The sequence below is a fragment of the Podarcis raffonei genome, chromosome 6 (assembly GCF_027172205.1).
Source record: "Podarcis raffonei isolate rPodRaf1 chromosome 6, rPodRaf1.pri, whole genome shotgun sequence".
Classification (NCBI taxonomy): Eukaryota; Metazoa; Chordata; class Lepidosauria; order Squamata; family Lacertidae; genus Podarcis; species Podarcis raffonei.
Genome location: NC_070607.1, coordinates 16,709,216 through 16,781,304, shown reverse-complemented (window position 1 = coordinate 16,781,304; position 72,089 = coordinate 16,709,216).

Here is a 72,089-nt window from a genome sequence, read left to right as displayed (position 1 = left end):
GTTCGTTCCAAGGTCGCCTGCACATTCCCTGAGGACTGACTTTGCTGCTCGTCTTCATATACCTGATCGACTGTAATGAGGGAGAGATCCTCAAATGGAGTCTGTTCTTCGTCTTCCATGCTAGGGGAGAGGACTTCAAAGCGATTGTGTATTTCTAAACAATCAGAGCGAACCCTGGGCCTCCTACTTCTTTGAGTCACGTTTCTCCATATATCTGGCACCTGTGTTGGTGAACTAGCCTCCTTCTCAGGGGTGTCCCCTGTCTCCTCCTTGGTGGAGACGGTGTTCTCTGTTGCTTCTAAGAAGAGCTCCAGCTCTCTAATTCTTTGGAGCGTAGTGTAAAGGGAATTGGCGTTGCTTGTGCGTAAAGGGTGCTGCAGCTCTAGACAGCGTTGCCTGGATAAATCTTTCCCTGGCTGGACAGCCCTTTCTCCATGACTGTCTAAGTCACTGGCAGAATCCGTTAGTGGGCGTTTTCTGAACTTCTTCCAACATAAAAATTCCTTCACTCCAAGTCTCCGCCTAGCCTCTCTGCGCGGAAGTCTCCTGCGCAGAGTGGGCGTGCCCAACGGAGGTCCTGGGCTCTCCCTGCTGCTCTCTGTGGAAGAGTCTCGGAGCCCTCCCTCTGCAGCCTCCTCTTTCTTCCTGGTGTCCCTCCTATTTCCTTCCTCCAAGGAAGCTCTCTCTCTCTCTCCCTGCTGGTTCCTTCTCCTGCATCGTCAGGGAGCCTTACCTCCACCCTAGGCTCCGATGGCAGTTCCCTGACACGTAGCTACACGTTCCTCCAGTTGATGGACTTTGTCTTCTACATTAAATGCTCTCTTCCACCTGATCCTCAGGAAACAGCATGACAGGAAATGAGGCCGTCCAACAGGGGTAGCAACAGAACTGACGGTTCACCATGCTAGAGAAAAAGCTAAAAATGTTAAAATTTTTAGTTTCTTCTCCCTTTATATTCACAAAATGTTTAGGTATGCGTACCCCTGCGTCTCCCCAGAAGAAAAGCACTGCATCTATATCTATATCTATATCACTTTCAATGTGCTACTGTAAGTTGCTAATTAGGGATGCCATGTTCAGTTCCTCATGTTTCCCCTCTTACATTCAGTTCTTCACTTTTCCACATCAACTGGCATTTTTTTAAAAAAAGTCTTCATGAAAATTCAGCAGCATTTGAATGTGGCTTTATCCTGTTATACGATTTTTTGAAGGCAATACTGCCTAATATAAACCTTTAATTCTGTTTTGTGCTGTTTTCACCAATATATGCATTTGTAGGCATGATTTACCCTAGTATATTGCATACTGGCAGTCCCCTTTTTCTTGCACTTGCCCCTAATGACACAAGGTCCAGAAATGACAACATTTTGGAGGTCCCAAGTCACAAGGTGGTTAGATTGGTCTCAACTAGGGCCAGGCCTTTTCAGTACTGGCCCCGACTTGGTGGAACACTCTGTCACAAGAGACTAGGACCCTGCGGGACCTGACATCTTTCTACAGGGCCTGCAAGACAGAGCTGTTCCGCCTGGCCTTTGGTTTGGACTCAGTCTGACCCTTATGTCTTCCCTCCCTTATGGTTTTGATTAATGGGCTACTTTTAAAATGAGGCTGCTTTTTAAATTGTATTTTAACCTGTATTTTAAATTGGTTCCCCCCCCATTATGTTTTTATTGTAATTTTACTGGTGTTAGCCGCCCTGAGCCCAGCTCTGGCCGGGGAGGGCAGGGTATAAATAAAAATGTATTATTATTATTATTATTATTTATTATTATTATGCGTGTGTGCACGTGTGTGTGTTAACCATAGTGGTGGGATACTTCAAGATCTTTCACCCACAGTGTCACACCTTGTTGAGTGACGCAAGGAGCCTGCACTCTGCACAACTTTGCCTCAGCTAGTTAGGGGCAGTGGAGGCTAGTCCACCAGGGCAAATGGGGCGCTGCCCCAGCAACCTGTCTGCCTTAATTCTTCAGGCATAAGTCTTATTACTTACAACTAGTCCAGAGGTGGCCCTGTCTTATGTGTGGCCCTTGTAGAACTCAGCGGGGGTGGGGGGCAAAACTGGCATTGGCTATGGCTCCACCTAGTGGTGGGCAGGGAACTTCCCATTCCCAATTGGAGCCAGCCACTGCCGCTAAGGAGAATTAGCAAGAGTCGCTGAGTCCTATTTTCAGTTCAAATGAAACATCACTTATTGTTACAAGCATCAAAATGCCTTAATGAATTAATAGTCTTTCAGCTTCAACGGCCAATAATGCAGCATTTACAGGAGAGTAAAATGGCTAGTTAGAATAAGATTGTAAACAGGATCCCCAACCCCATCCTGCCTTGACCAACCACTTACATTTAACACAACGCAGATGGCCTTTCTCCTTCTGTTTGCACACTCCGCCAGTTTATAATGCAGCAGCCTGAATATTCCTCAATTTCAATGGAGGTTGCATTGGTCTGGATGCTAACATTCATTTCACTACACATTGTGCCTCAGGGGCAAACTTGGGACTGTGTGGGTTGGGAACATTTAATTATTTCTCTCCCTGCCAAGGCCCAGGCAAAGATTGCTCTGAAACTGCTAATTGCATTTCATCTCAAAAGATTTGTCTTTCCCCCTCTTCATCCCACAGAGTTTGGAGGCTGTTCAGGATTTCCCTTGGCTGCTATTTACAGAAAGAAAAAAACTGTGCAGGTAGATTGCATGCGCGCTATTGATGTCATGGCCAATTTGGCCCAAACCATTCATGCATATGGGGGGGACCTGTCTAACTAGAGTTGAGATGCATCTGCACACCAGGAATGGACTATTTCCAGTTCATAATAATTTCACAGACATTCATTCATAAGTCTGTCCCCTCAGTTTCTGAAGCGTTCTGAATTTTTTAAAAAACTGCATGAAAATGTGTGTTGTCAAAATGTATGGTACTCTTAAACATGTGTTTTATATCTTTGTTATTCTAAATGCACATTTTGTGGACGTTTCCCCCTAAAGCACACCATTTCTGTGTTACTGTTAACAAAAAAATATTCATGTTTCTATGCATTTTGGTGGTATTACAGAATTCTAAGAAGGGGGGAAACAGAAGAATAATGGTCTTCAAATCTGTGTATTAGTCCTGGAAGTGCAAAACAATCTGGTTCGTTTAGAAATGCAGACCCAACAAAATCTGTGTCTAGCCCTACTGCATATAGACATACCCCAGAGACTGAACATTCAGAAATGTAAGGGAAACTTGAAGAATGGCAATTCGTATGTACATCTCAGCAGCAGCAACAAAATCAGACATTCCCAATATACAAAAGAGGGGTCATGATTTAGGAGAGACAGATGCTACCAAAAAAAAAAAAGGACTGCCCTAAGAAATAGGATCCATTAAAGCAAATGTTCATAGGGATCTGGTGATCACTGAGAATGGCAGGATGTAAGGCAAGAGAACAACAGTAAGATGAGCCAGAGACAATGTCAGGTGCCACCATAGCCAGAACCAAGAAACAGTGGCAGAGTGTGTCTTCATGGTGCCCACAGAAAGAGGGTGTGCTGGGGAGATTCATCAGCCCAGCCCTCACCCACAATGCGATGCCAGCCCTGATCTGCTTTCGGAGGCTGAGATCATCACAGAGTGGCTCAGGGAGGGCAGCGTGAGAAGGACACAACTGTCAGCTTGCATTTCTTAGTACAGGAAGTATTGGTCTGATATGTAAAGATGGTTACTGTTCTGCTTAGTTCAAGAGGGTTCTAGAAGGTTTCTTTCTATGTGAAAGAAGCAGGCAGAAGGTTTCTCATGTTTGGGTTATTCCTTATGGGAAGCTGAGCACAGCTGGTTTAAACTGGTTCTGTTACCCTTTCTGTCAAGGTCTTGCTGACTATAACAGTCAGGCCAGGGGAAGCCTGGGTTTCACTCACTTTCTCTTTCTATCTCTTTGTCCTGGTGTGGTATTCTGTTCTGTATGCTATAGTGTTACGTTTTAGTCATATTATAAGTTCTTGTTAAGTTTAAGTTAAGTTTGCGCAACTGAGCCTCTGGTCTATTTTTGGGGAACTCTGCAACGTGTTTAAGTTTTTCCTCCTCCAGGCGACCATGAACCCTTCGATCCCAGCCTCACCCTCGCTTTGCAAGGCTGGGATCAAAGGGCGTATGGCTGTTGCATCCTCCGCACGCTCAGAGGCATAGGAAGGGGGGTGCGGTCTGCCCCAGGTGTCATGACTGAGGGGAGTGACAAAATGGCAGACAAGTGGGCCTGACGGTGGCAGCTGTTCTGACCCGGCGGCAGAGAGCAGCCCTCAGCTGCGGCAAGGCGCACCCATTGCCAGGTGATAATAATATTAATATTATTATTATTATTAATAATAATAATAATAATAAATATTTATTTATACCCCACCCTTCCCAGTTCAAAAACCGAGCTCAGGGCAGCTAACAACAAATTTAAAACACTTAATTGATGCAACAACAAAAAAAAAAACAGCTTAAAATACGGTATAAAACGTGAATAAAGATAAATTCAGAATTGAAAAATCAATTTAGGAGGGAAATCCATCCAATAAACATTAGATGATCACCAGGGCTAGCTGGCTAAATTAGTCCTATTTGGGCCAGCTAGGAGACCAGGGGAGAATTAGCTGTGGGGTCCCAGAGCAGGCAATCTTTATAAAAAGGGGAGGGGGAGGGAAGGAAGGGGAATAAAAGATCAGGCTAAGTTCAAGTTGAAAGCCAGGCAGAATAGCTCTGTCTTACAGGACCTGCGGAAGAAAACTAAATCCTGCAGGGACCTGGTCTCATGGGACAGAGCATTCCACCAGGTCAGAGCTATCACTGAGAAGGCCCTAGCCCTGGTGGAGGATAATCTAACTTCCTTAGAATGTCCCGCTTTTCCTTAGGGTGTCCCTATTTTCTTTGGAGAAATGTTGAAGAGTATAGAGTTATCAGATCCTCCGAGCCATCTGAAGTCAGCCCTGTATAGGAAAGGGTTGTTTGTTTGTTTGCCGACGTGGGGATCCAGGGCACAGTCCTTCAATGGTTGCACTCGTTTCTCTCTGGTCGGGGACAGAGGGTGGCACTTGGGGGGGAATTGTCATCGCGCCACTCCTTGGTGTTTGGAGTACCTCAGGGTGCGATACTCTCCCCAATGCTTTTCAACATCTTTATGCGCCCCCTCGCCCAGCTTGTCCGGAGTTTTGGGCTGGGTTGCCATCAGTATGCCGATGACACCCAACTCTATCTGTTGATGGATGGCCATCCTGACTCGGCCCCAGACACACTGACCAGATGTCTGGAAGCTGTGGCTGGATGGTTACGTGGGAGCCGGTTGAAGCTAAATCCTTCGAAGACAGAGGTCCTGTGGCTGGGACGGGATGATATGGGATTGGGGAGGCAACTCCCATCTCTTGCGGGGGCGCAGTTAGTGCCAGCACCGTCCGTTAAGAGTTTGGGTGTAATCTTCAACACCTCCCTTTCCATGGAGGCGCAGATTGCAGCTATAACAAAGGCGGCATTTTTCCATCTCCGCCAAGCTAAGCAGTTGGCTCCTTACCTCTCTCGCCCTGACCTAGCCACTGTGATCCACGCGACAGTCACCTCCAGACTGGATTATTGTAACTCGCTCTACGTGGGGCTGCCCTTAAGACTGACCCAGAAACTCCAGCGGGTGCAGAATGCTGCAGCGAGACTCCTTACGGGGTCTTCACTGTGAGATCACATTCATCCGGTGCTATATCAACTGCACTGGCTCCCGGTGGAGTACAGGATCAGGTTAGAGGTGCTGGTTTTAACCTTTAAAGCCCTATACGGCCTAGGACCCTCGTACCTACGGGACCGCCTCTCCTGGTATGCCCCACAGAGAAACTTACGGTCTTCAAATAAAAACATCTTGAAGGTCCCAGGCCACAGAGAAGTTAGGCTGGCCTCAACTAGAGCCAGGGCTTTTTCGGCTGTGGCTCCGACCTGGTGGAACACTCTGTCACAAGAGACTAGGGCCCTGCGGGACTTGACATCTTTCCGCAGGGCCTGCAAGACAGAGCTGTTCCGCCAGGCCTTTGGCCAGGGCACAGCCTGACTCCCTGCCTCGGCAATCTTCGCGGAGCTCTGGCCCAATGGTGGCCAGTGGCTTGAATTTAATTAATTTTATAATGAATGATTTTAGAGTGTTGTTTGTGTTGTACTTTTGTACTGTTTTATTGTTGTTAGCCGCCCTGAGCCCAGCTTCGGCTGGGGAGGGCGGGATATAAATAAAATTTATTATTATTATTATTATTTAATGTTTAATATTTTATTATCATTATTTTGTATGTTGGAAGCTGCCCATAGTGGCTGGGGCAACCAAGTCAGATGGGCAGGGTATAAATTGTATCATCATCATCATCATCATCATCATATTGGACACCCCTATTTTCATTGGATGGCATGGGTTTGGCTGAGAGCACATTGGAACTCTAAAGGAAGCTGACAGAGTAGAAGGGGTTAGTGCAATTTGTGCGATAAGGAAAAAATAAGACTGATCCCTTTAATGCATTTGAAAAGGCCACCAATAAATGCTGATAACCAAGAGACACAGAATTCATGTTCGCAAGAGGCTTTGCCACGTAGAATCACTCAACAAATGATTGGAACAGACGTGTGCTCTGAAAAGCCCCAGTCAAAGGCCTTGTAGAACTGGGTGGCCTAGATATTAATAAGTATATCCATACTAATGATGATGAACCAGCTGTCCATGGAAAAGCTGATTTCAAAGCCTATTCCATTTTATCATCCTGACAGCTCACACAAGAGCCCAGAGAGAAATAATTTCTATTTCTTGTGCTGGTGTCAAATTAGAGTTTTATTTAAAAGATAAGGGGGGCAATATCAGAACATTTTACATTCCCATTCACACGACCTATCCCTTTAATACTTTTACATTAAGAACATTCTGACATGCACAGGCCAAGAGCCAAATTTCCGCTGTCATGTGTATGAAAATTAAAGCAGGAATGATTCCACAGATCTGAGGCAGAATTAAAGCTGCCTTAATGGAGACAGAATGATTATGTCTACAGAGTGCTTTGGGGGAAAGAACAAGTTGATTTTTTAAAATGGGTATTAAAAAGAACCCAGGGCCCCTCACTGTGGTAAATTTCCAGGCATGTGGGAAAGGACATATAGTTCTGTCGAATAGGAAATCCTTTGCTCACAAAGACACCTGCTTCAGTGATAACCATATCTAGACAAGGCTAGGAAAGTGACCTGTCTGGAGCTTCGGTGTAGACCAGCGTACTTTGTAGTCTAAAAACCAGTGACGTAGCACAGATTGCTGAGGGAAGAGAGACTTTCTGCAGGCAATGGCTTTCCCATCTGCCTTGTCCCACCCTCCAGCCCTGGGAGCCTTTCCCAGACCATGACTCTGAGAACAGCGGAAGCAGCTGGGGAGAGAGAAATTCAGGGATAGTTTCTAAAAATAATTTTATAAGTTGTGTGCCCTTATTTCCCAATTTGATCCTTTTACATGGCTTTGTACGCTTTCTAGTATTTTATGCATTGTGATTTGCTGTTATTTTATTGATTATAGATTAGTAGTTCTTTATTGTAACTGATAAGTGTAAATTGTTAAATGATTATTTGCTGATGTTTAATTTACTGTTTGCTTTTGGATCTTAATGGATTATTGAATACTGCTTTATTTGATACAAGCTGTTTATCTTAAAGTTATTGTGATTTTTTAAAATATAGGATCTGATTGTTAGTATGAATGTTTGATGTATTATTATTATTAGTATTAGTATTAGTATTAGTATTAGTATTATGTGTGTTGGAAGCCTCCTGGAGTGGCTGGGGCAACCCAGCCAGATGGATAAGGTATCAATTCTATTATTATTATTATTATTATTATTATTATTATTATTATCAACAGTGCCTGAGGCCATGTGGAGGCCATGTGGGAAAGAGGGAAACAGATGGAGTACACATGCGCATTCAACTGCCTTATGGCTTCCACATCACCCAGGAGAAGATTGCATCCATAGAGATAAGAAGAGTCATTCCATTATCTGGAGAGGTAACTTCCTGGTTTGCCAGGAAAAGCTATTTTCAACAGAGTCCAGTGATAGAAACACGCAGCTGTATTGAGGCAGCACTGGATGTTGAAATTTTGCACCCCCTGACAATTTTGCACCCAGGGCAACCATCCCTGTGCCCACACATACTATGCTACTGTCTACAACATCTGGAGGGCATCAGGCTGGCAAAGGCTGATGTAGGCAATACTGAACTCGATGGTATAAGGCAGATTTCCTGTTAAGTCAGCTTACATTTAAGAGGATTGTTGGCAAGGCATATGTCTGGCCATCATTGTATAGCAGCAGTTACAGATTCCCAGGGAGGCAAACAAGTCCCAGAAGCAGATAAACCTAATCTGTATCTGAAATAAATGGCAAAGATCTCCATCTTTGCTCCATACTGCCCTTTATCAGAAGACCCCAGGATTGTGTACATTAAAAACATATTACAGAACATCAATGATGCAAACATAATGACAGACAGACAAATAATAAAATAGTTAATAACAGTCCTCTCCCTCACACTTTCACAGACCATAGATTATTTAATAGCCATAGGCCTCGGTAAAGAGGAATGCTTTTCCCTGGCACCTAAAGGCATGTAGTGATGGCACCAGGTGAGCCTCTCTGGGAAGAGCATTCCACAATCAGGGAGCCACCACAGAAAAGGCCCATTCTTTGGTTACCACCCTCCCAACCTCTCTGGGATGGGAGACACAGAAAAGGGCCTCAGATGACAAGTGCAGTGTCTGGGTCAGTTCATATGGGGAGAGCCTATCCTTCAAGTATTGAGGTCCTAAGCTGTGTAAGGTATTGAGGTCCTGAGCTGTGTAAGTGCTAGTTCAGCACCAGCACTGTGAATTGTGCCCGAAAGCTAATTGACAGGAAGTGCAGTTGTGCCAGTGTAGTCACTGACATCATCACATTGCACCTTGAACATTTCTCCAGCTCCTGCTGGTGGAATCGAGCTGGAAAGGCACCAAGTAACAATGTTACAAGGCAAGTAACTAAAGCTACACAGCAGGAGAGAAGGAGGCAAAAATCTGGCAGAAGGTGACCATTTTCAAAGTCGATTTTTCTGCCATCAATCGGCGGTTCAGCCGCTTGGGGGAGTAACCATTTCTCCAGGGAGATGAAGAAAAAGGCGCTTGAGAAAAAGGTACAAAGAACTGAGGGAAACCAAGCCTCTTTCTTTAAGCAATATATTGTTGCCTTTGCACTCACATCTATATTTAAAAGTAAGAGAAACCGTACATCTCACATCTCTTCAAATTATAGGGAGAAAAAGATAGAGATGGGTACTGCGTTGAAGCCATGAAAATCCCCTTGTTTGAGGCAGAGAGTCACAATCCCACACACATTTACTCAGATGCAAGCCCTCACTGAGTTCTCCCAAGTAAGTGTAGTGTAGATGCATTATCCAGAGGTTCCTCACGCTATCACTATGCAATTACCAAAATCCTATTCATTTTAAAATTTGTTTTGCTTCCATAAATAATGCCCAGTGTTGGCTTTATGTATAGGCTAAGTAGGCTGAAGCCTAGGGCCTCCAAATCTAGGGGCGTCAGCAGCCTTCTTGCTCCCCAGCGCGCAGTCTCCCCTCTCCCAAAATTGCAAACCCAAGACTTCATGCGAAGGCAGGGCAACTCAGGCCTCTAAATCTAGGGGGCCTCACCAGCCTGCCCGCTCCCCAGTGCCACAGTCTCCCCTCTCCCAAACATGTAAACCCAAGACTTCATGCAAGGGCAGGGCAACTCAGGCCTAGCAACTCGCGGCAGTTCCTTTGACAGCAACGGAGCCAGGGAACTCAGGCTCAATGCCACATTTGGTCACACCACAGTTGCAGCCAGAATTGGGTGGCCAATTCTCTGGTATTGGCCCTCGACGGTCCGGCAGGGTTTCCAAGCGCCCAGCTTATTTAAAAGACTATGTTCACTGGACAAACTGCACATGTAACGCTGTATGGTGCTGGAAATGCACCAACTGACAATGTTACAAGGCAAGTAACTAAAGCTACACAGCAGGGGAGAAGGAGGCAAAAATCTGACAGAAGGTGACCATTTTCAAAGTCGATTTTTCTGCCATCAATCGGCGGTTCAGCCGCTTGGGGGAGTAACCATTTCTCCAGGGAGATGAAGAAAAAGGGTCAATTAGGATGTGATGGTGAGTCTTACGGACAATATAGTTGATAGTGAAACATTTATGCCTGCAAATTTGTAAAATTGAAATCGATATGCTTATGTGCCTTACTGAATCAATAAGGGTAGTGCTGTGTGTAATGGAACCACTATGATTGCAACTAATGCCTTATCTCGGTGCAGAGGGGTATTATGTATTGAAGTTCTCACCCTGGCCACCAGGGGGATTGTGTATATAGTTTTCACTCAGGTCCACGTAAGTTAATTTAGGCGGGAAACCCTGGGTTGTAGTTGTTACAATGTTGACAGCCAGCTGCCTATAAAACCAGGCCGGCTGAGCTGTTTGCTGTTCAGTTCAGTTTCAGCTTACTTATAAAGAACTACTTGGAGAAATCTCTGTGTCATCTGCTATGTCCACCCACTACTTAATAGTAAGTTCTTTTAATGACCAGCCCAGAGCATTCAATCAGAGGAGGTGTCAAAAGTTGCTAGTCTCTCAGGAGTGCTGATGAAGTGACCCTGCAAACCTCTTCACTAATACACAAATAAACATTATATTCAAACATTTTCTGCATGATATTCTAACCTATATCTGGTCCAAAAAAAGCACATTCCATACATCATTTCTGAGCTGGGCCATTGATGTCAAATGGTATCACAGCTGTCCTTGCTTTCAAAAGCTCTGGAAGAATTTAAATAGACTACTCACCCTTAAGCAGAGTTTGATCAATGTTGCATGCTGTTTGAAATACAATTCTTTTGTGCTCATCCTTCCTTTTTCTGGAGCAGTTGACAAAGTCTCAACTCTGACACTGCATTCAAGTAGTTGACCTCTGAGAAGTGACTTCATGGGAGGGCCAGGACCTAGTGACAGAACAAAATTAAGGCTGAGAGAAATAGTCTCCCCAAATGTCCACCCCATTTGTGGGATGAGGAAAAACATTTCACTAAATATTATCTTCAGGGCAACAGAATCCCTCCACAGTTTGGGAGGGGATAGAAGGAAATTATCAGAAAATTCCCTGAAAACTTTGAGTCAGTTACTACTTAAATATTGTTACTTGGTGCTGGTGGATGAAGGAAGTGATGGGCTAAGAGAGGAGGATTGGAAGGAGGAAGAGCCAAGGTCATTGTTTCCTCAGCAACTCAGCCAGAGGGAAGTCAGCTGAGCAACACAGCCCCAACATACCACCTGCGGCTTCTACTGTGTGTGTGTGCGCGCGCATATAGCACACTAAAGTCAGGAGGTAATTACTTCCACTTGCTTTCTAGAACAGTAGCTGTTTAAGAAAGAAAGAAATCTCTTTGCATTCTTATTTGAGAGCAACTCCATTAAATCTATTGGGGTTAGTTAATCCTTTTGTATCCAGATCCACCCATCATTGGCACTGGCACCACTCCTTCATATAGAAATGGATTTAAGCACTAGGAGAGGATATGTTATTTAGTTATTATCCTTTCTTGTTATTGTAAGATCAGCAGAGTACCGTCCTTTGCAGCTTTAAACTTGAAAGCTAAGACAAGGTTGATTTAACATTTTGGAAAAAATAATACAAATACTTTATGACAGAAACACACACACAAAAACAACAACACAGTTTTGTGAAGAAGTAAAAGTAGTATTTACTTACATAATCTAGCAGTTACAGTAGCAAAATGAAGGCAGGTCTATAACTACATTCTAAGTTACAAAAGTACAAAATCTAAATTCAAAGTAGTGTATGGGCTGCAGACATGTACTTGTGGTCAGCTTGGAGGCATGATGAAGAAAGAGAGAGATGCCCAGGCAGGGAGGAAGTGTAGACCCCCGCTATGTGAAATAAACACACAAGGACACGTGATATAAGGTTAATGGGCAAGAAAAGGCCACAACTTTATTGATTACAGCAGTGAAAAGGTATTGGCTTAGGCATTGGATGACTATAGGAGGTGGGTTTATTCAACAGTAGGTGGAGCCTGTTGATGCTAATCCAACTACAGGCTCACCCCTGATGTCACCGAGAGTCGTGCCATGGCTTCCCGCCAAGCAGGCATCGGACGGAATACACGACCGCCAGATTCCTTTAACGGAATAACCCACGGTAGATAGCATAGGCGATGGCCACACCTAGCCCTTGACACACATGAATCCAATGCCTAACCTACCCACCAATACCACAAAAGTTGTGACGATTGCTACGAGGTAGGCGAAGAAACCAAAAAGCCTAATGCCAAATGGAAAAATTCCTACCAGGCCCCCCAGACAACCGGGGCGACCAACCTAAGGTCCATAGCAAGGCCAAAAAACCTAGACCCTGAGCTAAATGGGAGTGGAGGGTGGGTGACTCGCTGCGGGACGATGACGACTGAGGAGGAGGCGGAGCTGGAGCCGCAGCATTAAGCTGCTAAACACGCCCCCCGGAGACACCTGGTTGGCTGCCTCCGGTGGGCGTGGGCGCCAGCCAGGTGAGGAGGGGCGGGGGCTAAGGCCCCCGGCCAGGGGCGGAGCTCGGGCTCCCGCCCACAACCACTCCCCTCTCTTCCAGGGAGGAGAGTCTTTGTTGGTTTGACTGCAATTATGTCCCACACATACACACCCAATACATTTCCCACAAGCAGATACAGCCCTTAAGAAACAAAAAGGCCTGCATTAGATGAACATGTTTTGGTTGGCTCCATCATCTGAGCACTGTATGCTATTCCTCGACTCCTCTCAAATTCTGCTCAGGTATCAGAATTGTATCTTGCCAACCACTGTCTGATTCGACTGGCTACCCTTTACAAGTGTTATGGGTGCCTGCACTGGGGAATGCTACATTACAATGCAACAGTTCAACACATGAAAACCAACCAGCAACAATTCAGCAGTAAAATCCAACACAGCATAAAGCAAACACATGGTGGCCCCAGCAACCAAACCTCCTGTGAAAACTAAATAGGGATCAATTGCCATTAATTTTGAGTGACTAAAATAGTGAAGAAAGATTTAAAATATGTTAAATTGCCATAACTTACAATTGAATAAAAAGCTATAAATGAAGGGTGGTACTCAGAACTAGTCCAACTCAGAGTAGACCCACTGAAGTTAATAGACATGACTAACGTATGTTCATTAATTTCAATGTGTCTACTCTAAGTAGAACTTTATATATTTACACGCGCACACCCCATATATATATATTATTATCGCTTAAGTTCAGCCCCCACCATTTAATTAAGAAAATACTAAGGCTGCAATCCTATATTCACTTTTCTGGGATAAAGCCCTATTGAACCCAATATGACCTGTCCAGATGAGTATTGGATAGCAGTCAATTAATTTGCCAGTCAAACACATTACCATGTCAGAGATAATATTATTCCAAATACCATCGGATGATGTGGGGGCTTCTCTCATCCCTTCAATTCTCTCATTACCATGAGAACTAATATGTGCAGTTCTAAGAAATCAGAGAGAAATTGCATAGACCTTCATTCCCCATCTGTACCAAGTATACACTATGTTTAAAATAACACACCACTTCAGCCTTGCTTTTTCCTGAGAAACTTAACATATACACTTCACTTACAGGATTCCTGCTAAGAAAATAGGCAGACCTTCAATCACGATTCTTTACAGAATGTTTCCAGCTGATAAATAAATTACTGGAAAAGACAAAAATAATTAAACTCCCCACTGTGTGGAAAATTCATTTATTATACTTTCATGTCACAGGGAATGCAATGTAAGGGAAAGCTGTAGAAATTCACAGGCTATTTTGCCCGAGGCAGGAAGAGGGAACCTATTGAACTCCACATCCCATCTGCTCTAGCTAACTCAGCCACTGGTCAGAAATGATGGGAACAGTAACATCTCCAGGGCCGCAGGTTCCTCATCTCTACCCGAAGACAATATAGCTTTTAAGAGAATGAATGAATGAATGAATGAAACTTTATTTGCGTCAGCCATCGGCCATAGCAACAAAAGAACATTGCGATATACACAGAACAAAATAAAATAATCTGATTGTATAAAACACAGTTTAGGGTCCTGAATCAGCAGTCAAATAGTGGACCTTATTCTGATTGCCCCAGCTAGAAACCTTGCAACCTTTGCAGTCATCTGCTCCTCTTGAGCTGCCAGGAGGAAAGACACTGTGGCAGTGGTTGGGCAACCCGGAATGGACAATAAAAGGGGGGATAATCTCGTTCCTGAGGTCTTTGTAAAGAGTGCACGCGAGGAGGCATGAGCCACTGATTTGGTGCTGCCACCTCCGCAGGGACATAAGCATCTTTCGTATGGGATCTGTTGGAATCATACCTCAAGTATAGCCAAGGGCAGAAAGCCATTTGAGAGGTGTGTTGCTTTCCACGTTGAACCAATAGGTATCTGTTGTCCCAGCTCTTGAATTCTGGTCAAGTAGGTTTTGCAGTCTTTTAGAACCAACAACAAAACAACCTGCAAAACTGGTGCATCTAGGGCAAAAGATTGGAACCTTTGCTATAGGTAGCTCCCCACCTCTCCTTCTCACCATGACGCTGTCATTCAAGCATGCCCAAAATAAAATTGACTGCTGCCAACCTAAGTTTCTATGCTACTGAAATGGGAAGAAAATTAGCGCGCGCACGCACACACACACACACACACACACACCACTGCTCTGGGTGGGAAAGAGAGCCAAGAACAACTAAAGGGGATACAAAAACAACAGATTGTTAGCCAAGCTCTTCTTCAGATTCGGAGTGCAGCACTCATTAAAAAGTTGGCAATGTGCTCACCCTGTGAAAATGTGCCATCTCAGGAAGGAGGAGGATGAAAAACAAAGACAAGGAGAAGCAACAACCAGTTGCCAAGTGGTCACTTTAGGGATGGAGTTGTGTTTTTTTGGCTCTGCCAAATGCGCAGGTCACCTTCAGAAAGGCAAGCACATATGAGAAAATCTCTTCCAGACTCCTGGAAACTGGGCGTTGGTTCTTTAAAGGACAACCTAAACAAATATTGCCAGGATCAATTTTTGTCTGAAATGGAGACAATGTGCTTTCAGACCTGAGGTAGGTTGTTATTGGAGGCAAGGATTTCCTTGATGTAGCACTGAGATGCTGGAACACTCAACCAAGCTAGATTCATTACTTACATAGCTATGATTAACAGCAATCCTAAACACAGCTACTTAAAATCAATCCCATTTTATTTACTAGGGCTTTATCTCAGGGAAACGGGTGCAGGCTTGGGAAGTAATGAGAAATGCTCTATATTTATTTCTTAATACTGAAGATGAAGAAGATGATTTAAACAATCCCGATTACGGTGATTTCCCCCCTCCTTTGATTTGTACATTCTATTGACTTTTTCGGTTGTATTTTCAAAAATCAGTGAGCATATATTTCAACAAATATAAAAATAAAGAAAAATGTTGAGCATCTGCAGATGATGGTTTCATGAATAGAAGTCAGGGCGGTCACAAATTTGGGGGAACCAAACGGTTAATGCACATCAGGTGAAAACATTCCCTCGCCCTCTCTGGTATGTGCATCAACATGCAAATGCAACTTGAAATTCAGTGGGTGGAAATGAGTTGCCAATGTGTACATAGCCTAAGAGACAGGACCCTTCTGGGAATTAAATATCTGGGCAGGAGAAAGGTGATAAAGTGAAGCATGTATTTACCTTTCACCCATGACAATTGCTATGAAATCATTTTTATCTCCTAGGTAGCCATTTCACAGCTGATTTTACTTTTGAGCCAACGTGGTATTTTAGAATATTTACATGAATGTAATGTTAAGGCCTCTGAAATTACCAGCTTCGCAGGCTGCAGCTCTTATTACAGTGGACGCTTGGGTTGCGAACGTGATCCATGCGGGAGGCACCTTCACAACCCGCAGTGTTCACAACCCGCAGTGCCACATCTGCGCATGAGCAGGTTGCAATTCAGCACTTCTGCCCATGCACAAAGCGCGATTTAGCACTTCTGCGCATGCGTGACCGCCGAAACCCCGACGTAAGCTGTTCCAGTACTTCCTGGTTTTGGCGCATCCGTGACCCAAAAAAACGCAACCTGAAGCGTCTGTAACCCAAGGTATGACTGTAACGGCATTTAAGGCAGATACTTTCATTTATGGCCAAGACGATAAAACAGCAGGATGTGCTGAGCAGATGTCCAGATGCAGGGCTGGAGATAGCCTCAGAGTCGTCAGCTTTAGCGGGTGGCACTGTGGTCTGAACCACTGAGCCTCTTGGGCTTGCCGATCAGAAGGTTGGTGGTTTGAATTCCCTGCAACAGAGTGAGCTCCCGTTGCTCTGTCCCAGCTCCTGCCAACCTAGCAGTTCAAAAGCATGCCAGTGCAAGTAGATAAATAGGTACCGCTGCGGTGGGAAGGTAAACAGTGTTTCTGTGTGCTCTGGTTTCCGTAATGGTGTTGTGTTGCGCCAGAAGCGGTTTAGTCCTGTTGGCCACATGACCTGGAAAGCTGTCTGTGGACAAATGCCAGCTCCCTCGGCCTGAAAGTGAGATGAGAACCACAACCCCATAGTCACCTTTGACTGGACTTAACCATCCAGGGGTCCTTTATCTTTACCTTTACACCTCATAGGCTACTTCATTAGCCATAGCAATCAATGCGGGGTGGGGTAGGGTGAAAAGGCATGCAAATATCACAGAAAATAAACGATACCATAAAAAGTGGAAGCCATTTTGCAAGTTAAACCTCCAAAATGGAGTCAGAGTAATTTGACTTTAGTCACCGGAGCTGCTCTCACTTTGCACCAGGCTGACACAAATTGTGGCTCACTAAGGCCACATTCATGCATTCACGCATAGCTGCATGAATGCATAGATGGGGTGAATGTGGCCCTAGTGAGCCACAATTTGTGTCTTAACCATCAATAATAAAATAATAATAATAATAGTGTGTGTGTGTGTGTGTGTGTGTGTACACACACATACATACCCCGCCCATCTGACTGGGTTTCCCCAGTCACTCTGGGTGGCTTCCAACAGAATATTAAAATACAATGATTCATCCAGTATTAAAAGCTTCCAGAAACAGGGCTGCCTTCTGATGTCTTCTAAAAGTCCGTTAGTTGTTTATTATTTGACATCTAGTGGGAGGGCTATCCACAGAGCGGCCGCCACTACCAAGAAGGCCCTCTGCCTGGTTCCCTGTAACTTCACTTCTTGCAGTGAGGGAACCACCAGAAGGCCCTCAGCGCTGGATCTCAGTGTCCAGGCTGAACGATGGGGGTGGAGATGCTCCTTCAAGTATATTGGGCTGAGGCCATTTAGGGCTTTAAATCCTTCTTCACATGGAAGTCTGGGAATTGAAGATCTGCGAGGGGAATGGGGTCTCCTAACAACTCTCAGCACCCTTAAAATCCACACTTCCCTTAATGAGGTATGAAGTTCACGGCATGTAATGCCTTAAGAGAGAATATTATGAAAATGATATACAGGTGGTACATGACACCAGTCAAGCTTGCAAAAATATATCATTTGCCTGATAATAAATGCTGGAAATGTAAAGAGACTGAAGGTACATTCTTTCACCTTTGGTGGACGTGCCCAAGGATTAAGGCTTTCTGGGAGATGATTTATAATGAAATGAAAAAGGTATTTAAATATACCTTTCTGAAGAAACCAGAGGCCTTTCTCCTGGGCATGGTCGGCCAATTGGTGCCAAAGAAGGATAGAACTTTCTTTATGTATGCCACAACAGCAGCAAGAATACTCATCGCAAAATATTGGAAGACACCCGGGAAGAATGGCAGATGAAGGTGATGGAGTACATGGAACTGGCAGAAATGACTGGCAGAATCCGAGACCAGGGAGAAGAGTCGGTAGAAGAAGATTGGAAGAAATTTAAAGACTATCTACAGAAACATTGTAAAATGAAGGAATGCTAGAAGGATGCTGGAATGAAGTTATGTGGTTTTAGCAGTAATGTTACAAAGGAGTATGTAAAAATGGATTGTTAACAGGTGAGAATGTAAAGTTATAATATATTAAGATAAATTATTAAGATAAAAGCAAAAATGGAAAGGATTTGCTGAAATAACTAACTGAACTGGAACACAAAAAAGGGAGGTGTGAGGAGGTCAGGGAAACAAGTAAATGAAAGACAAGACATGGAAAGATTGATTTGTTTTTAATTATTTTTACTTTTCTGTATTTTGTATTTTTTGCTTTTTGCTTTTCTTATTTTTGTAACTTTTTTGAAACTTTAATAAATATTATTTTAAAAAAATTAAATAAAAAAAATAAAATCCACACTTCCCAGAATTCTTTGAGGGAAGCCCTGACTTTTTAAAAGTGGTATCATAGTGCTTTTAAAGGGGGTGTATGGGGTGTGAGGGGAGGGGTAGTACTTCTGGCAGAGACACATTACGGTCCTTTAGTTATTTTGTTTCTTTAATTGAGTAAAAGCAGATGGGTTTGGCCATTGCAAACATAATGACTGAACTACATATAAGTGACCAGCAGTTAACTTTGTGTCCTATTAAAGGCCTTGGGGTCATGATTTTTTCATTTGTCTCTGCTACCATCTGTGTCCCTGGTGGTGAAGCATCATTAGATTTATCGGTGGCCAGGACATTCCACAAGTCTTTTTCATTCTACTAAAAGAAGCAACATCATTGAAATTCCAATGCTTCATTCTTCTACTCAGCCAAGCCTTAGGGGTCACTTACACAGGAGATATAGGCATTACGTCCTGCATCAATATCAAAATGATCTAATCTACTTGCTGCCAACATCTAAATGTGGGGGAAATAGTTTTTAAAGGCCCAGACAAGTGAATATTATTCATATTTTTATTTCGGTGGATACAATTAAAGAAGCCTTTAAAATAATTTTGTCTTCTGATTCACTTTGCCCTAAAAAAAAACTATTGATAAAAATAGATTTGGGGCTGCTTATAAACTAAAAATAAAGACATAACACTCAGGGCTAGGTATTTACACATATTCCTAATTCTATCATTATTTGTAAGGAAAGCATCTTGTGAATTTCTGGATTCTGTTGAATAAATTCCAGTGCATCAGCAGATAAATCTTTGATTACCTTTTTAAAACAAGGTAAGAAAAGAAAAAGGACTAAGAACACTGGACAGGGCTTTGTTCATCAGTGTAGTACTCAAATATATTGTGGGATGACACAAACAGGGCTAGCGCACCATAACGAGGGTCTTCCTCCATCATTCTCAACATCCTCCAGTTCATATTTGCTCCAGATTCCTTGTCCATCAGTGGTAAAGTGAGTGGCTAAAAGGAGCAGGCCTTTTCAGTAGTTGAAACCTGTCACACCGCAGTATTGTGACCTTTTAGGCATTTGAATAAAACTTCTGTTATCGAGAAGACCTGTGGCTTTTTAGCTTGATGTGTGTTTACTAGGGGCTGTACCCCTGCCTGTGTGCCCCCCTCCTTCAGTTTTCCTTCATCTTTGCTTTATCCTTGACCTGGGAAGCAGAGAGAGAAGGAACCAGATGGGTTTGCTGGCCATGGAACTCTCTAAAAAAAAATCCAAATGTTGTCACGGACCCCAAAATGTTGGCAACCACTGCAGAGGATGAAATTTGGCATGCCCATTTAGGACACCACACAAAATGTTGTGTGCTCCTGTTCAGGATACTCCGTTCCACTCCCCCTGTTTATGGTCATCGCCCCCCCCCCCCGCATCCAATCAGTATTCCATACCCACTGAGCATGCTCAGTCCTCACTGAGTTCTTTTTAGGTTTTACCACCCACTGTCATCATCGTGCCCCACAGTGCAAAAAGGGGGAAATAAGAGGAGGAGGGTGATGATGTTGATGATTGGTACTTCTGCAAAATTTGCAGTTCTCCCAAATTTCCCAAGACTTCTTTCTTGTGCATGAATGATAACATTTTGCCTATACAGTGGTACTTCGGTTTTCGAATGTAATCTGTTCCGGAAGACCCTTCGACTTCCAAAACATTCAAAAACCGAGGTGCAAAGGGTTATCTGCAAATTCAGTAGAGAAAATTGGGGGCGGGGACTCAGCAGCAGCCGTTCGACTTCTGAGGTGCATTCAAAAACAGAAGCATTTCCTTCCGGGTTTTTGGCGCTGGAAAACTGAAACATTCGAAATCTGAGACACTTGAAAACCGAGGTACCACTGTATTAGGATAAGTATCTGGAAAAATTGAGTTCAAAATTATAATCCTATGGTTTGTCATTCAAACACCAGCTCAACACACATTTTTATGGTGAGGAAAGGAAAGATACACAGTAGCATGATATCTCCTTCCCTGGCTAAAAAGCAGTAATGGATCCTAATAAGTGTGTTTGCAATGCAATTCTCTATTAGATGTTCAAATAACCCACACCTGTTCTCAGGGTGTGTGTGGAAGGAATAATAATAATAATAATAATAATAATAATAATAATAATAGAAGATGACGACGACGATGTATTTGAATCGTAGCCTCTCAGATTTTCTGCTTTGCTGGTAGAGTATGCAACTAAAACTGTAAAACTCTGAAACATTTCATGCATGCAGCACAGGAAACATAAAAAGCATCCATCTCATCAACCCCAGACAGACACACCATGGCACCTTGCTGACACCAACAGGAATCTCTTCCAAAGCTTTTCCATTTGGCAGCCTGCAGAGGGGTGCTGACGGCACATCCCATGAATTATTCGCTATCCCCTCCTCCCTAACAAGCTTAATTGGACTTCCTCTGCACAGACGTGAGCCCAAAATAAACATGTCAAAAGCTTATCAGGTATAAACCTGGAGCAGCAATGTGTGCAAGTCATTCTACTAACCCAAGGAAGTACCGCAGCAGAGAAATTCCAGGACTGTTTCCTGTGGCCTGGCCTTGATTTTGGGAAATATGTCGGTGTGTGCACATGTGCATGTGTATGTGTGCATGTGTGTGTCTTGCCTGTTCTGGGTGCAGCATGATTTTGTAGGTTACGAACATCAAAGTGATGGTGCATAGCGCTAAGGAACAAAAATGAGTAGGTAAAAAGGTAGAGGTAAAGGACCCCTGAACGGTTAAGTTCAGTTGACATTGACTATGGGGTTGTGGCACTCATCTCGCTTTCAGGCCAAGGGAGATGGCATTTGTCCACAGACAGCTTTCTGGGTCATGTGGCCAGGATGACTAAACTGCTTCTGGCACAACAGAACACTGTGATGAAAACCAGAGTGCATGGAAACGCCATTTACCTTCCCGCCGCAGCTGTACCTATTTATCTACTTGAACTGGCGTCCTTTCGAACTGCTAGGTTGGAAGAAGCTGGGACAGAGCAACGGGAGCTCACCCCATTGCACAGATTCGAACCGCCGACCTTCTGATCAGCAAGCTGTGGTTTAGACCACAGCGCCACCTGCGTCCCATCTGAAAATGGATGCATGGACTGTGCAAACCCTTTGCACAGACAGAAATCAAATATATAACTTAGTCTACAGAGGAACTGATAAGCCTCAGTGCATTGAAAACTTTGACTGCTACCACTTCTATTTATATATACCACTTTTAGGCTGCAGACCCAGAATTAGGTGAGCACTGTTAGGAAGCTGAGATTTTATTCTAAATGAACAGGCATAGGAGTGCCCAGTTAGGCAGCAGTTCAACTGAACATGAAGTCCAACTGAACAAAGTTCAACTCCCACCCCCCCAAGTAAACATACTTATGGCTGAGCTATTGATTTACAGTGGTACCTCAGGTTAAGTACTTAATTCGTTCCGGAGGTCCGTACTTAACCTGAAACTGTACTTAACCTGAAGCACCACTTCAGCTAATGGGGCCTCCTGCTGCCGCCGCACCGCCGGAGCCTGATTTCTGTTCTCATCCTGAAGCAAAGTTCTTAACCTGAAGCACTATTTCTGGGTTAGCGGAGTCTGTAACCTGAAGCATATCTAACCTGAAGTGTATGTAACCTGAGGTACCACTGAATTATGTAAACCTCACAACAACCAACAGGGTTAGCATTGGTCCATGGCTGAGAGGGAGGGAGGGAGGGAGGGAATGACTTTGAGGACTCCTCCTTCAGAAAGGATGTGTGGATGCGCATGTTTGAGTGGTGACAAATTGTGTGCATGCGTGTAAGGGTAATGATCTGGCAGGGGGAGTTAGCCGACAGAGAGAATATGAGTGTATTGAAGGTTAGATAGGATTTGATTTTAATAATGAACTGAGAGGAATTGGGTGGTAGGTCAGGGGATGTCTCAACTCACAGGGGGATGCCTCTCATAGCAGTGGTTTTGTGACTACCAAGGCCCAGACAGGATAGGGTACCATCCTGGTAACAGCAAAGATGCCCCATCTTGTCCTGGCCTTGTAGTGCTTTGCAAAGCATCTCAGCTGTAAAGACTCTCCTCCCTGCAAGTGAGGGGAGTGGTTGTGGGCGGGAGCCGAGCACCGCCCCTAGCAGGGGGCGTTAGCCCCCTGCCTCCGTCTCACCTGGCTGGCGCCCACGCCCCTCGGCAGGCACCCAACCAGGTGCCTCCGAGGGGGCGTGTTCAGCAGCCTTTTGCTGCGGGGCCAGCCTCTCCCCGGCCTCATTCTTCGTCGTCTCGCCGCAAGTCACCCACCCTCCACTCCCTTTGAGTTAGGCCTTAGGTCATTGGCCTTGCTATGGACCTTAGGTTGGTTGCCCTGGTTGTCTAGGGGGCCTGGTAGGAGTTTTTCCATTTGGCATTAGGCTTTTTTGGTTTTTTCGCCTACCTCGTAGCAATCGTCACAACTTTTGTGGTATTGGTGGGTAGGTTAGGCATTGGAATAATGTGTTGTGGTGTGTCGAAGTGCTAGGTGTGGCCATCGCCTATGCCTTCAATTTAGGGGTATTCCGTTAAAGGAATCTGGCGGTCGTGTATTCCGTCCGATGCCTGTTTGGCGGGAGGCCATGGCACGACCCTCGGTGACATCAGGGGTGAGCCTATAGTTGGATTAGCATCAACAGGCTCCACCTACTGGTGAATAAACCCACTTGCTTGAGAGATCCAATGCCTAAGCCAATACCTTTTCACTGCTGTAATCAATAAAGTTGTGGCCTTTCATTGCCCATTAACCTTATATAACGTCTCCTTGCGTATTCTTTCCACATCGCGGGGGTCGGGTCCTCGAACCACAATTTCTGTGTTGCTACAGGCATCCCCCTGTGAGTTGAGCTATGCCTGTTTGTCGTCGAACGCACCCTGCCAGCTGCTGATGTAAACAGTGGGAGATGTGTGTCTCTTCTGATGCAGCATGGGGTGAGAGTAGCACTGCTGCTAATGGCTTGGGGATGTGATGCACGCACCTGCGTTTCCTGGGACATCTTTGCTCACCCCAGGCACCCCATCTTTTCCAACGGGATTTGGGCCTCAAAAAACAAGGAAAAGTGTGGGTGCGTGGAGTTAAGCTAGCACAATTTGTGGCATTGCAGAAAATGATTGCTGATTACATGACACATCTGTTAAGGAATCAGTCTGAGGTTTCAGTTCCCCAGTTTTGTGGAGCCTGAGCTAACTTGAGATAGCCTTAACTCTGGTGTTAAAACAGCAAGTATTATTTGGGGGGGGTTAAATCATTTAAAAATGCATTCTTTCACCTGTAGCGCATGCTTGCGCATGCTAAGAATAATCAGCATGGCAGTTTGCCAAGTGGAGTTATTAGGGGTCAGCCAAATTCGGCTGAGCATCTCTGCAGTTTGTAAAAAGCTGGTTGACTAATGGCTTATCCACACTTTTTCTTGTCCCTCTGCTTCCCCCCAGGGAAAAACCAATCTTTAGCACTCAACAGGAGCAGAAAGCAATTCGGGATTTCCTGATGCCATTTGTTCTGATCTACTGCTACAGAAGGTTTTTCCTTGGATAGGAGTGGAGCCAGGGCAAAACTGCTCAAACCCATGCAGAAGTGTGGACAAGCCTTGAGACCTGTCTCAAATGGATGCTCTTCCCTTCAATTAATTAGTCTTAGCTCTAATTTGGACTGTGTGCATCCAGCAGTGCTATGCGTCAGTGGAGAAAGAACACTTTGCTATCGTTTCCCTGAGAATCTCAACTTTCGTTTAAAGCACACAAGTTACTAGTCCTTAAGTTGTGAAAGTATGTTTGAAAATTTGTTGTTGTTGTTGTTTAGTCGTTTAGTCGTGTCTGACTCTTCGTGACCCCATGGACCAGAGCACGCCAGGCACTCCTGTCTTCCACTGCCTCCTGCAGCTTGGTCAAACTCATGCTGGTAGCTTCACGAACACTATCCAACCATCTTGTCCTCTGTCGTCCCCTTCTCCTTGTGCCCTCCATCTTTCCCAACATCAGGGTCTTTTCCAGGGAGTCTTCTCTTCTCATGAGGTGGCCAAAGTATTGGAGCCTCAGCTTCACGATCTGTCCTTCCAGTGAGCACTCAGGGCTGATTTCCTTCAGAATGGATAGGTTTGGCCTTAAGAGAGAATATTATGAAAATGATATACAGGTGGTACATGACCCCAGTCAAGCTTGCAAAAATCTATCATTTGCCCGACAATAAATGTTGGAAATGTAAGGAAAATGAAGGTACATTCTTTCACCTTTGGTGGACGTGTCCCAGGATTAAGGCGTTCTGGGAAATGATATATAATGAATTGAAAAAGGTATTTAAATATACCTTCTTGAAGAAACCAGAGGCCTTTCTCTTGGGCATGGTTGGCCAAGTGGTGCCAAAGAAGGACAGAACTTTTTTTATGTATGCTACAACAGCAGCAAGGATACTCATCGCAAAGTATTGGAAGACGCAAGATCTACCCACTCTGGAAGAATGGCAGATGAAATTGATCAATTGTATGGGACTGGCAGAATTGACGAGCAGAATCCGTGACCAGGGAGAAGAGTCGGCTGAAGAAGATTGGAAAAAATTCAAGGACTATTTACAGAAATATTGTAAAATCTAAGAAAGTTAGATGGTGTTGGATTGAAATTGAGAGGTTTCTAGCTGAAATGATATATAAGAACATAGACGGGGGGGGAAAAGGGGTTTGAAAAATAAGGTAATGCTACAAGCTGTAATGCTTTAAATGAAGGATTTGCTGAACAAATAATCTTAACTGGGATACAAGAAGGAGAAGTATGAGGAGGTCTGAGAAATTTGTTATTTAAAAGTATGGTTTATGAAATTTATGCTTTTGTTTAATGTTTCTGTTTGTTTTGTTTGTTTGTTTTGTTTAAAAAATTGGAAAACTTAATAAATATTCTTTAAAAAAAAACAGAATGGATAGGTTTGATCTTCTTGCAGTCCATGGCACTCTCAAGAGTCTCCTCCAGCACCATCATTCAAAAGCATCAATTCTTCGGCAATCAGCCTTCTTTATGGTCCAGCTCTCACTTCCATACATCACTACTGGGAAAACCATAGCTTTTATTATACGGACCTTTGTTAGCAAGGTGATGTCTCTACTTTTTAAGATGCTGTCTAGGTTTGTCATCGCCTTTCTCCCAAGGAGCAGGAGTCTTTTAATTTTGTGGCTGCTGTCTCCATCTGCAGTGATCATGGAGCCCAAGAAAGTAAAATCTCTCACTGCCTCCCTTTCTTCCCCTTCTATTTGCCAGGAGGTGATGGGCCCAGTGGCCATGATCTTAGTTTTTTTTGATGTTGAGTTTCAGACCATATTTTGCGCTCTCCTCTTTCACCCTCATTAAAAGGTTCTTTAATTCCTCCTCACTTTCTGCCATCAGTGTTGTGTCAGCTGCATATCTGAAGTTGTTGATATTTCTTCCGGCAATCTTAATTCCGGCTAGGGATTCGTCGCATGATGAATTCTGCATATAAGTTAAATAAGCAGGGAGACAATATACAGCCTTGCCGTACTCCTTTCCCAATTTTGAACCAATCAGTTGTTCCATATCCAGTTCTAACTGTAGCTTCTTGCCCCACATAGAGATTTCTAAGGGGTTGCAAATCAAGGGGTGGTATATGAATGCCAAACACATCACCTTGCCCCATGACCAGCAAAAGAAAAGTGATGATGCAAAAGAAGAGAAATTAGGAAAATATGGGGCAAATTTGCTTTTCTCAGGTTCAGAGTACATGTAGTCCTAAGTGTAAAGGTACAGAAGCCAATGGTTATGTTGAATATACAAAGTGATGGTGGCATTTGAAATGAACACTTCCCCAGGATAAAAAGCAAAGCACCAAAGGATGCAAATATATGAGATGAGCATCTATTAGTTGTGCTCCACGCAAAACATGTGTAGTTGTCATGCTGAGGCTCACCTGATGAACCCTTATGTTCAGGGCTGCTGCCAGGCATTCTTCTGCAGCACAGATTAACACATAATGAAGGTAGCTGTTCATGGTGCAGCTGTAAACAATCTCAAAACAAAAGAAAACACATTGCAAATGACTGCTAGTCTCCGTGGGCATGTTCTTAAAGAATTCTGATAAAGACTCCGACATCATTCATATGCTGCAAAATTTAGCCACAATTAGCAACACTCTTGCTGGAGGGAAGAGTTTTTAAGCTCAGAGATCCCTCACATCAAACGCATATTTGAAAGCTCTTTTCAGAGCTTCCTACGAGCGGAATTGCACACAGACTTATTTCTCAGCCCTGCCCCACCCATTTATGGGTAGTACATGGGTGTTTTTCAAACCATCTTCTAAGACACTGGGCGGATCATCATAAGCTTATCATGGGTTCAGTGATGAGACAATATGTGACGACGGACACACGTCTTAGAAGGACAGTTGGGCCCGCTCTTCCCCTGCAATGTGCAACCACAGGGGAGTGTTCTGTGTATTCTAGGACACCATTTCCATGCACGCAGATCTAGTTCATAGCAGCAATAACCACCACAAAATGGAAAACCAGCAGGCAGGGTAAGCAAATCAAGTCATGGCTAATAAAACGTTCACCCCCTTTGTTGACAACCTAAATGCTTTAAAAAGATGACAAGTGGTTGCAAATAACTAATTCAGTGACGGTAGGCACTGTGTTTTGCTCAGCAAAATGCATCATATTTGACAGATTAATTATATCGCTAGGCTAATTTCTTATGCTTTCATAATAGTAATCATTGCAAATATCTTGGAATCTGATATATTTTGCCACTGTACCAATAATTTCATAATTGTGGATAATAAAATATATCTTTCCTTTTTAAAAAGCATTAACTTCACAGTATTAAGTTGCATAATATTTTCTGCCACATGGATATATTCACATTCATCCAGGTTCATGTACCTTGCTTGTAGATCACATAGATTTGAAAAGTTACCACACCCATTTGGTGTCTCTGTACATTTCTGCATACTCCTTTTCCATGCTTTGAGAAGTCCGCTCACCTTTCCCAGTGGGCGGTATTGTGGCAGGGCATCTGGGACCCCCCCAGTGACCCGGCTGGAGGGCAGAGGGATGCCGCCTGCATCACAGGGACTCCTGGCTGCGTCATGCCCCCGGCTGACCAATCGGCTCAGCTGGGGGCGTGGCTTCAGGCTGTTTAAACTGTGGTGTGGCCGGGGTGGGGTGGGGTCTTCCTTTCACCTCCTCACCAGATCTCCCAGCCCACCTGCCCTCTTTTTATGCATTGCTAGGACAGCGATCTTGCTTTGGACTAATGTTGGCCGCCATGTTGGTGGGGCCACTTGGCAAATTGGCACCAGCCATTTGGTTTTCACCTAAGGTAAAGGGACCCCTGACCATTAGGTCCAGTCATGGCCGACTCTGGGGTTGCGGCGCTCATCTCGCTTTATTGGCCGAGGGAGCCGGCGTATAGCTTCTGGGTCATGTGGCCAGCATGACTAAGCTGCTTCTGGCGAACCAGAGCAGCATGCCGTTTACCTTCCCACCAGAGTGGTACCTATTTATCTACTTGCACTTTGACATGCTTTTGAACTGCTAGGTTGGGACTGAGCAACGGGAGCTCATCCTGTTGCGGGGATTTGAACTGATGACCTTCTGATAGGCAAGCCCTAGGCTCTGTGGTTTAACCCACAGCGCCACCCGCATCCCTTGGTTTTTGCCTACCTTGTAGCAATTGCCACAACTTTTTAAGGTTAGGCATTGGGTAAGCCTTTGTTTATGGGAGGGAAGGTTGTAGCCTCTGCATGCCCCTCCTCGATAAGGGTATCCTGTTAAAGGGATTTGGGGGGGTGGATCCTGCCCGAAGCCTGGGTGTGGGCTAAGTCCATGCCACGACCGCAATGGGGACCCTGCGGGGTGCTCCGATTTGACATATGTCATAGGGCTCCCCCTACTGGTGGTTTACCCTTAGTGAGACTCCCTGCAGATGGGCAGGAGGTGTGATATAGTCCACTTTCACCCAATGCTTAAGCCAAACCGCTCACATCTGTAACCAATAAAGTTGTGGCCTATTTGAACCCATAAACCTAAAATATTTGTGTCCATGTGTTTATTATCTAAGGGAACTGTGGGGCCCGGGGCTTCAGCATGCAATAAACCCTTCCAGAACACAAATGACTGGAGGGCGAAGCATTTGGCTCAAACTTGCTAGGGAAACCATTACTCAGTGAGACCCTATCTCTATTCTACTGGAAGATAGGCTACTATCTCTATACCCAATAGAGATCAGAACTTAGAAATGATTGTGTTTTCGCTGGGGCACAGCATGAGTAACTCTGGGCTGAAGTCTGGATAGCAGAATGGCCCCATAAGGTACTTTTGGGGGAAGCAGAGCTTTTGCAGAAAATGTGTTTTTATTAAGAAAGTAAACAACATGGTGAGGGTGGGGAAAAAGAGATAAGAAGTGATATGCCAGTCAGGAAAGTTATTCGGTGAATGCTGCAGCTTGCAAAAAGGAGAAGGAGGGGAGGAGTACAGCAACGAAGTTGAAAAGCTGGCAGAACCGATAGGAAGACTTGTACCTTTGCTTCCTTGTGGCGTTTCTGTAATACAGTGGTGTGAGCAAAGACCCTTAGCACCAAGGCAACTCCAAAAAGAAGTCAAAAATATTATTCCCCCAGGTGCAGCAAGGCTTTACCAGATGCTAGGTTGCCCCCTGCACATCATCACATGTATCATATGTGTCATGTATGTGTGAAGATGCACACATGATGGAGGAGGCCGTGGACCCTGAAGGAGTCGGCCACTGGGTCTGCAATGTGTGTCACGCACATGACATCACACACAGGCAGCGCATGGAAGGCTGCCTCAAGTTTGAGGGGGCCCAGCTCCCTTTAAAAAATATTGAGTACCTTTGGCAACCTAGATTTGGCATGCCTGTCCACTAGAAATGGGGGTGCAGGAAAGGGACATCAAAAAATGAGACTCCAGGATTGCTCAAGTCAAATTTTATGCTGGCACTAACCCAGCCTGGAATCAACTGGAATTAAGGGGTTTGGAAATGCAAGAACAGACATCCGATATTCAGCCAGACTGAATATATGAAAGGCAGAAGAGAGGGGCAGGGAAGGGAGAGTTTGGCATTTTACATCATGTTGAAGCAGGAGCAGTGGATTGGCTCCACCCTAATGCAACAAGCGCCCAGAGCCTCACCCCTCCTGCTTGGTAAACCCCAGTGACCCACTGTGTTGGAAAACTAGGAGGCAAGCAAAGCCCCAACCACACTATCTCACCAGCCAATATTGCCTCTGTTTGCATCCAAGAATGCAACAGGTGCTAGAATGGGACAGCTATGTGCACTTTGGGCCACACCCACCAATAGTATTTGGCCCATGGAGGTTTGGCCAACCTCTGCCCTACAGGGCGATTTAACAATGGGAACTCTTCCCATGGAACTTTGGGAATTGTCATTGTATGGGGGGAATAGGGGTCTACTAGCGATGCTCAGCTACTTGATATCCCGCTTTATCACTACCCGAAGGAGTCTCAAAGCGGCTAACAATCTCCTTTCCCTTCCTCCCCCACAACAAACACTCTGTGAGGTGAGTGGGGCTGAGAGACTTCCGAGAAGTGTGACTAGCCCAAGGTCACCCAGCAGCTGCATGTGGAGGAGCAGGGAATCGAACCCAGTTCACCAGATTTCGAGTCCACCGCTCTTAACCACTACACCACACTGGCTATAACCGTGTTTAAAATGTGTGGTGCAATGTGTGGCCTTAAGCACACTTGTCCCACAAGACAAGCCGGTGTTTCATCACAGCACTGCCACTTCCAAGTGCCATCATCCACTTATCTCACAACAATTCTGCTTCAAGATACTTGTAGCTAAAGCACTAGCAGAAGCAATTTAAGACCACAGCACTGTCTTGAATACATTTCTCTAGCGCTGCTATTTTACCAGTCGCTCCAAATGTATTCCTGCCTCCGTCCCATTTTTAAAAGGGCCTCATAGTCAGCAGAACTTAGACATGACCACAAACCCATATATTTCCAGCCTAATCCGTGTTTTGTTTGTAATAAATGTAAAGATGCCTGTACACTGAATTGAATTCCTTCTATTCCCTATGATACTCGAAGTAATAGGATTTTGTTTTTAAAAATTGCTTCTCCGGCAATATACTGAAAAGGATTTTTTTTAACAACTCCCCTCTTCTATATTATTACCCCCCCCCTTCTTAGAATGTATTTATTGGGAGACATCAGCAACGCTTCAGCCCATTACATTATGGCCATCGTAGTTTAATTTGCCAGAATTACAGAATTCACTGTATGATATGTCATGTGTAAAATTTGATTTTCTCCAGTAATAAAAGGCTTCCCTTAATGTGCTTAAAATTAGTTTGGGCATTTGAATTTTGATACCTAAGTGGAATATCAAAATGAGGTGATTATAACAATGAAATGGTAGAATGAAACCTGGGGTGGATTGCAGCTGTACTAGATTGCCAATTTCAAGGAGCCTGCAGATAGCGATGGGCATTAACTTGAAAATTCAGCCACCTTGAAACAGAAGCTGAATTTTACCCCAATTTCACAATTTCAACATCCCTGCACCTGCACAGGGTAAGCACATATCTCTTGACCTGTCTAGTGAATCCCTGAGAGTTTAAATCTCAAAGTTATGCAGTTATGCTTGAGGCAGTTCATCCCTTTTACCCCTTCTGAGTATGCATATAAACATGGGTAGGCAAACTAAGGCCCGGGGGCCAGATCTGGCCCAATCCCCTGCTAAATCCAGCCCACGGACGGTCTGGGAATCAGCATGTTTTTACATGAGTAGAATGTGTCCTTTTATTTAAAATGCATCTCTGGGGTATTTGTGGGGCATAGGAATTTGTTCATTTCCCCCCCTTCAAAATATAGTCCGGTCCCCCAAAAGGTCTGAGGGACAGTGGACCGCTCCCCTGCTGAAAAAGTTTGCTGATCCCTGCTTAAAAGCTTTACTTATACAGTGGTAAAAGGTAAAGGTAAAGGTACCCCTGCCTGTACGGGCCAGTCTTGACAGACTTTAGGGTTGTGCGCCCATCTCACTTAAGAGGCCGGGGGCCAGCGCTGTCCGGAGACACTTCCAGGTTAAATACTTAATTCATTCTGGAGGTCTGTTGTTAACCTGAAACTGTTCTCAACCTGAAGCACCACTTTAGCTAATGGGGCCTCCTGCTGCTGCCGCGTCGCCGGAGCACGATTTCTGTTCTCATCCTGAAGCAAAGTTCTTAACCTGAGATGATATTTCTGGGTTAGCAGAGTCTGTAACCTGAAGCGTATGTAACCTGAAGCGTATGTAACCCGAGGTACCACTGTACAGTCATACTTCTTGTTACGTTTGGTTCAAGTTATGTCTTTTCAGGAAGTACTGGAAAGGGTTACTTCCAGGTTTTGCCGCTCACGCATGCGCAGATGTACAAAACGACATCATGCACATGCGCAGAAGTGTCAAATCGTGACCCGTGTGTGCGCATACACACAGACGCTGGTTGCGTTTCTTTCAGGTTGCGAACGGGGGTCCAGAACGGATCCTGTTCACAACCACAGGTACCACTGTATAAACCAAGGTCCAATTCATGCATCATTCAAAGCCACAGCAAAGACAACTCCGGCAAAAATATCCTTGGGTAAAAGTTACAGCAAGGTAGCTTAAGGCCCGTGTCTGAAGCTGGGAGGTATTTAGAGGCACATCTGCCTCCATGGACTGTAGCTTAAGGGGGGGGGAGAGGAAACAGGAAATGGGCATTACGTCCTCCCTCCCAGGAGAAGAGGGGGTTTGACCTAACAGAGCCTACTCTAGCAATTAGAATCCCGTGGTCCTTAACCCTTTCATGTGCTAACTAGCAAATAGGCATTGTTAGGTTTGACTGCAAATCTCCCACACTTTTGCCACATCTGCCCTAGATAGTGTGAGTCATGTCACACCTTAACATCAGTTAAGGTTGGGGAAAGGATGTAGCTCAGTGGTAGGAGGTCTGTTTTTCATGCAGAAGGTCCCATGTTCAAACCCTGACATCTCCAAATAGGGCTTGGATAAATCCCCATCTGAAACCCTGTAACGTAATGTTGAGTCAATATAAGTCAATGCAGATGGGCCAATGGACTGACTCTATGCTGGTCTATGACTGTAATAAAGATTTGATGGTGATGATGGTCTTACTCAAGATAAGGCATGCTCCGGTGTTCTAATCTTTATAAGTGATGTGGTTCATTATGGTGATTTATATTACTAACTGCCTGTAGTTACTGTCAGTTGATTTATTTACATATTTAAAAATCACAACATTTTAAAGATATACTACTCCTCACAAATTGCTCTTGATTATATGTTTCTAAGAGTGGGGTTTTGAATTATGACGTGCAACATCCCTCGTCAAAATTGTTAGAAAATGGTTGTTGTCTGTGGATTTTGAAACTTGAAAAGTATGTAAGGAAATGGCTTCATCCCAACTGGATAGCGATCTGTCTTTCTTCCTAGGGTTTTCTGGTACCAGCAAATACAACACAAGTTGCGCCAGTTGGCATCTGTCTATCTCAGGAGACAATGGAGGAGTGCACCTTTGGGGGTGGAGTCAAACTGTTGGAAGGTTGCAGCGCCTGCTGTGGCTGTAACTGATAGGGGAGAGACATGTTGTGTTGCAGCTGGGGCAGATGAAGTTGTCTAGTTGTGCTGCTGTAGATGCGCCGTGTTGTTTCTTCTCTCTGCACTCCTCCCAGAGGTAATTTCTCCTCTGGTCACTGTTGGATACATGACCTGACTGTCTGTCTCCAGGCACTGTGGTCACCTGTAGGTTGTGCCCAACAAGTGAAATTTTCGTGTCCTGAAGGATGGCAATACAGACCTTCCAGCAGATAAAGCCTTCAGTCCTTCACGAGTCTTATTATCATACTTGCGTTGTCCATTCTCAGTGCTGCAGGAAGAGGCTTTTGAAAGCTAGAGAGATTCAGCAATGAGTTAGGGGAAGATAAACTATTTCACTCACTTCAGGCATTTTAAGCTCTCCAAAATCTCTGCTCCTATCGGGAATCAATGAAACAAATATTTGGAAATCCAGGTTGGCTCACAGAAAGGGCAGCCTTTTTCCTGTCCAGTAATTGATCCTGTGACTCTAATAATTCAGGGCCTAACTAGACATTATGAGGTAGAGAGCTGTTGCCATTTCTTGCACTTCTCTCTCCCTCTCTCTTCCATGCAATGCCTCATACATTTCTCATATGCTCCCCTTATCACATTGGCTGACCAGCAGGGCTGGCCCAAGACATTTTGCTTCCTGAGACAAAGGACAAGAAGGCAGCTGAATTTTGCTTCTTCAACACTGGTGATGGGACAATACCCACCACTGTGTCTGATGGCAGCTGGCTAGCTGAGGAGGTATAGGACATGGTGCACACAACTCCAAGCCTTCACTACCAATCTGAGCAGTGCCTTCCCAGCACCTGTCAGCTGAGGCAGCTGCCTCACTCTGCCTGATGGTAGAGCTGGCCCTGCAGGCTGGAATGGGGTCAACAGAGAGTGTGAGAAAAGTAATCTGAGGCAAAAGTAATCTGAGGTGGTAAGAGAAGGTAAAGAAACACAAAGCAGTGGCAACTCCTCAAATCACTTCTTCCATACAACCACCATTTGTTTATAGTGATTAACCAGCAGTGTAAATAGTGGTTGTACATGATCTAAGGCATGAGTCAGCAAACAAAGGTCTGCGGACTGGATCAGGCCCAATCGGCTTCTGAATCCAGCCTGCAGATGGTCTGGCAGCTGGAATAGCGCACACGCAATGGTTTTTGTAACTCAGTCAGGCTTGGGGGTCAAAAGTGAGGCGGGAGGCTGCTCAATACAAGCTCCTTCTCCGTCCATCGCGTGTGCACAGCAATCTTTTCTTCCAGGGTAGGGGCTGGGGAAGAGGGGAAAGAAGCCACAGTTTGGATTTTCACCATGGAGCTGCTGGCGACTGACCTCAGGAAGGGCAGTTGCGGCGGCAGGGGCTCAGAGGCGCCTCAGGAGCGACAACCGCCGGTGTTCTGCGCTCTGCTTGTGAGTTCACTCTGTAGCTACATGGTGCGAGTCATGGAAAGGTAAATAGCAGCCACCTCATCTTCCTTCACGCCGGGAAAAGAATGTTTTTGCTTGAGCGGCACCAGCCTGACTTAGCATGGCCAATGGCTTTCCCCTTCACTCATGCATGCACACATGCTCCCCAGGTCTGACATGAATGGCACGCTTACCCCAGCCCCCCGCCCCCCACCCAGCCTTACAAGAGAAATAATAACTGTCAACACATAAAATGCAAAGGAAGCAGTGTGGGTGTATAAGGGAACACCCCCCCCCAAAAAAATCACATTTGGGCAACGTTGGGGTTGGTCCCAACAAGGGTTTTTGCCAAAAATGTGGGTCATAATCATGGCAACATACAGTGGTACTTCAGGTTAAGAACTTAATTCGTTCTGGAGGTCCGTTCTTAACCTGAAACTGTTCTTAACCTGAGGTACCACTTTAGCTAATGGGGCCTCCCACTGCCATTGCGTGGCCCCCGCGCAATTTATGTTCCCATCCTGAAGCAATGTTCTTAACCCGAGGTACTATTTCTGGGTTAGCAGAGTCTGTAACCTGAAGCATCTGTAACCTGAGGTACCACTGTATAGTCCGCCCCCCCCCCCAAGGTCTGAGGGACAGTGGACCAGCCCCCTGTTGAAAACTTTGCTGACCCCTGATCTAAGGGTTCACCAATCATTGCCACAGTTATGTTTTCACTAATGAAACATCTGTCTGCAGAGCACATGCATTGCATGAAGAAGACTCCAGGTTCAAACCTTGATGTCAACAGTTTAGGCAGCCTTCCACAACCCTGGTGTCCTCCAGATGTATTTGGACTTTGGTTGCTGTGGCTGATGGGAGTAGTAGCCCAAACATCTGGAGGACATTAGACTGGAGACGATTGAGTTAAAGGGTCCTAGGTAACAGTGGTGTGTGGTGAATTTTTTTGTAGGGGAACAGTTAGGGCCAGAGGTGCCAGCTTGCAAGGGTGATAGGGGTGTGCCGTCCCATCATGGGCTCTGGGAAGGTGGCGGAAGGGCTCTTGGATCCCGTCGGAACATCGCGCCTCCCTCCTTAAGCCGGGCTGAAGCTTCCCAGGCTTTGGGAAGGAGGCACCAGTCTTTAATACTCTAATTTTTCTGGGAACATTTAGAGGACTAGCCTAGTCCCCTAGTCCACTGACCACACACTACTGGTTACACCTCACATACTCTTCCAATGGCCCATTATGAAGAAAAGCAGTAGTAGTGGGTAAACTGTCTTTAAATGAAGTTTGTCTACCATTACATTTCAATTGACTGAAGAGCCTTAGGTTTCCTGGAACAACTTTGAAAACCACTAATTGAACTAATGACAACATAAAGGTGAAATGGACTTCAGAAAGATCCGCATGCAACTTTAGGGAGATTTTGTTATTGTAGATGTTATGCCACCAGCCATTTCTGACTTTAACAGAAATAAATCTGAAATTCTGAGTATAAACATAGGTGAACCTTTAACGGACTAAATAAAAGAAGAGTTTGATGATTATTTGAATGATAAGCCAATAAGATGTCTAAGTATAAAGTTACCTAGTGGCCTTTATAACATATGAGCACAATTATGAATTACTGTATCAGGAATTTTCTTTGTTATTTGAGCCATGAAATAAGCTGTGATTGTCCTTTTTAGGTAGCATTTAAGTGATCAAAAATACATTTATTTCCTGAAGTAAGCTATTTGTTCCACTTTCTTCCCATTAAGCTAAACCATGATCATTTTAAGAAATGTAAGTAGCTAATGATGAGATACATTTATATGGAGCAATAAGGTCTAGAATTACTGCAACTGTAGTACATTGTGAGGGGGGGATACAGTGGTTCCCACATTTAATTTAAAGTTGCATTATGTTGTTAATTGCATTAAGTAGATAACTTAATGTATGAAGGTTTAAAAATGGGACTTTTTACAATCTAAAAATGCAGTAACTGCCATTTTATCATACACATGGCATTGCAAGAAAAAAATGATATTTGACCAATACAAATAAAACAGAATTTATATTAGTTTAGTTTATTCAGAATATGGGACAGGTATAAGTCCCTTGGTATCACCACAAGTTTCTGTAGTAGATGGTCTATGTAATGGTTCTAGGGGTTGCTCGTGCGTAAGCTGCCGCCACTCCTGGCTAGGTTACCTGGTTGAACCCTTTCTGTCTGGACAGCCTTTCATTTCGTGGCTGTCTCAGTCGCTGGCAGAATCCGTCAGTGGGCGTTTCTTGAACTTCTTCCAGCACAGAAGTTCTTTGACGCCAAGTCTCCTCCTACTCTCCCTGCGTGGAAGTCTTCTGCGCAGGGAGGGTGTGGGCAGTGGAGGACCCGTGCTCTCCCCGCTGGTCTCCGGTGAAGAGTCCTGGAGCCTCCTCTCCGATTCCCCCATCTGCCCCCCTTCTCCACTGGTGTTACGCTGATTTCCTTCCCCAGCAGATGGGCTGCCTCTCTCCCTACTGGGACCCTCTCCGGCATCCCTCTGGAGCCTTCCCTCCGCCTCTAGCTCCGATGGCAGTTCCCTGACAGTCTAGAATTTAAATTAAGAGCAATGTGGTTTAATGTCAGAAAAATAAATGGATGCTATCAGTATGGAGGTTTTTCACCCATAATCAGTATTGTGCAAGGAAAAATGCTCTGTTTATCCATTTGTTTTCATTTTAAAAGTTTCATTTTCTATTGATTCCAACAGAAGGCCCAGCTGAATTTCTCTTGCTTGTAACTTTTGCATTTCCCATCCAAATATCATGAATTTTTCAGGCCTTCTGTTACTCCTTTAATGTACCAGATTTCAGATACATTAGCAAAAGGCACCTGTTTCTGCAGACAATTAAATAGGGCTGTGCAGCAAATTCAGATGAATTCCAAGAGGAAACAGAGTGCTTTGTAAGGATTCTTGGCTTCTTGGAAGCAGGTGGCATTCATATGAGGCATCCTGAATGGAAATGGGATTGGGGAATCCTTCAGAGAAGGTTTTTTGTGGTGCCCAGGGAGGAGGAGAGGAAAGGAAAGCCCAGCTTCATCACCAGCTTCATTCAAATTCCTGCTCAAACCCAACTTGCCTCTTGTTGACTTTGGCTTCACCTCTTCACATCTCATCTTCTAATGAGTTGCAATCCTTGGCCCATTTACCCGGAAATAGACCCGACTGAACTCAATAGGGGTTACTACTGAACAGAAATATAAGCCTGCTATCACAGGGCCGGCCCACCCATGAGGCAAGATGTGGTTACTGCCTCAGGTAGTAGGATCCCCAGGACTAGCAGATCCTGATGTTGATCTTTATTCCCCACTTTTTCCTGAGGTAAATATTTGTTCATTTCTTCTTCCCTGGCTGGGGTTGGGGGTGGAGAAAGCATTTTGTGGTTCACTTCAGGTGCCAAAATCTCTTTGGCTGGCCTATGCTACTGTGTGTACACTCCGTTGGGAATAAGATCACGGTACTTTCTGATACCTTCTTCTGGGTAAACAAATATTGTTGGATGATACACTGAAGTACATTTTCATGCATTCATCTCACCATTATTATCTTTCTTGAATTTCTCTCCCCTTGCTCTGTCTTCATTTCCCTCAAGACAGGATAGGGGACTTATCTTTTTTATCATGTTATTCTGTTAGATGAATCTTAATAACAACAAGTCAACAACTTGCATTTAATTGAGTGATTAATCAGTTACAAGGGAGATGATTAATAAATTCAGAATTCAATTGGCAGCCTCAGTCTTGGAGAGATGGAAAGAAGGAAAGACGTGCCGAAAATTTCTGCTTTACAAACCGCTAGAATGACAACATTTGTAATGTAGATAAAAATATTTACACCATTTGATTTGTTTTTCCAAACCTGAGGCCTTTGTAAAATGTCAGAATCTTTAAATCTGGCCTGCCTCTAGCTTTCAAATGTCTCAACCATTTCTCTTCATCTTTTCAGTTACAAAAGTCCAGCCAACAGCTAGAAAGAGAGATGTGTTTTTAAATAAATTATTATCCCTGGGAAGATCTTTCGTGCTACTTCTGTTTAATGCAAGATATACATACGTTCCTTTTAAGGGCAGAATGTATGCTGAGAACACAGCTATGATGGTTGCATAATTAGGAGATTAAAAGCTGGCGACACTGTTCCATATGCAACATTTGTTCTTTATTCTAACAAGCTTTTCTTTTTTTTTACAAATAAAATAAAAAAGAGGTGGGGAGGACCACAGTTGATAAATATGAAATAAGGGAAAAGGCCAAAGATCAGTGGCAGAGAACATGCATTGCATGTTGAAGGTCCAAGTTAGAGACCCAAAACAATTTTTAAGGATTTGAGAGGCACTGCCAGTCAGAATAAACAGCAATGTGACAAGTGAGCCTATTGTCTAATTCAGTAAAGGTCAGCATCATATAATTCACTATTGATTTAGAACATAGATAAAAGGTAAAGGGACCCCTGACAGTTAAGTCCAGTCACAGATGACTCTGGGATTGCAGTGCTCATCTCGCTTTACTGGCCGAGGGAGCCGGCGTTTGTCCACAGACAGTTTTTCTGGGTCATGTGGCCAGCATGACTAAGCTGCTTCTGGTGAACCAGAGCAGCGCACGGAAACGCCATTTAGCTTCCCGCCAGAGTGGTACCTACTTATCTACTTGCACATTTTTGGGGCGTGCTTTCAAACTGCTAGGTTGGCAGGAGCTGGGACTGTCACAGAAGGTCCCACATTCAACCTCAGGTATCTCTAAGCCCATGATCTCTCGAATTTAACTATTTTATATTTACCCATGGAAACAGCCTTAATCATGATCCATGTAGTCTAGTACTGTTTGGCAATAGCTCTCCAAGATAGTTACCTAACAGTGGCATGTGGTCAGTGGACTAGGGGGACTAGGCTAGTCCCCTAAATGCTCCTGGTAAACAACAACAACAACAATTTATTATTTCTACCCTGCGCATCTGTCTGGGTTTCCCCCAGCCACTCTGGGCAGCTTTCAACAGAACATTGAAAACAGAATACAACTTCAAACATTAAAAACTTCCCTAAACAGGGCTAATTAGGGTATTAAAGTGTTTAAGCCTGGTGCCTCTTTCCCAAAGACTAGGAAACATCAGCCCAGCGTAGGGAGGGAGGCGCAATGCTCACTTGTGTGATGGTGGGACTGCGCCCCTCTCCCCCAAATTGTTGTCACAAGCTGGCGCCTCTGGCCCTACCTGTTCCCCTATGAAAAAATTCACCACACACCACTGTGTGTGTTTTAGGATGTCCATCACCTATATACACCAGGACCCTTTGTAGCATGCAAGAGTATCAGAGTAGTTCCCTTGAAAGTCTCAGAGTAAGGGAAAAATGTTGCTGTGTTACATTTCCTTCCTAATTACAGATCCCAGAAAGGGCCTAGGTAGTCTTGTAAGGACGCAGCTGCTGAGTTGCACTAATTTAGCCCCCCGCGCGCTCTCCTGTCTGGAGAGGTGACGCGCGGCTATGGAGGCTCCTGCCATAGGCGCGCGTCACCTCTCCAGCCGGGAGAGGGTCGCGGGGGGCTGCTTTAGCCCCGCGCGCGCTCTCCCGGGTGGAGAGGTGGCGCGCGGCTATGGAGGCTCCTGCCATAGGCGCGCGTCACCTCTCTAGCCGGGAGAGGGTCGCGGGGGGCTTCTTTAGCCACACGCACTCTCCCGGGTTGAGAGGTGACGCGCGGCTATGGAGGCTCCTGCCATAGCCGCGCGTCACCTCTCCAGCCGGGAGAGGGTCGCAGGGCTATGGCGTCTTCGCTCCATAGGACACACACACATTTCCCTTTCATTTTTGAAGGGGGAAAAGTGCGTCCTATAGAGCGAAAAATGCGGTAAGTGGTTTATCAGTAATAAAGGAAAGAATAAACAATAATATATAAGGAAACTACCAATACCATCAGAAAAAAGAAACAGAGCAATTCATCCAGATGCTCTTGTAGTATTTAATATATCATAATTATATATTTACCTAGAAAGCGTTCTCGAGACATTTTTATTTTGATCCCCATTTGAGTAGTTGCTGTGTCCTGTTCATTGTCACTGCTCATTTAAACAGGGATGTAATGTGATGTTCATCTGATGGTTTTATATGATTGTTATTAATCTTTGTGAGGGCAGGAGAGCTACAGTGGTAGTTTTAAACATCTGTTAATAAAATAAATACATTCACAGGGGAGAACTGGAAAATGGGGAAAGAGTTAAGCTCTCCCCATTTCTCCATTCTTCCCTGCAAATGCTTCTTCAGCCCCCCACCATTAGTCCTGTGCAATAAACACATTTGTCTTGTGATATGCAGTTCCATACTAATTCACGATAAACTTATTTTGTAATTCAGATGCACCCAAGGCATTCACAACTGTGCTTCCCTTTTTACTCTCTTCTGGCTGTGAAGATAACACCATAACTTTACTTCACTTTATCCCCTACACTTTGACTTCTGTTCTGGGCTTCTCCCCCACACTTTGACCTCCTGCAGTCAAACTTTAGTAAGATCTAGAAAGCAAGATAAGAAAAATGCCCTCTTTCTCCTTATCGGCCTGTAGATAACTAATAGTGCTCCCGGAGGGAGCTGTCCAAAAGGTGTCTTGCTGTGTTATCATTTCTTCAAAACGTGCAGCTTCTCTGAGCTACAGGAGCCAAACGTTATCGTAAAAGGATATATCCGGAGTTGTCTTTGGTGGAGCTCATTCCCTGGTTACATTGGGGTACCGGGAAATATTTTCATCAACCTACAGCCTTTATGTGAAGGGCAGGGAATTTTTTAATTCTTCCTTGTTGTTCTTTGGCTAAAGTGGCCGTTGCCAAAGTAATGCTTGCTGCACTCTGCAGACCTTTACGTAAAAAAACTCACTTTGCTAAAGGAAATGAAAGTGTACTACATTGTGCCATTACATCAGGTGACTCCACCCCCAATAAAGGTCCAAGACACAAATGACCAGAGATCCATAAAGTCAGGTTGCAGAATCCACCAGCTCACATGTATTGTTCAGCATACGGATCTACACACTGAGCTCCAGTGTGTCCGCTGGATGTTATGACATTGAATCATTGAATTGTAGAGTTGGAAGGGACCACGAGGGTCATCTAACCCAACCCCCTGCAATGCAGGAATCTTTCACCCACGATGGGGCTTGAACCCACGACCGTGAAATTAAATGCTCTATCAACTGAGTCATCTGAGTTCAATATGTGAGTGAATTTAAAGGAAGTGATTCTTTAGACACCACTAGAAAGTGAGAGCTGGACCATAAAGAAGGCTGATTGCCGAAGAAGTGATGCTTTTGAATTATGGTGCTGGAGGAGGCTCTTGAGAGTCCCATGGACTGCAAGAAGATCAAACCTATCCATTCTGAAGGAAATCAGCCCTGAGTGCTCACTGGAAGGACAGATCCTGAAGCTGAGGCTCCAATACTTTGGCCACCTCATGAGAAGAGAAGACTCCCTGGAAAAGACCCTGATGTTGGGAAAGATGGAGGGCACAAGGAGAAGGGGACGACAGAGGACGAGATGGTTGAACAGTGTTCTCGAAGCTACCAGCATGAGTTTGACCAAACTGCAGGAGGCAGTGGAAGACAGAAGTGCCTGGCATGCTCTGGTCCATGGGGTCACGAAGAGTCGGACACCACTAATGACTGGGGGATGGTGGTGATGAAGCCTCTAGAAATGGTTGAGTCGTACAATTGTGGATGAGTATCTGGTTGATGTTGGTTGAGCTGGTCTTATCCTAGAAATGAATATGGCAAGCATATAGGCCTAATGCAGGTGCGAGGAACCTTTGGCCCTCCAGATGTTTCTCAAATGCAACTCCTACCATCCCTGGCCACTGGTCATGCTTGATGGAGTTGATGGGAGCTGTAGTTCAGTCACACCTGGAGGACCAAAGGCTCCCCTCTCTTGGCCTAATGCAGAGAAGAGGTCTAAGAAGCAGAATTCTAAGTAAAACGGTGGCACGGTCCAAAGGCAGGAGTGGTGAGTCCTGAGATGGTAGCAGGACAAGGGGGGAGAGAAGACGCTATGGCAGAGTCTTGAACAGGAGGTGGTACGCAGGGATGGGATGCAGAGAAGAAGACTGGACTAGGAAGACACAAAAGCAGGGGGAAAGACTAAGTACAAAAGAAGAGGTGTGTATGCAAAGGCAGAAATCATGCATTATTTCAAATTAACCATAACAATATTTTGCTGAAGAAGTTACACATTTTGCTGTGCTCTCTTACTAGTTGAAGTAAATGAAGGTCAAGGGTGTTTTTCAGTATTTTTGTATCGCCCAAGAATGACCTGCACATGAGAATAAAAATGCCTTTCCACATCAACTGCTTTAAGTTTCATGCATTTTTGGTGAAGGTTTGAAATTCCCTAAAGTTGGGATTAATTACCAGATGCTCAAGCAATCTCATCATCACAGCTGAACAGCCTCACCTCTCACAATAGCAGCGTGCTTATGAACTTTGCAAAATCTCCAGGCAGTCCCAGTCGGCAGCATGTTCCACCTGAAAACATTGATTTTGCAATTTAGCCCACTCTTAACTTCTGCAAATCATATAATTTGATCTTACTTTCTTTCTGTACTGTAAGTAGGAAAGATACTGTTCCAGAAGATCATTATCTACTTGTACTTTAGGAATTAGACTCATGTAATATTTTTTGCATGGTAAAGCCACAAAACGTTGCTGTGGATTCCTGTGGGCGAGGACTCATGCTTCTTGGGGTGAGAGAATGGGTGCTGATCTTTAAAGCCCTAAACGGCCTTGGCCCAGCATACCTGAAGGAGCATCTCCACCCCCATCGTTCTTCCTGGACACTGAGATCCAGCGCCGAGGGCCTTCTGGTGGTTCCCTCACTGCAAGAAGCGAAGTTACAGGGAACCAGGCAGAGGGCCTTCTCGGTAGTGGCACCCCCCCCGTGGAACGCCCTCCCATCAGATGTCAAGAAAATAAACAACTATCTGACTTTTAGAAGACATCTGAAGGCAGCCCTGCTCAGGGAAGTTTTTAACATTTGATGTTTCATCATGTTTTTAATATTCTGTTCTGAGCCGCCCAGAGTGGCTGAGGAAACCCAGCCAGATGGGCAGGGCATAAATAATAAATTATTATTACTATTGAAAGGTACTGAGTGATAACCTATTAGCACAGGGGGCAGTGAGTCAGCTGCTTCAAATAAGAGATGGGGTGAGTACATCTGGTTGCTTCCATCAGTTGGATATCCTGTGTACTTTTACCTGGGTATTTCATTAATAAGATAGTCTAATTTTTATCCTCACTGTAATTAGCTCTGTTTGCTTTTTGATGGGAGCTGTTAATTTGTTTGCTTTTTTAATTTGAACTTGCTTTTTTATGGATTCTGTCTTTTTAAATACCTTTTTCTCCCTATGTGTTTTCATTACCTTCATTTCATTGGTTTCCACTCTGGGATTGAAAATGTTAAATGAAGAGGCAGTTATAAGAAGTTGACTTTTCTTTGACAGTTATACATTTCTTCAGTATGTTTGGCCATGAAGACCAGAGACAAGAGTCTTCCTATGAATACTGAAATTTCCTGAATATTGGAGAGCATAACAGAGTTGGATAACATAGGAGATTTTGTTGGTGGAGAATGGCGGCAGCAGGTTGGAGCTGAGTGGGAGGCAGAGTAGTCAGAGCAGATCTGGGGATGACTGGAAGCAGTTTGCTGGGGATTGTAGGATTGGAAGGCTAGAGGGAAGTTAATTGTGTGCACTAACCCCACTTGTATAGAGATGATACCCAGTTGTCTCCATCAATCAGTCCCCTTCACTCCAATCCCACATTTCAAGCCGCCTCTTCTGTTTCGATGCTTCCTTATCTTGGACTTTTCATCTTTCCTCCCTGACCTTCCTAGGCTGAAATTCACATAGCAGTTTATTCCATTTTCCTGATGTTTCCCTACCTGCTACTTTCTGTCTTATATTTGAGCTTCCTTCCGCACGGCATAAAAGCCACTTCCAGAAATACAGCAGAATATAACACAAGTTTAGTGCTCAATTCCATGTTATTTGCTTCCAGGGGGGAGGGGGAATCAGTTTACAAATAACACAGAAATGAGTGCTAAACTTCGGCTATATTCCTGGAAATGGCTTTTATGTCATGCGAAATCTCAAATATAATGCAGAAACTAACAGTTAGGGAAATGTCGGAGAAACAGAATAAACTGCTGTGTGAATGCAGCTGTAGCCTCATACATTTTCCTTATCTACTGATAATGTCACCATCTATCCCATTGAATAAGCACCAACCGTTGGCTTCATCTTTCACTCTGTTCCCATATTCAGTCAGTAACCAAGTCATGTCACTTTTTTCTTTACAACATTGCAAAAACACGGTGCTTCCTTTATGTCACCTGAGCAAAATCTCTTGTCAATGCCCTGGTCATCTCTCACCTGGACTACTAGAGCCTTCTGCCCTCTGATCTTCTGTTCTCTCATCTTGGCCCCCTCACATCTATCCAGCATTTTGGTGTTGAAATAATTCATGCCTCTCGTTGCACTCACACTCTTCCTTACACCCCTACAGTGACTTTCTGTACATTCTTGGATCCAGCACAATGTGCTTCTCTACCTTTGAAGTCCCCCATGACCTTGTCCCACGTATCTTTCTGCTCTTACATCATGATACCTCCCTGCCTCTGATCTTCACTCACCCAGCTCCATTAAGGTACCCCTGCCCGTACGGGCCAATCGTGTCCGACTCTAGGGTTGTGCGCCCATCTCACTTAAGAGGCCGGGGGCCAGCGCTGTCCGGAGACACTTCCGGGTCACGTGGCCAGCGTGACGAAGCTGCTCTGGCGAGCCAGCACCAGCGCAGCACATAGAAACGCCGTTTACCTTCCCGCTAGAAAGCGGTACCTATTTATCTACTTGCACTTAAGGGTGCTTTCGAACTGCTAGGTGGGCAGGAGCTGGGACCGAAAGATGGGAGCTCACCCCGCCGCGGGGATTCGAACTGCCGACCATGCGATTGGCAAGTCCTAGGCACTGAGGTTTTACCCAAGCGCCACCCACGTCCCGCCTAAAACAACTGCGCCCAACGTGGTTCAATTAAAATTACAATGGTTCAATTAAAAACATAAAGTTATAAAATAAAAAGCACAGCAATATAGAGAGTGCAAGGGGCATAACAAATCACAATATTAGAAAGAACAGGAACATAAAATCCAATTTTGCTGAAAACACAGCAAAATAAAAATGTACTAATGATGCATCTAAACACCATAAATAACAATGGCTCTCCCCCAGGGCAGAGAATTCCAAATCCTGGGTGCCACAAAAGAGAAGGCCCTGTTCTGGGTACCAACCAACTGAACATCTGCTGCTGGGGAATATGGAACCAGACTGCTGCTGAAGACTTGAGTGGGTGGATAGAATCACATGGGGAGATGTGAACCTTCAACCTGGTCCCAAATCATTTAGGGCATAGCAGCTGCTGTTTGAGAAAAACACATTTCCAAAACTCCATTGAGGACACAGAATTCATTATTTTTCCTTGTTTGGATCCAGGGTAAAGTGTTTCAGGGATCAGAAACATGTCATACAAGAGAATCTTTCACTTCTCCTACACATCTTCAAATGTGTCACATCCATGTAGTGTGCTTTTCTCATGGGCAGCAATAAATCATGCAAAACTGAAAATACATAAATAAAACTAAACCCAACAGCCTCATGCATCAGCTGACAGAAAGCCGGGGGGGCAGGAAATATTATTTCCTAGGTTGTTCATTGCTTCTGAATTGCAGCTACTGGGAAAGGAATCCAGCTTCTTTTCTGGAAAACTACTTAACAAAGGACAAGGAAGTGATATTAGCCGAGAACTGAGGTCACTAATGGAGTGTGTCTTCTCTGTTTGATATGATTATGAACACAGTTTGCACTGAAAGCACAACAAAAGGAACAATTGTGGGGAAATCCATGGTATATAGTTTGAGTACTTGTGCTATTGTTTCAGCAGCAGGAAAAAATAAATGGAAATGGTGAGGGCATCAAGAGAGTCTTTCATTCTCTTGATTTGCAGACAATAGGGTAGGTTGTTTGAGAGTGATCTCTGATGCCTTGTGCTGGAGGGAGGGGAAAATTCATTTCCAGGAGGTAAGATTGGTTTTGCTGTTGACACAGGCTTTGTTTGAACAATAATGGATTCAGTGTAGGAAATCAGTTCCACTTCTGAAGAAGAATCTGCATGGGTTGCCCAAGGTATGGTCTTCTAAAAAGTGCATCTCTGACCCTCTAGGCATTCACTTTATTTTACCCTGAGAAAATGGAGTGGGCAGGATCTTAAACATGTTCTCTGCTTGCAGAGATACTGGATTTATTGAACATATACCCCCTGATTTATATCAATCTTAACATTTCTAGTTATGGGTGGGTGGGATGGTGGTGGTGCACGATGTGTTTTGGGAAGTGTTGAATTTGAGAAGTTGATAATAATGCCATTGTTCTGTTTAAAAGTTGAAATATTGCTCATGAATAAGGCTGCAGGCATAAGTCTCATTGACCACAGTGGGGCTTACTTCTGAGTAGATATGCATAGGATTGCCAGTGTCTGGCGCTGTTTTCGACTAAGGTCATAACGTGAACAGGTGTTAAAGTCACAAATGTCAGCTGAAATTTTAACAGCTTCACAGTAGTTATGTAAAGGTAAAGGGACCCCTGACTGTTAAATCCAGTCATGGATAACTCTGGGGTTGCGGCACTCATATCGCTTTACAGGCTGAGGGAGCCGGCATACAGCTTCCGGGTCATTTGGCCAGCATGACTTAGCCACTTCTAGCAAAACCAGAGCAGCACATGGAAACGCCGTTTACCTTCCCACGGGAGCGGTACCTATTTATCTACTTGCACTTTGATGTGCTTTCAAACTGCTAGGTTGGCAGGAGCTGGGACTGAGAAAAGGGAGCTCACCCCGTCACAGGGATTCGAACTGCCGACCTTCTGATCGGCAAGCCCTAGGCTCTGTGGTTTAGAGCCTAGTATGTCACAGTATATGTCTGTTTTCTGCAATGTAACCAGGAATACAAAAATGTGTTTATATCATTTCTATAAATAGTAAATTCCAGAGCAATCTAATGCAAACAAAAGTTCTGCTGAGTCCTGTCAAAGTTATTTTCAGGTTAGTGCGCATATTTATTGCGGTCACAGTACCTGTAAATTATTGTTTAAATGCAGTTAACAAATTTACCAGAGATTTCCAATATGATGTTTCAATGCTACACTTCATTAAATTTATCTGCATGTCCATGCAGCATTTCAGTTGTGGCTTCAGAGGCCATCATACTAGTCAATATCTAGATTGGACCACTATGCGCACAAACATCTTTCATATTTGTGATGAAATGAGGTTCCATAAGGTTTCTGACTCAATCCCCGGAGTCCATTTGTATGTATCGTGACATTTGGGTCTGGCAGACCATGCTTTTATTTCTTATGCTTCTTTACATGAGTTGTAACTCTGCTTTACAATAGTTAAATCCTAATGGAACACAGAAAAAAAACACCCCAACCTATAAAAAAAGGTGTAGCACTATTTTAGTTGCACAGCATGGCCCTTTGTAACTGGCAATTTCCTTGTTGTTGTTTGTTGTTGTTTAGTCGTTTAGTCATGTCCTACTCTTCATGACTCCATGGACCAGAGCACGCCACGCACTCCTGTCTTCCACTGCCTCCCGCACTTTGGTCAAACTCATGTTAGTAACTTTGAAAACACTGTCCAACCATCTCATCCTCTGTCGTCCCCTTCTCCTTGTGCCCTCCATCTTTCCCAACATCAGGGTCTTTTCCAGGGAGTCTTCTCTTCTCATGAGGTGTCCAAAGTATTGGAGCCTCAGCTTCAGGATCTGTCCTTCCAGTGAGCACTCAGGGCTGATTTCCTTCAGAATGGATAGGTTTGATCTTCTTGCAGTCCATGGGACTCTCAAGAATCTCCTCCAGCACCATAATTCAAAAGCATCAATTCTTCGGCGATCAGCCTTCTTTATGGTCCAGCTCTCACTTCCATGGCAATTTCCTTATACAGCTCCATATGGGGCTATTAATAATACACACACACGTGCACACACACACACACACACACACACACACACACAGTCTAATCAATAACTATGAAATATCTAGGCAATCACGTTTTATTAAAGCAGTGAAAAAAAGATTCTTTGATAGACAAAAGTTAGAGAGTAATTTCCATGTACATATTGCGGAAACCTGACATCAGGATTCTCCTAGACGCTGCAGTATAAGCAAATGACATTTCTTATTTTGCTGTCTTAGCACTTGGGCAATGGTCCAGGGTTCTGCTCCTCACTTTTCCTGACAATTTTCTGCTTGACAGCTTTCTCCCATCACAGTCATAAACCACTTCAAAAAATCCCTGAAATGTAAAACACATTTTGAGGAGGTCTAACAGAAAAGCTGGAGAAGACAAATATATATTGGGGGGAGTGGGGGGCAGAATCTTATGTGCATGCTTATCACTTTGCACACAAACTTTGGTTTTTGTGAGAGCCTTATTCAGGTCTTCTTTACAAATACTGCACAGACTAGCCTGCCTGCAGCGTTCGTCTTCACTGGGTCCACCTCCCTGCGTTGAGTGGTAAGATTCAAAGTGGAATTTTATGCATGTTCAGTTTGAATGTGCTTACAATCTTCCCCACAACAAATCTTCCTGATTGCAACCTGTCTTCAGATCTCCTCACACCACGTGGGAAGCTCAGGGGCAGAGGAGGCAGCAAGCATGGGGGTGATGTATGGATTGTGTTTGATGCATGGATGAATTTCTTCTATAGACCCGTGAAGGCCTGGGGCGGTGACACAAAGTTTAGAAATTAATAAACTGCAGAATTTAGATAATATCTGAAGCAACGAAGGGAAGATGTCAGATGTTAGAATTAAAATGCAGGAGATTGCTTGGGGTGGGGTGGGGGGAGGCCAGGAAGGTTTAATTACAGGAGGCATGATGTCACACAGGAAAAAAAGTATCCTTTTGAAATTCAGAGATTCAGGAAGATTGGGGAAATTGGGATGAGTTGCTGTGGGGGCTACAATCGTTTGGGTGAGTTGGTTGAGAAAGAGGCACAGAGATGCTTGGGAATTCAATTCTGGGCTGCTGTGAAAGAGTGTCTCCCCCGACATGTGAAATCTCTCCATTGAAAGCTTCTAGTGTAAATATGTGTAGAAAAATCCAGTGGTGAAGCTGCATGCTCTGGCACCGGGGGCGGAGAGCAGGCAGGGGCATGGCTGGCGCGTGTCCCAGGGGCGTGTCCCGCAGCCCTGTGGGGTGTGGCACATCACATGCAGTGGTGTGGCATGCGTCCCAGGGGCGTGGCATGCCGCCCGCGGGGATATGGTGTGCGTCCTGTGGGCGTGGCACACTGCCAGCAGGGGTGTGGTGCCCGGCGCATAGGGGGGTGTGCGGTGCGTGTCGGGGTGGCCACAATGGTACCACTCTTCCCAGTGGTGCCAGGGACGGTGCGCTTCCCCCTGCCCACCCCTCCCGTTCCTCCACCAATGGATAAATCATATTTTGAAGACATTGTAGCCCCTGCCTTGCCTCATTTCCCCCCAAAGGAGCACAGACCCTGGCTGAGTGCCAAGACACCTTCGATTCTCATGCACCGCTAGGCAGAGATTGGGGTGGCCAGTAACAATACTGTGTAGCTTTTGATATTGTTTTAGCTCCTTTTTTTAACAAAACAAAACTGTGCCAACCCCCTCTTCCAAAACAGAGCAGTAACATCTGGAAAGTTTTCTGACTGCTTTGTGCAGAGACTAAATTTGCCTCATGCAAGCATCCAGTGTGTCCCCCCCACCAAAGATACTCTAGGGTATGCAAATACTGCCCCCCATACACCCCCGATGTTAAAATGTGGCACTTACTGCAACAACTTCATGGTGAGTTCTGGCACCTTTTATTCTAAACAAACAAGCAACACACTACAAGTGTCCATTTGTGAGTCTCTGCTGATGGTGAAGGCACCCTGAGCTGATTGCATGAGAAAAGCCAGAAATAATTACTATAGAATTGTGACTATTTGCATGTGCAACAAGCCCAGCTTTGATTTTTGTGCTGAAATAATATCGCTGCCGTGCGCTTGTAAAGGAAGGCATAACTCTTCATGAATGAGCTCTGACGCAGCCTGCGGGGTGATCGACTGCGTTACGTTTCCGCCGGTGATGAATCCCTCCAAAACTGGCTTTGATTGGTCGTCCCCCTCCAGAAGTCTGCTTTTAATCAGTACAAATGGCACTACATTATTTAGCACCGAGAGCGCCAGCTCATCAATTATTGATCCTTCGTGCGGCAGAGTTATGCGCCGCTAATTAGGCGGGGGAGAGTTTCAGAAGTTAGGGCATTCTGACCTTTCCCCACTCAAGTGCGCATCGTAGAATCGTAGAGCCTGCAATCATAGCATTGTAGCCTTGGGAGGGACCCTGAGGATCATCTAGTCCAACCCCCCCTGCAGTCAAACCTGCAACCTTGGTGTTATGTATGCTACAACTGTGGCAAGAGTCTTGATAGCACAAGGATGGAAGAATGAGGAAACCCTGACAAAAGAACAGTGGCAAGAGAAATTGATGAACTATGCAGAACTGGCAAAATCGGCATACAAATTGCGAGACAAGGACAACTGTGACTTCAAGGAGGAATGGGAACTTTTTACAAATTATTTAAAAATACAAAAAAATGAACTGGACTCCTCGGCAGGTTTTGAATAAACATACACAAATTTATTGTTGATAACATGGTGGACAGATATGTAAGGATATATACAATTTTATAATATGCAGAGAAATAATGGGGAGAATTCTGTTGGTGATTATATGGTTTGATAATGTGTTATGTAGAAATTGAGCAATAAAAAATATTTTTTTAAAAAAAAACTGCAACCTTGGCGTTATCGGCACCACACTGTAACCAACTGAGTTTTCAGAATCACATTACTTTGGAAAAAGCCTGGCTTTGCAGGGGTAGTGTGCAAGCTCTGGTCTGAGCATTCTGCAAATAGAAGAGATAGCAAACAGAAGTTCTTCAGTATCTGATGACATGCCCCAAATTGTGCATTTCATGATGTAGAGGAAGGGGGTCTAGTTTGATGCATTTTGTTTCGTTACTTTTCTTCCTTGAACATAGTACCTCCCCCAGTCAATAACTTCCTTTGCCATATCAATTTTGATAATACAGTGGTACCTCGGTTTAAGAACAGCCCCGTTTACGAACTATTCAGTTTACGAACTCTGCAAAACCGGAAGTAGTGTCCCAGTTTGCGAACTTTACCTCAGTCTAAGAATGGAAGCCGAATGGTGGAAGGGAACCGGTGGCGGGAGGCCTAATTAGGAAAAGCACACCTTGGTTTAAGAACGGTTTTGGTTTAAGAACAGACTTCCAGAACAGATTAAGTTCGTAAACCGAGGTATCACTGTACTCACTGTGGTCATTTCACCCAGTGAATGTAAGAACATGAAATGCAAATCCATGTTGTGATATGCTGTGTGTGTGTGTGTGTGTGTGTGTGTGTGTTTCTTCCTTACCTCTTTTCAACAGAAATGAAAATAATTCCTTCTTTTCTACTACAGTTTATGAATATGCAAGACAAAGAAATGATGCAAAATTATTCCCAACAGCATGCTTTGTAATGAATGGAAGCTGTTGCAGGATTCAGTTCCTCTATTTTCCCTTGTTACGCTGAAGCAGGGTTGTAGAAAATAACTGAGAAAAGTAAAATTTAGCAGAACCTCCCCCCTGCCTTTCCTCCCGCTAAATCACTTTGGCTCTTTTAATTGTTTCCATTAATCTTCTTGACTTTTTCTTTCTGATACCTGAATGAAAAGCCAACAGACTACATGAAAATGCTGGCCTTTTTGTTAACCAAGGTAGCATGGAATAATAGTGTGTACTTATGTTCACATCCAAATGAGAGATATTTATGAATTGTTCTTTTAGAGGTTTTAAAGGTTTTTAGTTCATAGGGGGGTAATAACAGTAAGTTAATTTTTTTTTTGCTGAGATTTAAAAGCTTAGTCTTAATGTTTATTTAGAAATAAGCCCCACTGGAATTACTTATGAAGGGTAAGAAGCTGACCTTGAATTTCAGAAGCACTGCCTATGCCTAGATAGATCCTGCCCGAATTCCACTGCCATCTTCTGATGATCGCTAGAGTATTTGCTTGCTTATTTGAAAGGCAGTCTTAAGCTTGGCTGCCAGGTTGTTCCCAGAGGCTCAGAAGAGTCCAGGTGGTGCAATTTATTGGCTCACTTATAATTGCAGGATAGGATAGCATGCATAAATTGTCTGAGATTTCACATGCCACCAGAAGAGTCCTCTGCTATCCACTTCCAATCAGCACACTTGGGTACCATTGAACTTGTGTGGATCTTCAGACAGGGTGTAGGCTCTTTTGAATAACTGGGTATTTTTTTTTTAAAAAAATTGATATTTATTGGAAAAAGGTTGTTGTTTTTTTTAAAAAAAGAAAATTACACACACAAAGAAAAAACAAGACAGAAAAAAAACCCATCATTCTCAAATTCCCCACTTTCAATACCTTCTTTCTTTGACCTCCTCCTCCTCCCTTTTCTTGTATCCTGATTAATAATAATCGCAGCAAATCCTTTCCTTAATTCATAATATTCTGTCATTACATTACCTTAATCTATTTTCATCTTATCATATAGAAACCTTAAAGTTTAAAGCTTAAATCTTATTTTTACCAACTTCTCCTAATCATAACATTCTTACCTAATTCTTTAGACATTTTTACAAGAGCCAAGTAATTTCATTTCAACATTTTTCTAACATTCATTAATTTTATAGAACAATCCTAATTATAAAAAAAGAAAGAAACAATCCAATCTTCATCCAGCGTCCCTTCCTCCTGGTCCTGGGCTTTGTCGGTCCTTTTTAACCTATTAATCTAGCACATTAACCTGGTAATCTTATATCCGAGGCCCTCAAGTCTCTTCCATGTCCCATGGACATGGACATGAATAACTGGGTATTTATAATGGATATGGTCTTCTAAGAATTCTGGTGCAGTGATCTGTTCCAGTTTGAGTAAAAAAGGGGATATAGTAGTTGGAGCAAAATTCCAAAGCTTTTCCTCGCATACATTTTTCCCCACTGCCTTGTTGGAAAATTATCTTCTAAAGCTTGGTTTTCTCATCTCAAAGGGACCCTTTAGACTTCACTGTAGTCATGGCAGTGATATTTCTAGCCCTGACTCCCATGATTAAATGACCCCAATCAATCTAGGCTTGTTAACACGTAACACTGAACACAGATAGAAGCTGTCTCTACACACGCAGAAGTGTTTGTGTGGAAGAGTGTACACATGTTGATATATACAGCTCAAGATGTGTACAGACTGTACACTCATTATTACATGTGAATATCTATGAGTGTACACCTTATCTGTTTGTTTACATGCGTACACAGATTGTACACTGGTTGGATGCAATATGTGAATATACTTATAGCTGGGAACTGATGGCATGGAGTTCTAAACACAGAACTGGAACCCCATATGGAGAGTATTAATTCTGTGGGAAAGGCCTATGCAATAGGGGTGTGCATTTGTCTTGGGATAAATGAAAATCTGAACTGTATGTTGAGGTCCATTCACTGTGCAAACAAATATGTTAAGGAATGAATGGGGACACATTTTGTAGCCCTTCATTTCCATTAATGCCATTTGAGAGTGGGGGGACGTATCTGGTCCAGTGACAGCACAGGTCTTCTTAGTGGCTGCCAATTAATTTGCCCACTGAACCATTATTTCGAATTGTGGACGCTGCTGTTTTTTGTGGGACACTCTATGGTTCTCACATTGGCTCAGAATGATACAACAGCATAGGCATTCATTCTGCCTGTGCTGCCTAGACAACTTCTGCTACCACTAGTTGCAGGAAAGCAACACGGTTTAAAGAAGCACATACATCATAAACGTGATCATTGTGCAAAATGAATAACAAAACAAGATGATTTCCATGAATGAATAATGAAATTAATGTAGTCTTTCAACGTGAAGACAAATGGTGTAGCATCCAACCCACATGGGCAGTGAGGAGGTTCAGGCAGGGGAAAGCCAGGATTTATGAGGCAAAAATCATGGCAATGTTCCCCAGTGGGGACTGGGGAGCTCATTGCATCCCATTGTGCTGCTCAAGCCCATGTCTGTCAACTTGAAAGGCAGAGTGGGTGTGACCTGGGAGTGTGTCTCTGTCATGGAAGAGCCTCTATCTCCACCATGATTTGTGGTTGGTTTCTCCATAATTTGGACAATTGGCATTAATCAAGAGGCACTTCTGGACCGGCATATGCTAATGAGCTGCAATCAGTCAGCTACCAAAAGGACAAAAGGACTGGGCTTGGCTCTTTGAAGGTATCTGAATGTTTTCTTTGAAGCTTGAGAATCCTTACAACAGCCAGGAAAGGACGGGGGAGAACAAGGTACTTTGTGCTTTCTTATGCTTTCTTATAGTTTTTCAAATTGCCTCCTTTTTTCCTGTCCTCCCCTGCATAATGAAAAGGATGTGTACACCCGCTGATATGTTATTCTGTTTGTTTTCATAAAAGAGGGGGAAGGCTTTTGATTTATGCTCAACAAGGAATTTAACAAGGTTTTACTATTCCCTCCCCCCTTCACCAAGGCTGAATGGACTTTATTTAAAATTATTCCAGGACTGCTGTTGGAGGAATGCAGTGGGGGGGGGGATGAACTGCTGCAGAACAGATGTGGTAAAGAGGCTGAATCTGAGAAAAGATCTTGCTTTTAACTGTGCCGAGGAAGAACTCCAGAGCGGAATTTTAATGGGGGAGGGTTCAGATATGCTCTCTATAAGTTATTTATGGCTTCAGCTCGTACACTAGTCTGTAAACAGCGGATGGGATGGGATGTGACCTTGTACCATCCAGATAAACACTGCAAAGAACTGAACGATGGAAGGCAGTAATTAACTCTCCCAGCACACCAGGTCTGGAACAACAATGTATATGAAGGACTACACACTTGAAATGGATTATTTATTTATAAGATGTAACGGAGGTGCTGTTTGTAAGGTGAAAAAAGCAGCCAGCTGGAAGAATGGTTTAACAGCAAGTGAAGGATGTCAACTGGACTCTAAATAAGAAATGATACAGCTATGCGAGAAAATGATGATGATCGTATGTTTGGAACAGGAGCAGGAAACCTGATTTTAAGAAACTGTATTAAATTAATTTAATTTGGTTTGTTGTAATGATTTGGAAAATTAATAAAAAATAATTTGAAAAAAGAAACCTTATCCCATCCCTATTGGAGCTGGCCATTCAACTAGGACAGGCATATGCAAACTCGGCCCTCCAGATGTTTTGAGACTACAATGCCCATCATCCCTGACCACTGGTCCTGTTGGCTAGGGATGATGGGAGTTGTAGTCCCAAAACATCTGGAGGGCCGAGTTTGCCTATGCCTGAACTAAGATGTCATTCAAAGGGTGCTTGATTCTGAAGCAACTTATAGCTTCTGGAAGTTCAACTTCAGTGCAGCACCAAATCAGTAAGCAGAGAGGAAGCAGAAAGCTCTTTTTAATTACTTGGGGCCTATACCCAATTAAAGCATTGTTTAAAGGTTAGCAATCAGTGTCAAAACAAGTAGGCCACTTTAATGCCTGTTCTGTGCTTACAATGCAAAAAAGTTCCGGGTCTCACATATTTACTCGTAATGTAAATGATCTGTATTGTATTTGTGTATTGATTTAGAATCCAAGTTAATACAAGGAGAAGTCTACCTTAGAAGGTAAAAGGCCAGAAGCATTTCATCACCACACTTTCCAATGTAGGGCTTTGTTCCACAAAAAGGGCATTAATGACACCAGTTCCTCTATGGTGCTATTAAACAGGGCTTTAACAGGGCTGCCCCATCCTCACCTAAACCTTGGCATTTACTGAGGCAAATCATTTCAACCTGATCTCTGCACTGTATTCCAGAATGATTGAGGGACTTATTCATCTTTCGCTGCTTCCAAACATAACAGTTCCACTTCAATGTTCTTTTTCATGCTATGTTCGGAAAACAGGTCACCTTCTGTCTGATCATGTGAATGAACAAATATGTATCATAGATTAATTGAAGGGCTAGAACTACTCAACTCACCAGAAGTGGCAGAAGTGAATGTACTATGTTTGTGAAGTTCAGAGTAGTGGAAAATTACACCAAATAAACAAAAGGGATGTACATGTAACCGAGAGCCAAACAGCGCATGGTTCTTTGCATTTAATATGCACGCTTTCAGAAATGCAAATCTGCATCAGCTGTGAAGCTGATAATTAATGAGATCAGGGCAGAGATGGAGGGGGGAATTAATCCTTTCCTCCCCTCCTGTAGAAAACCCTGAACTGGCATTTGCTTTAGGAGGAAAATGTCTCACTTTTTATCTATGAAACGTGAGGCTCTAAATCTTCAGTTCTGTCCATTTCATAAAATGGACAGAACTTAAGATTTATAATGACAAAAATGCTATCTTCCCTTTGGAACTCAGTGTAGGCACTGCTCCCATTTGTCAATGTTTTCTCGACTGCCTAGTATTGAAATCCACTAATGACCTGCCAATTCTACCCGAGGAGGCTGTCAGCGTTAGATGTTCCAGAAAATAATACTTTTGTTTACAAGCTTCCCCCCTCCCCGTCAAATTAAAAGAGTTCATGTATTTTGCTACTCTAATGGAACTTTCATGACCCTTCCAAGCTGTACAGAAAAGGGTTTGTTTATATAACCAGTCCAGTTATTTGCATGTCTTGCACCAAGGAGTTTGTCTGCACTACACATTCGCGTTGGTTTTATACTGCTTTGTGGCATCCCCCCCCCAAAATAATCTTCAAAATATGAAAAATTTGGTTGATTAACAATTAACGTACCATCATTTACATGTAGGAGGAATGTCCAAAATAGAACAATAAATAAAATCACCCCCAAGTTTTAAGAAATTTAGGCTGCAATACATCTTGCCAGGTAAAGATACAGCTAGATTATTCTTTTTTTCCAATTCAGATCTTGCAAGTGTTTCATAAAATCTGGTGAGAGTTCTGTGAGATCTCACAAGATCTTGTTGGAAGTCACCACTGCATGATTCTGCTAAGTGAGACTTTGGCAGGGGAAGACCAGTGAAGAAATACACCTTCCCATTTTGCCTCAGGTGGTGAAATAGAATAGCCCACCCTTGCCTGGAAGGTCTACCTGTTGAACAGCAGAGGTGTGTGTGTGTTACTTTTATGGGAAGATGGTTTAGCCTCCCTTCAAGACAGCTTGCGTGAGAGATCTTCTCAGGGTAGTCTGACCCTTAGGAGCAGACAGGGCTGGATTTAGGTTTGATGAAGCCCTAAGCTACTGAAGGTAATGGGGCCCTTTATATGTCCAGCTGTCCTTTGTCAGCAACAAATTGTCAGCATTTTTTGTGTTGAATATATGGTAATTTAGAGGGACACGGGTGGCTCTGTGGGTTAAACCACAGAGCCTAGGACTTGCCGATCAGAAGGTTCGAATCCCTGCGACAGGGTGAGCTCTCGTTGCTTGGTCCCAGCTCCTGCCAACCTAGCAGTTTGAAAGCACGTCAAAGTGCAAGTAGATAAATAGGGACCACTCTGGCAGGAAAGTAAACGGCATTTCCGTGCACTGCTCTGGTTCGCCAGAAGCAGCTTAGTCATGCTGGCCACATGACCCGGAAGCTGTACGCTGGCTCCCTCGGCCAATAAAGCGAGATGAGCATCACAACCCCAGAGTCGGTCAAGACTGGACCTACCGGTCAGGGGTCCCTTTACCTTTACCTATATGGTAATTTATGGACCTAATAGGTATCTAAAGCCATTGGCACATAACAAAATACATATTTTATCAAAGTAGTTGTTTAACTGAAATATAATTAAGAAGAAGTATATTAATAGTGAAATACAATTAAGAAGTATATTAATAGTGAAATAATTATTAAGCTCTAACTTAAAATGATTTTTTATTCATAACGAACTTAAAAATGCAAACACATTGACATTTGGCAATAACAAAAGTTCCTTTAGAAATACAATTTCCGAAGACTCATAATTTGGGGGGCGGGCAAGAGAGTGCTGCCCTAAGCTATAGTTTATTTAGCTTATACGTAAATCCAGCACTGGGAGCAGGCATGGCATTTTCTGCATGCTAACACAGGTTATTGCCTTCCCCCACTTCTGATCAATTCGGCATTGGTCTTCCTTGTTATATTTTAATGAATATAACTTTTCGCCATATTCCTGTGTCAAGTCTTTATTCTAGGGTTCGGGCAAATGCAAAGGTGAACAGAAACTGATCCAATACCAGCCCAACAGCAAAAATAATCCGGTTTGGTGGGTGGAGTTATTTAATTTCACCAACCAAAACTAAACCTTTAGATTATTTGAAGTTTGAAAAGCAAGGCCACTATCTGCTTTCCTTCCTACCCAAACCTAATTACTGCAGATGTCCAGGTCTCATAAGATAGATAAATAGGTATTTTCTTCTGCTATTCAAGTCTCTTAGAAAGAATAAAAAACATTTAAAGTCAGACTAAGGACATATTCTTATTCTCCAACTAACAAGGTTTCAGGAACACAGTGTCCATAGGCCATCATTAAAATAAAAATAAAAATCAGTTCTAACTGTTCTGGATAGGTTTGCATACACACACACATTTGAAGGATCAAGTTTGTTGTTTCTGGGTACTCCTAGATCCAGTTTTGTCCCTGGAGCCCAAATAGTCCTGATGGTTTGCAGCACCTTTTATCAGTTGTGGCTTGTTGACTAGGGCTATAGACTGGTTGTAGTTTATGTCCTAATAACCTCCAAGCTGAACTATTATAATGCATTATTGCAGGGAAACTGGTGGAAAGCACTGCCCAAGATAAAATTACCAAGCACTAAAGTTGTCACCCACTATTTAAGCAATCACTGAATGCCTTCACCTGCCCCAGCTGCCTCAAAACATGTCTCTCCCGTATTGGGTCTTACAGTTGCTGTAACCTTCCAACAGTTTGACTCCACCCCAAAGGCACCCTAATATATAGTCTCCTGAGGCAGATGGATACCAACAAAAACAACCTATCTGAGTTTATTGAGGGTGTCAATAGAGGTAATCCAGTTGACATTGTGTATTTCCCAAAAGCTTTTGACGTAGTACCTCACTGCAGAATAACAGACTTGGAAGGGACACTGAAGGTCATCTGGTCCAGCCCCCTGCAATTCAGGAATCTCAGCCAAAGGCTCCTGACTAAGCTTAGCAATTACAGAATAAGATCAGTAGAAAGATGGTGATGATGATTAATTTAATGAACAGGAAGCAGAGAGTAGGAAAAAATTGACACATGACCCGGAAAGCTGTCTGCGGACAAACGCCGGCTCCCTTGGCCTGAAAGCGAGATGAGCACCACAACCCCAGAGTTGCCTTTGAATGGACTTAACCGTCCAGGGGTCCTTTACCTTTACCTTTACCTTACAGAGACTGGTGGTAGTTGCGCATCGAGGTCCCCCAGGCCACCCCAATAACTCACACTTCACACATCAATTTTTGTTTAAGGCTTTTGGCATGAATTTGGCCACAGCTTTATTTAAATACACACATGTGAGTGGTTGCTTAGGCATTGGTTACGACTATCTGTCCTTGCCCCAGGGACAGAACTGACTTCCGGATTCCAGCAGAAGCCAGTGAAGGAAACAATTTTGGGGAGAAAATGAAGCTGGGCCTCAGTCCCTCACTTCTCACCCTCATGCTCCTGGTGGCTTGCACGGCCCAAGTCCGATGCCAGGGACAAGGACGAAAAGAATGGCAAGCCCCTGGATTCCTTTAACGGAATTCCCTATGTAGCACCACCATTGGAGGGGTAGGCACTTACCCCTCCACCAACCAATTTGAACCAATGCCTAACCACCAACCTTACAAGTTGTGACGATTTGCTACGCAGTAGGCAAAAACCAAATGGCCACAGCCAATCAGCCAAATGGACAAAATTCCTACCAGGCCCCTGCCCCAAGGCAGATGACCCCATGACAGACATAGCAAGGTCAGAGGACAACGAACCCCCCCCCCTTTTCAGGGAGGGTGGGTGGGTGATCCGGTGCACGCAGCCCAAGAGAAGGCCCCAGGCTGCGAGCCCTGTATTTAAGACCTCTGACCCCTCCCACACTTTAGCAACATAACATTCTCCCCAGCAACACTCCTTGCCCAATCACAGCATGTGGCCAATTTGCCCAACAACAGTGGGGTGGCCTTTTTGGCCCCCACCACAGCACCTGCTCCCTATTATGGAGAACACGCTCTCTCTGATGTTTCAGGCAGAAGTCTTCCCACCCCTATGTGGAGATGCTGGGATCAAACCTAGGACTTTCTACATTCAAAGCAGATGTTCTGATGCTGAGCTATAGCCTTTCCCCAACCAGGCAAAAACCTTTTTATTTCCGAAAGCTTTTCATTTGAGAAAGGAATTTACTGTAGCCAGTTTTATCTTCTGTTTCATCTCTATTTTTATTGCAGTGCTGCTACTGCATTTGACTCTTGTGTATTTTTGTCTGGCTGACCTGATTATTTATTTATTTAAAAATCTATACCCTGGTTGTTGTGGGGGGGTTTTTAGGAACTTCCTCCACAAAGCAGCTTTGACTCTCCGATAAAAACCAAATCCGCCTAGCAATGAAATATAAAAATACAAAGTAACAAAGCAATTTATTTAATTACGTGGAAAAGTGGAGCTCAGAAACAGAATATATAAAAACAATATGAAGAAATAAAAATAAACAAGAATTAAACACTGCGGAAAGCCCCAACCATCCAGAGGTTTTTAAAAAAGTAAAGAAACTCTGGATGGTTAAGTCCAGTCAAAGGCGACGATGGGGTTGCAGCACTCATCTCGCTTTCAGGCCGAGAGAGCTGGCGTTTGTCCACAGACAGCTTTCTGGGTCATGTGGCCAGCAGGACTAAACCACTTCTGGCACAATGGAACACTGTGACAGAGACCACAGCGCACAGAAATGCTGTTTACCTTCCCACCACAACCATACCTATTTATCTACTTGCACTGGTGTGCTTTCGAACTGCTTGGTTGGCAGGAGCTGGGACAGAGCAACGGGAGCTCACCCCATCACATGGATTCGAACCGCCAAACTTCTGATCTGCAAACCCAAGAGGCTCAGTGTTTTAGACCACAGCGCCACCCACGTCCATCCAGAGGGTAGCCTGCTCCTGAAGTTGGACAAGGACTTTGAGGATGTTTGGATGCACGCAATATCCATGAGTTTCAGCATCCATCATTTAAGTCACCTTCCCACCCCTATAGGTGTTAGGTCTAGTTGTTCAGCCTGGACACTGAGGTCCAGATCCAAGAGCCTTCTGGCAGTTCCTTTACTGCAAGAAGTGAAGTTACAGGGAACCAGGCAGAGGGCCTTCTTGGTAGTGGTGCCCACCCTGTGGAATGCCCTACCATCAAATCAGACCTGCTTCTATGTCTTTGAGTGTTGGAGACATGTGTGCCTCCAGTATTAATTCAGAAAGAAGCTTTCTTCACATCTCCAGTATCAACAGTTCAGGAAACACTGCCTAATAAAAGCACCACATTTGATGTGGAGGGAAAAGATGGAAGCAGCAGCTTTCTCTCATATCTTCACAGAAATATTCATTAGCACTGTCATATCCTGCCTGAATTATCAGGGCTGGAGTGTGCTCAACTAAATATCTGCATGGATGAATGAACACAGAACAACTTATTTTAGCCATTTTCCTTACGTGTTTGGCTGACAACCTGCCCTCATTTTGCATATCCCTGTGTTGCAACTGCCAATACATTTCTATTTTTACCCTTATTAACATGGGCTTAAAGTCTACCCATAGGGCTTTTGCTCATTTGCAAAGAAAAATACTATTCATGATATCAGATACAAGCTCTTGATGCAAATTATGATACGGAAGACAGCAACTTTTTCATCTCAGCAAAAGAGAAAAGCTTCCATGCACAGATTCTTCTGAATAACTCCTTTATGTCTCCTGTGTGCATTCAAAATAATCAAAATTAATGTATTTTCCTTCAGATACAGAAGCTGGTTGCAGTCATCCAAGGACTGTGTGAACCAGTTCTTTCTCTACATCAGCTCAACAGCAGTCACGAAATTAAAAGACACCTACTTCTTGGGAGAAAAGTGGTGACAAACCTAGACAGCATCTTAAAAAGCAGAGACATCACCTTGCCAACAAAGGTCTGTATAGTTAAAGCTATGGTTTTCCCAGTAGTGATATATGGAAGTGAGAGCTGGACCATAAAGAAGGCTGATCGCCAAAGAATTGATGCTTTTGAATTATGATGCTGGAGGAGACTCTTGAAGGTCCCATGGACTGCAAGAAGATCAAACCTATCTGTTCTGAAGGAAATCAGCCCTGAGTGCTCACTGGAAGGACAGATCCTGAAGCTTAGCCTCCAATACTTTGGCTGCTTCATGAGAAGAGAAGACTCCCTGGAAAAGACCCTCATGTTGGGAAAGATGGAGGGCACAAGGAGAAGGGGACGACAGAGGACGAGATGGTTGGACAGTGTTCTCGAAGCTACCAGCATGAGTTTGACCAAACTGCGGGAGGCAGTGTAAGGCAGGAGTGCCTGGCATGCTCTGGTCCATGGGGTCATGAAGAGTTGGACACGACTAAAGAACAAGAAGTTGGCACAATATTGATTTGCATTACCAATTCCCATGCATTTGTATATTTTGCTTTCTCCATATTTAAAGTTTGAGCCGAGCTAGGACTCACTAATGCTGAATCCTCAAGCATGGGGACTATTTTCAAGTCTGCAGCCAATCGGAAGCCGTGCCTTGGTTGTTGAACTTTTTCGGAAGCTGAACTGACTTCCAGAACGGATTCCATTCAACAACCAAGGTACGGCTGTAATGCATAATTTGGATGGATTTGCACTTCCCTGAATGATAACTTACTTTGTAACTTATAAAGTAGCACTCTGTGCGTTGGCAGCCAAGAAGATCAGGAGGAAAGAACTAGATAAAATAGCGGTCAACTGCAAAGGGGATTACAATATTTAATTTGGCACATTTTACTAGAGAATCTTCTGCTATTCTATTTTATGCAACAAACAATCTCAGTACAGTCATACCTCAGGTTACAGACGCTTCAGATTGTTTTGTTTTTTCGGGTTACGGACCACTGAAACCCAGAAGTACCGGAACGGGTTACTTCTGGGTTTCGGCGGTCGCATATGCGCAGAAGCGCTAAATCACACTTTGTGCATGCGCAGAAGCACCGAATCGCAACCCGCACATGCGCAGACGCACCGCTGCGGGTTGTGGATGTTGCGGGTTGCGAACATGCATCCTACATGGATCACGTTCGCAACCTGAGCGCCCACTGCAGTTGTGAACGTGATTTATATTGTATGTGAGGTGCCTGATGATTTTTATGGTTATTGCTGTTTTTCCTTTTGTTATTTTTCTGAATGATGCCATGGCCTATGGCTAGCGCAATAAAAGTCTATGATGATGATGATGATGATGATGATGATGATGATGATGATGATGAATGATCACTTTCAAAGTCGGGGGGTATTCCTAAACCCAGCTTTGTTCATGGATAGGCAGGTAGCAGCTGTAGTCAGGAACCATGTGTGTCCCAGCTACACCTTTTCCTGAAGAATCTGGCCACTGCCACACATGCCTTGGTCCCATACTGGCTGAGTTACTGTTTCATACAGGCTCTGCATGGGCTGCCTTTGAAAAGTGTTAATCAGCTACAGCTGATGCCAAATGCTACTTTCAGATACCAGCTATATGAGCCAGGTTACTTTGTATTGGCTCCAGATTCCTTTCTAGGTAAAATTCAAAGTGTTGGTAATTAAAGTTTATGCAGTTTGGTGCCAAGGCCTTCAAAAGAGTTGCATGTCCCCATCCATACTGCTTTGGACTAGTGAAATCTGGAAATGGTTCTCAGAACAAGCTAACACTTCTGTGTTGTTGGCACAGGTATCAGGGGAACCGAAATAAAAAGTACAAATCTGTAATATTTTTGGCCCACCATCATCCAAGGGAACTTTTAAAAAGCCAGGAGAATAAAGGAATTCTTTCTTTGTATTCATGCCACTTAAATGGGTTTTATGGGAATACATTAACAGGAAACAAAAGTCCATTCACACGGTCTGATTACTGTGGTTCAGAAAAACCCTTCATCCTCAAAGTTTTATACTTGGTTCCATCAGCAGCAAGAAAATCTTTTAAAACAGGGATGGGGGATATTGTCCACATTTTGTTTTGCATAAACAGGGGGGATTTCCATTGTGCCAAAGATCTGGATCCAACTTTCGCAGCTTCTCGGTCAGCTCCTGAGTAACGAGCTGTGTTTGCTTGTTTGCACTGTAAAGTGCACAGCACAGCTCACTGCAGGAATGGTCGCTGCTAAGTGTTTTCAGAATCTTCCTTGCGTGTAGAGGTCCCCAGGGCCACCCCAAATAACTCACACATCACACAGAAATTTTGTTTAAGGTTTTCGGCATAATTTTGGCCACAACTTTATTAAAATACAAAAATGTGAGTTGTTGCTTAGGCATGGGTTGCGCCTATCTGCCCCCACCGTGGGGGACAGACTGACATTCCGCACGCCTGCGAAAGTCAGAAAAGGGGAATACATTTGGGGGTAGCAACGGAGCAGGGAACCTGCCCTCAGCCCTCCACAAATACAACCAGGGGCTCTTGCGTGGCCCGAGCCCCTTGACAGGGTTCGGACAAAAGGAATGGTGAGCCCCTGTATTCCTTTAACGGAATCCCTTGCAGCAGCAGCATTAGAGGGGCAGGCACAGCCAATCCATGCCCCTCAACCAACCAAACCATAAACCAATGCCTAACCGCAACCTTACAAGTTGTGATGATTTGCTACGCAGTAGGCAAAAACCAAATGGCCCCAGCCAATCAGCCAGATGGACAAAATTCCTACTGGGCCCCTGCCCCAAGAGCAGACGATCCCATGACAGGCATAGCAAGGTCAAGGCGAACAACCCTAAATAAAGGGAGGGGGGACGGGCAATCCGATGCATGGAGCGAAAAGAGGAAGCTCTACGCCTCGTCAATTATCAAATGGCAACATTGACTTCTTCCCAACAACAAGGGAAGCCCAATCACAACAGTGGCCAACAATCAATTAGCCCGCCCCACAACTTTGGAGTGTCCTGGCGGCCCCCACCGCAACACGTGCTCTCCATGAAGGAAAACACACTTTTCCAGATTCACAGATTATTACCATTCTGTATTCTCCTCATCTTGCTCCTCCTCCTGTCCACTTTGCAGTCTCAGCTTCTGGAGAACACCATGTTGTCTGTCCCTGCATTATCCACCACATTCCTATTCTATGCATTTAAAGAGTGCTATCACAACACGTAAATGATGAGTCGTGTTCCTTATCTAACTCCCGCCACATCCTTGACTAATAAAGGCTGTTAACAGTGGGATATGCACATGTATATCGTAGGTCAGAAGATCCTAGTAAAAATGCATTTATCTTGCGTGTTGCCCGCCTGCAATTATGCCTGTGAGTTTCTTGGCCAGAACAGGGCACTAATGTGCTCTCAGCTTTGCAATGGACATAATAAATATCCATTAACCTAACTGTAAATTATCATAATAAAAGAAAACCGAAGGCTGCTTTGGGCCTCATAAGCACCTTTTGAAAGTGAACCCATGGGACAGAAATGAAACCTACTTAATGTAGGCACAGCAGTCCAGGTTGTGCCGTTAAATTAAGCCTGCCTTTACAACCATTTTCCCTCCCTGTACGGTTCATAACATCAGAATCAGAAAGTATACCCGTACTTCAAAGTGTCTGACCTGTTTGTTCTAATCCTCAGTAAAATGAAACCTATGCATATATAGAATTCCAACAATCCAAATGGTATCTTTATTTCTCAAGCATACTACAGATGCAGGCAGTATGTGAAGGTGGGACTTGATTTTCCAGATTCTCTTCCAGGGAACCAAAATGCAAATCTCCCTCTACAGCCTCAGCAATACCCAAATACTTTTTGAGGCAACACAGAAGGTTTCTCATCAAAACGTTCTTCTGTTTCCATCTCTAGCAGTATTCAGTGCTATTTTTTCTAGAAAAAGAGGTGCCAGAACTCACCATGGACACTTGTTCTCTTATAATGGCAATGATGCCCACCTGAGTGGTGCCAGAACTGAGTTCTGGTGAGTTCTGGCTGGGGGGGGGGGAAAGCTCTGGCAGTATTAAATATTTGGGATGGGCCAAATATGGGCTTATACTAGCACCCAGGTCAGCTGTTAAAAGATACTGGAAATACTGGAAGAATGCCACTTTAGAATGTTGGCATGATAAGGTCTGGTTTTTGACTCTAGCTGAAAAGTTAACCCAAATGATGCATTTATAAAAGGGCCCAACATACAAAAATATACAATGGTACCTCAAGTTAAGAACTTCATTCGTTCTGGAGGTCCGTTCTTAACCTGAAACTGTTCTTAACCTGAGGTACCACTTTAGCTAATCGGGCCTCCCGCCACCACGCCGCCGCCACACGATTTCTGTTCTCATCCTGAAGCAAAGTTCTTAACCCGAGGTATTATTTCTGGGTTAGCAGAGTCTGTAACCTGAAGAGTCTGTAACCTGAAGTGTCTGTAACCCAAGGTAACCACTGTACATTTTATTTAACATGGTGTGATTTTATTGAATATTTCAATGAAGACAGTGAGTCTCCAGTAATTTTGAAGAGGAATGTGACTATATGACACTCTTCAAAGTAGTAATAATCTATCTCACACTATGCATTTCCAATTGCATTTGCTGAATAGTGTTAAAAAGATGAAACAGCTGAAAATGACTCAGATGTCTACGATGTATCTAGATTTGTTGACTATTTAATCTTTTTATTCTTCTCCTTTCTATTCTTTCCTTTTAGGTTGTTGGATAGAACCTTGTATGATACTGAAAGACTGCAGATCAGTACCCATAGCATGGAAAGAAGTCCTCTGATGAAGAAGGCCTCTTTAGAAAAGACACAGTAAGCCCCAGCTGGTCAAAGCTTCTAAGAATGTCATTGTCACATCAGGCAAGCACCTGCCCTCTAAGTATTAATAGCATTTGCCCTGTGGAGACGTACACATGCAACAGGCAAAAAGGAATCCACATTCCCGGTAAAGACTCTCCTCCCTGGAAGAGAGGGGAGTGGTTGTGGGCGGGAGCCCGAGCTCCGCCCCTGGCCGGGGGCCTTAGCCCCCGCCCCTCCTCACCTGGCTGGCGCCCACGCCCACCGGAGGCAGCCAACCAGGTGTCTCCGGGGGGCGTGTTTAGCAGCTTAATGCTGCGGCTCCAGCTCCGCCTCCTCCTCAGTCGTCGTCGGATTCATGTGTGTCAAGGGCTAGGTGTGGCCATCGCCTATGCTATCTACCGTGGGTTATTCCGTTAAAGGAATCTGGCGGTCGTGTATTCCGTCCAATGCCTGCTTGGCGGGAGGCCATGGCACGACCCTCGGTGACATCAGGGGTGAGCCTATAGTAGGCTCCACCTACTGTTGAATAAACCCACCTCCTATAGTCATCCAATGCCTAAGCCAATACCTTTTCACTGCTGTAATCAATAAAGTTGTGGCCTTTTCTTGCCCATTAACCTTATATCAGGTGTCCTTGTGTGTTTATTTCACATAGCGGGGGTCGGGCCCTCGATCCACAATATATTACACATAGCTCTACCTTTAGCACCACCATGCAGCTCAGAGCCACAGTCATTCTGCATCTTCATTCTCGGCCTTTTAAAACTTGGGATGTTCGGCCACTCGGATTTCTTTAAAGCTGAACATCATCTGTGTTTCTCACACAAACCCCACATTCTTCTAAGCCCCTTATCACATCTGATGTGCCCCTCTGAATCTTCTTTGACATATGGTGAGATGAAGCAGGGGAAATCATCCCTCTTTAAACAATTTCCAGCTCTCTTCATATGTAACGCTTGGTAGGAAATGCAGCAGCAGCTCACCAATAGTTGCAAGCTTGAAACTTGCAGCTATTGTGCAATGTGATTTTGCAATGTGATTTTGCCATTATTCTTTTACTGGCAGCAGGTCCATCACTAGACCTTCCAAGTATCCCTGTTTTCCAGGGACAATCCTGAATTTACAGAAGCTATCCTGGTTTCTGATTTGATCTGATTTGATGTCCCACTTTTCCTTAGAACATCCCTATTTTCACCAGAGAAATGTTGGAGGATATGGAGTTATGCAATGCCTAAGCCAAGGAGATAAGGATAGGGAAGGGTTTTTCCCCTAATGTTTATTGTTTTATTATGTTTTTATATATGTTGGAAGCTGCCCACAGTGGCCCAGAGTAGCTCTTTGGGGGATAAAAAACAGTTCCCAGGATTCTTAGGTGCTGGTAAAATATGCCTTAACTGTGTGGTGTGCACACAGCCTCAGTGGGAAAGGAGGGGGTAAAAAATACACACCCCTTTATTCCTTTCTGAAATTATTATAGACATACATGACTGCATGGAGGAAAATTAATGCCAGCTGTCTTGTAAGCTTCAGGTGGTGCTACAACTGCCAAAAAAATTTTGATCATTGCTTTCCTCAAATGTCAATGTAGCAAGAACCCTCCCGCCGCACAAATAATTCTGGGAACTGTAGTTTGTTAAGGGAATTGTAGTTCTGTGGGGGATAACGACAGTTCCTAGGATTCTTTGGGTGGGTGGGTGTGCTTAAAATGTGCTTTAAATGTATGGTGTGTTTGCAACCAGACAGCTATTGCTAAAATTAGGATAACTTTAGCATGCCTTTTTATCTTAAGTCCAGAAAACCCTTTTGGGTTCTCCTGTCATTGCCTTGGGACACGGGTGGTGCTGTGGGTTAAACCACAGAGCCTAGGACTTGCCGATCAGAAGGTCGGCGGTTTGAATCCCCGTGATGGGGTGAGCTCCCGTTGCTCGGTCCCTGCTCCTGCCAACCTAGCAGTTCAAAAGCACGTCAAAGTGCAAGTAGATAAATAGGTACCACTCCGGCGGGAAGGTAAACGGTGTTTCTGCTCTGGTTTGCCAGAAGCGGCTTAGTCATGCTAGCCACATGACCCAGAAGCTGTATGCCAGCTCCCTCGGCTAATAAAGCGAGATGAGTGCCGCAACCCCAGAGTCAGACACAACTGGACCTAATGGTCAGGGTTCCCTTTACCTTTATTGTTGCCTTATGGGACCAATCCTGCCCCATTCCACCAGTTCTGGTGGGGTGTGAGTTGTTGCAGCGACGCAGCTTCCCTGATGCCTCTGTCCCTAATTCATATTCTCATCACACAGGAACCCTGCAAAAACCATGTGACTATTTCAAATGCTTAGGGATGGCTGAACTCACGGGGCTTGAAGGTACCAAATATAATTTGCCTGCAGATGATCATTTCTCCCCCATCAATAAGGCAATGTTGATTCCTCACTTTTGCCGGCTGTTTTGACATCACACGTGAGAAGCACGATGGAGCTAGCAATTATTGCATCGTCTTTTACGTCGTAGTTAAGAGGCAATGCTGAAGTTTTCAGCCTGAGACTTACACACCCTCCACTTTTCACACACTCATTAAGCTCTGCAGATGTCTCCTCTGGGGCTAAACCTTTCCATGTTTGATCTCAACCAAAGGTTAATTTGTTTGGAAACCTTCAGTGAAATACTTTTTTTCTCCCTATTCAGGTTACTCGGGATAAAGCCTTTCCTATATTTTAAGCAGGGTGGAGAAATAAAATGGAAAGTTTATGAACGATTTGAACTTCACTTCCATTTAAAAGGCTTCCCTGGAACAAGTTTCGTAGAGTCTATGAATTCTCAGCTGTTACATAGCATTATGCGGTGGAAGCACACCATATATTTAAAGCACTTTTAATTCACATTTAAAGTACATGGCTTCCCCCAAAGAACCATGGGAACTGTAGTTTATCCTCACTGAACTACAGCCCCCAGCCCCTTTAGCAAACTACAGTTCCCAGAGTTCTTTGGGGGGAAGGCATGTGTGTTAAATGTGCTTTAAATGAATGGTGTAAGTGTGATCTCCAAGCATGGTGATCACCCAGCTACAGTTTCAAGCCTAGCTGTTTCCCCACCCTGCTGAGGAATGAAGAAGGCATACATGGAATGGTATTTCCAAGGATATGGTCCTGATCCCAAACTTACATCCAAGATCATCATGGTTTTCCAGTCGGTAGTACATTCAAGGCACGCACATAGAAGCATATCTATCTACAGATACTGAAAATGAACCCACAGAGTGGATTGAATCCAGCTAAAATTACAAGTGTTATACTCCTATAAAGCACTTTGCAGCCGATACCTTTCCCTCACATCAAATGTCAAACAGATAAACAACTATTTGAGTTTTTAAAGACATCTGAAGGCAGCCCTGTTGTTGTTTGTTGTTGTTGATTGAACTTATATACCACCCTATACCCAGAGGTCTCAGGACAGTTCACAGAAAATATCACAACATATGTAATCAGAATAAAAACAACCACCCAATAGCACCCCCCCAAAGAAAAAAGCCACATTTTAAAAAGGGTATAGGATGTCAAACAGATCAACCAAAGGCCTGGTTAGAAAGGAACATATTTGCCTGGTGCCTAAAGGTGTATAAAGGGACGTGGGTGGCACTGTGGGTTAAACCACAGAGCCTAGGACTTGCCAATCAGAAGGTCGGCGGTTCGAATCCCCGCGACGGGGTGAGCTCCCATTGCTCGGTCCCAGCTCCTGCTAACCTAGCAGTTCGAAAGCATGTCAAAGTGCAAGTAGATAAATAGGTACCGCTCTGGCGGGAAGGTAAACGGCGTTTCCGTGCACTGCTCTGGTTCGCCAGAAGCGGCTTAGTCATGCTGGCCACATGACCCGGAAGCTGTACGCCAGCTCCCTCGGCCAGTAAAGCGAGATGAGCGCCGCAACCCCAGAGTCAGTCATGACTGGACCTAATGGTCAGGGGTCCCTTTACCTTTAAAGGTGTATAATGAAGGTGCCAGGTGAACTTCCCTAGGGAGAGCATTCCACAGATGGGGATCCACTGCAGAAAAGGCCCTTCTTGTGTTGCCACCCTCTGGACCTCTCAAGGAGGAGACACACGAAGAAGGGCCTCAGAATATGATCTCAGGGTCCGGGTAGGTTTGTATGGAAAGAGGTGGTCCTTCCAGTTCAGGGAAGTTTTTAATGGTTGATGTTTTATTGTGTTTGTAATATTTTGTTGGGAGCCACGCAGATTAGCTGGGGCAACCCAGTCAGAGGGGTGGCATGTAAATAAATTAATATCATCATCATCATCATCATCATCATCATCATCATCACTATTATTATTATTATTATTATTATTGTTGTTGTTGTTGTTGTTGTTGTTGTTGTTGTTGTTGTTATTTCAAGTCAAAAGTCGTGATGACTTAACCAATTTCGGGATCATTCCTACAAAATTCGTGGCTGTTCAGGAGGTATATGGAGGTGTGCAAATCAACAAGCATACACTCTTTCACATGAACACTTGTATATGTGTAGGAACAGCTTGTAACTGCTTTCATTGTATGTGTGAACAGGCCTACAGTGATAATTAACTAAGGAAGGTGCCCTCAAATATAATAAGATCGCAGGCAAGAAGACTTTCACTGGAAAGTTTCAAATGTGCTCTCCACAAATCTCCACTCA